Source organism: Rosa rugosa, chromosome 6 (assembly GCF_958449725.1).
Source record: "Rosa rugosa chromosome 6, drRosRugo1.1, whole genome shotgun sequence".
Classification (NCBI taxonomy): domain Eukaryota; kingdom Viridiplantae; phylum Streptophyta; class Magnoliopsida; order Rosales; family Rosaceae; genus Rosa; species Rosa rugosa.
Genome location: NC_084825.1, coordinates 30,089,574 through 30,161,662, shown reverse-complemented (window position 1 = coordinate 30,161,662; position 72,089 = coordinate 30,089,574). Strand labels below are relative to the sequence as shown.

The window sequence follows — 72,089 nt, the reverse complement described above, 5'->3', positions numbered from 1 at the left end:
GAGGCACGTGAGGCACGTGTCATAGTTCTCGTAATAAAATTTCTTTTGTCGAGTGCAAGTTGTTGAGAGTATATACATCCCACATGGGAAAAATAAGACTTTACTAGTGGGTTTATAAGGGTTTGAGTCACTCCATCAATTACCAATTAGTTTTGGATGTGAACCACATATTACTTTATCACTTTATCACGGTATCAGAAGATGCACCAACAACACTACTATTTTGTAGCGGCAAGAAGAGTAACATAGTATCTGCTTTCTCCAGCCACTATCAGTACGTAGGAGAGCGTTTTACTTGTTAGTGCAGTATAATATCTGCGTACTGCTTCAATACTTGGAAGATAATGGAAGTGTCCTGAGTCCATGCATGGAAAACAAATCAGCAAATTTCACCGTAAGCTGTTGGATCACAAAAATATAAGCGTGAAAGTCGTAGGTGTATGGGGGTAAATAAGGATTAATATGCCTTAAAACACACACGCCGGGCTATTTAAGACTAAAAAGAAGATCGAGAAGCTATTTAATTACCACCGTATTTAGGGTATGCAGAGTCCACAAAACCAGCAGGTGGCTTCATATTTATATCCTCAGATCAGAACCCATGGAGGAGAAGTGCTTCGAACGTCTAATTGGCCTATAAACAACTAATGAAGAGTACCTAATGCATTATATAATTAATCAAATGAATTGTGCTATGTTTAAGTGTTTAACCACAACTCAACATTTCAGAGCAGTAACCCTTTTCGATGAATTCGATTGGCCACCAAATTAACAAGCCTTTATGTTGAATACGAAACACCCACTTTTGGGGCAATAGTTCTGAACGGAGCATAATGCCATAATGGACCAACTCCCAGGTCCTTGCTTGCTGCAAAAGCACTGAACTCAGAAGCCATGGCATCGCGCCTAACACAGTATGCTTCACCGCTTGAGTGTAGCAAGTAGGTTCATTGGGATCAATGGAAACATGCAGCGCATACTTAGGATTGGATTTACGAATCTCGCCCTATAATGAAGTACCATTTGTCGTGGAGCAAGTCAGTGAGAGAAGGGCCACTGGCATGGAGATGATAATTCTGATGATACTTCGCTGCTAGCGAAGTTCTCTTAACTATAGAAGGTTGGTGATGATTCATAGTTACTCCTATAAAGTCTCCTTGTGCTCATTACGTAATAAAAGTGGAAAACTGAAAGGATCATGATTCTTATAATCACTAACTTAAATCAGAGAACATCTATGATGATTTAGTCACTATAATAAAGCTACCACTAATTTTAGTTTTCATTATTACTTTTGTTTTCACTTTTTGATGAAAACCAACAATAACTTATCTTAGCAATAATTGGAACTAAACTGAATTGAAATCATTAGTTTTTTTTTTTCTTTTCTTTTCAGAATTAATGATATGCTTGATAACATTAAAACTCATAGGCCATTATGAGTCCAATGTTTATGAAATTGGAGCTGTAATGCCATATTAATGGCGAACGACTAGACCTAATTAACGTTACCTTGATCATAACACGGTAAATTGGTTATAATTTCTTTTCTTTCTTTTTTATTTTGTAGAAAAGGGTTTGGAACTATACAGTATGTAGTAAAATACTTGTGCATTATTTGTATCTTTTCTTTTGCGTGACCTTTTCCAGCTATTTTATGTAGCAAACCCTCAAATTATATGATCAAATTTGACAAAATTAGCACTATAGTATGTGTATATATAGAACAGCTAAGAAAATAATTATAATGAGTACATCATCTGTAGCTATATAAATATCAACATAAATATATATATAGAAGAGTTAGAAAGAGGTAAAGCATTCATGCTCAGATGAATTAGAGTCATCTGAAGGGATATGGTTGTGTCTACCTTCATAGGTTGTTATCACCATACGACAATCTTCAGACAGTCGTTCAACCCTCTTCTTCACCCGACAGTTACTGTGAGTACACCGGTAGTAACTTCTGCATATATGCATGTGCCAGCCAAAAATTTCAGCACAAATTAAATTAACAACACTTGATAGTACTACATCAAAATATTAATTTGAGAAGTTTCATAGCATAGGAAAAATGACAGGTTGTTGTGTGAACTTATGTCATAGCGACATATATGCTTTTTTGGTTAACTGACTGATGGTAGAAACTAAGACTGCTAAGTAAAACCTAAAACCCTTCAGAAAAGAATTGTGGAAGAAGGTGGACGATGAGAGCTGCAAGAGTACTATGGGTTGATATAGAAAGGGGCTGGGTAAGACAAGATTAATGGCGATCAAGTAGGAGCTAGAAAGCTTAACAATGCAATTTGTACTAGTATTGGTGGGGTTTGAAAAGTTACTGAGCATTTCTGTAACAATGCCAACTCCAGAAAAGATTTTACAGGTCCAAATTGTAGTTTTCTACTCTAATTGTTTCATCGTCTAGATGATCTAATTGATGTCTTCAATTTATAGCCAAACTGACTTACAGAATTAGTACAACTTTCAGTTAGTAGAATACTAAAATAAGAACACTTGGAGATGAAAATAAAGTTTAATCCAAATGTTGGGGTCAACCCAAGTGGTGAGGGGAGTTGAAATTGCGTTTGATTAAGCGCTAGGTTTAGGATCCCCCTGAACAACCCCCCCCCCCCCCCCCCCCCCTCTCAAGGAAAAAATTGATCTGAATATAGGATATCAAATAGCTACTAAAAAATTATATTTTCCAAAACTTTGCCCTGGGCTATAACTAAGGAAAATCCTACTTTGTTTACATTTTGCTAAAATCTTAGCTTTTGAAGTTTTGATATATGAATTCATTCCAATGTGGATCAGATATTAGTTTTCCCCTAGTCCTGAGATGAAGCCCTCAATCCTATGTTTTCTTCAGAGGGAGTAGAAAATGAGATTTCCAATAGCGTGTTTGTCAGTTATTTAGTAAAATCGTTCTATTTGAAAAAGAAAAGCCACAATCCCAGAAGGCTTTCATTTTCTTTCCTTAATTTTGTAAATATCTGAGTAAAAGCATTGAAATTGATCCCAAGCCTAACACTTTCCAACTATTAGTCTTTACTTATATATTAGTCATTCCTTTTGCTAAAATTTTCTTTTGATCTAGAGGGAGACGTACATGATTTGAATTTAGGATCTCATGCATCAACTATTATGGATATAAATCTCATTAGGATAACGAACTCTCGATTATAATTTGCTAATTTGATATCTTAGTTTGAAAAATTAACATCAAGTATTGAAAAACCAGTATTATATAATACCATGCATAGAGAAGTTTCCTTATTGAGATTATCTAGTTTGTTAATTCAGCATAAAATCAAGTTGAATTATTTGGTGAAAATTAACTATTTACAAATTTTTATATGAAATTACAAAACGTTAACACAAACTATTTACAAATTGTCTAGTTTGGTAATCAATTTGATGTGTACCAACTACCAAGTCATTTGAAAAAAAAAAAAAACAAAGAAATAAAATAAGCAATATAACGTACCTAGGATGAAGGCTGTTCTTGACAACTTTCTGGCCATATTTCCTCCACTTGTAACCATCATCAAGCACATCCACATCACTCCTGGTTTGGAAACAGAATCTTGGCTCTCTGAGCTTTCTCCTCACCTTCATCTTGCTTTTCTCTGAGTTTGAGCTCCTCCACCTGCCAAATGAATTCAAGCCGTCTGAGTTGGATGATGATCAGTGATGTATGCTTCCTTTTAGGTGCTATTAATTAACATTATTAGTAGCAAGCTCTCTTTAATTACTTACAGAATATATTATGACAAATATGTGCTGTATCAAAAATGAGAAAAGCAAGATATACTTGTCATTGTTGGATATGGATATCCATGTGTCTAGTACTTGATACTGCATATACTACAAGAAACACAGGCAAGGGCGCACACACGGGAGGGAGAGAGAGAGAGAGAGAGAGAGAGAGACACTGTTTGGAAGCATAGGGCGCAGAAGCAATCTCTTCCATAAGTGGCTAAATCTTTCTAAAGATTCTGGTAGAAACTATCAAGTTAAAGAAGACATAATTCTTAGGTACGCGTGCGCAAGCATTTGTGCGTGTGTGTGTGTGTACAATATACATTTATATATATAGATATATGCATGTCTTTAGTCAAGAGATCCAGAGATCTGAAGAGAGTCAAGAGACTGAGGACAAAATACACATGCCAACATATTGATTTATTAGTAAGGTCGATCTTAATCAATTAAACAAGATGGAAGAGTGAAGATGGATATATACGAACCATGAATTGCTGCAATCGCTACCATTACCGGTTCCGTTTTCATCACTGACACCCTTCGGATCTAGCGTTCCCACCTAAATTTTCCGTAAACAATAAACGTACATCAGTAAGATGGAACAAATGAATAACGAATAATGGTTCTTCTTTTAGATGAGATCATTAACTAATTAAGCCACCTGGTCGTTGTTATTCCAAGAAGGTCTTGTAACAAGATCATGACTGTGACTAAACCCCATGTTGGTGTTTGTCGCAGCGGTGGTGGTGACAGTGATGCTACTGTTCACGGCAGCTGTCTGATGATGGTGAGAAGAAGGCTGCTGCGGCGGTGGCTGTGACTGTTGTGCGGGAGACGGTGCCAAGAAGCTCAAAACTTGACTATGATGATGATGATTTTCAAACTGCACGAACCCCAATTCGTGGTGGATCGCTTGTTCTGCGGGAGGGGTACTGCTGGAAAACGAAACCTGCTGATGAAGATCGTAATTTGAAACCCCTCTGTGATGACCTCCTTCCATTAATTAGTCGATGTTTTTCTTAAAATAACTAGCTGTGCTCGATCTTCTTCTTAGTGGAGTAGTAGTGGGCTGTGTTGCACTAGTTTGTCCGTACAATTCCTGTTGGGTATGGAATATTAGGGGAAGGGGATGTTTGTTTAACTGGTCAAGGCGAGTAAACGCAGAATTGAAACGTTTAAAGGAAATATTCTCCTCTTCTTCTTCTTCTTCTTCTTCTTCTTCTTCGTCGTCGTAATTATAAGGTTGTTTATGGGGATGTAGAGAAAAGACTACTTGCGGCCACAGTAGGTAGCCACTTCTCTCTGTCCTACGCGCACACACATGTATGATTATATTCTCTGCATACAGTACGTACAAGAGGAAATTATTAAGGGAATGTGTGGTTGTGTTGTGTGTATCTATTTGTAGTTTCCCATGCCTGCAAATTTAACAACAATAACTTTGAAATTAAAGACCATATATCTTTTTTCTTTTTTTAAAGTTCATATACAGACTTGGTTTCAGGTTATAAATGGTTGTGTTACTTTTCTTTTTGTGATAGGGCATTTCTTTTTAAATTTTGAGACTCGTGGATGAACAGGGGGTCTTATTACCAGCTTTTTTTCCGGAGCAATAGACGTCGAAAATGATATGACATGATCACCTATTACATTATCAACTTTTTCTTTCAAGGCTGATTTTCTTTTCTTTAATTTTAGGGTTTAGTTCTTGGATTATGAGTAGGCTCTCAAACTTGAGAGCTAAAGCTTAGATCGTAAGCAATAAATAATTGCGTGACATGTGATAATTTGTTAAGCCATAATTTTTCATATATGTTGGTGTTAAAAAAGAAAACTCATACCGACCTATTATATAGGTTTTCAATCTCCCAAGCAATATTTCAAAAAATTTGTGTTCCTTTTCACTCTTTTTGTTAAACTTACCTCAAATGGGGTATGTATTCATAGGAGAAATTGACCTCTGTCAATACTTTTCATGTTTTTTTTTTCAATTAGGCAATCTCTTTCATGTTGATCTTGTGTTGATCCCAAAATAGTATACTAAGACATTAATTTATATTTTTGTCTGCTTCCTGTACCTTAATTTTAAATAAACCTTACCATTTCTAAATCTAAACCAAATCATTTACATATAATTATTGAACGGCAAAATAACATCATTTTTTTTTCGTGAACACGTGTATTATCATGAAACCACAATGTATCATGCGAATACTATTTAACATGCATGAAAACGTGTATATCGCTAGGCCTAATTTTCTATACATATTATCATTACGTTCAAGTTTCAACAGGCAATCGATGACATTGTACTGAACAGTTATAGTTATGGTATGCCGCCCAGTCCTGCGTCTAGAAGTACTATACACTATTACCTGAGACTCCTAACGAAATGGCAATATTTTATATTGAAGATAATGGAAAAACGATAGTTGATAAATTCTTTTCTCTTCTTCCAAGTTCCTTGCGTGATACAGACTCAAAGAAACGAGTTGTTACTATTGATTTGGCAGATTTTATATTCGAGATGGGGGAATTTGACTAAATGTACCAGAACCAAACAGAATTAACTAAGCCAACTTGATAAAACTGGAGTTTTTGCTTCAGGTTCAGATTCATTCATTCGATCATTCCCTTGAGATTTGAGAAGTGGATTCACGTTTCAATTTCAATGAGTTGGTGTAATATTCTTTTATACGGCATTTACTACTTTTGTTTAGTTGTTCTTGTCTGATCTCACTTAGCATTAGTATATGTTTATATATAAGCAACCATCATTAATTTAAAAGATATCTTAGGTTTCAAGAGATAAATATGTGTGTGTGCGTGTGTATAGTAAAAAATAATAGTTTATAAAGCATAATTGTTAAATTTTTGCACTAATATATAAAAAAAATATACTTTTAATAATTGGTCAATTGTCAAAACGATTATCTTATGGTTAGAAAAGTATCATTTAAGATATATACATGTTCCTAATGTCTTTAGGACCAAGTTCCTATAACTTTAGGGTTCTGTGGATATATATATATATATATATATATATATATATAGAGAGAGAGAGAGAGAGAGAGAGAGAGAGAGAGAGAGAGAGAGAGAGAGAGAGAGAGAGAGAGAGAGAGAGAGAGAGAGAGGACTTTCTTACTTTAAGAATTTGAAGATTTTTACTATAATATACTAGTATATGACCTAATTCAATTATGTCAACCGTTAATCATTAATTAGATTCCTATGTAAGAATTGTGTCTCAAAAAAATAAAACATATCCATAATCATTTAATCATTCAAAATTATGTAAATAAATGTAGTCCTTTAGATTCAACATTGTGCTAATCAATAGTTAAACATTTTTCGATTTGGCTAATTTTTTTATGATTCATACGTGTATCTATACTATTATTAAGAGAAGAGGGTTTGTTAGCCAAAATTTAAAATTTTAACAGAATTAACCCTAGAATATTAATAAACTTTGAGAATTAATTAAATCACAAGGATAATTAAGACATTTACAAAATGTATTTTTCTTTAAAAAATTTGAAAAAAATTATCCACAACCCACTTTTTTTTCTCTACAATAACCAACTTTTTTCTTCTTCTTTTTTCTGAAAAAAAAAAATTAATAGCTTGCACATGCAGAGCATGTGTGGAAAAATGCTAGTATATAATTAGAGAATGATGGTTTATACTATTAAACTACATGCTAAAAATAAAATCATCTTCACATTTCAAGTTTAAGAATGTTCTCTCTAAATCCTCCATATATATATATATATATATATATATATATATATATATATATATATATATATATAGACACACACACGTACACACGTTGTTATAGTATACTTGCGTTATATATATATAGACACACACGTACACACTTTGTTATAGTATACTTGCATTATATATATATAGACACACACGTACACACGTTGTTATAGTATACTTGCGTTTTCATCTATTTTTAAGGGAAAATGATAATTGAGTATCTTTAAATACCAACTATATTCCGTGAATTAACTTTTGGGGTATTCTCCAACGCACAAATTAATACACCACTTAACCAACAACATATAAACCGTCAACCTGGATTAGTAGCTCGACAGCGAAACATCGTTGAGATCTCAACCACAGGGCAACGAGGCCAACAAGTCGCAACCCAAGAATTAGCCACATGATATCTTGCTCTGATCCCCCCATATATATGCACATACTATGATGCAAGGAGCGACGGAGAAAATCACAAAAGATTGGTCGCTAAGCCCTCAATGCAAAAGCTGTTGTTGAATCGCTTGCAACAGGCATTGCCCTCCCTACTAGAGGTCCAACCACATAGCACTTTTGTGTAGGCATAATTTTTAGTCAAACAGAGAAGTGGTAAACCCTAGAGACCTAGCTCTCCAAGTATAACAGATCAAATATTGTTTTATTTGTTATCTAGGTAATGCATTCTTAATTTTGATCAACAGGGGAGTAAAAAGTCGAACTAAAAAATTCTGCCTATATTTTATTAGGTGCGGCTATTGTCATCCTACTATTTTTTTAGTTCATTCTACAAACATTTGAATTATTAAAAGACTATATTACTTAAGTGCAAAATGACTAATAAGTACACTAAATTTTTTAAAATCTAAATTTGTAAAGACACTAAATACATAACAAATTAATTAAATACAAAGACTACTTAATTTCTCATTGGATAACATTAATCTTCTTTTTCTCCACCCAAATTTGATTTTATTACTTCTTCTTTTTTTGTCTTTTTGTTCTCTCCTCATGGTTAATTCGTTATTCAATTCACAAAACCATTAGTGTTAACTTCATCAAAATCTTTGCAATAATCTTTATGAACACTGAAAGTTAAAAAATGAAAACACGAAAATTGCTCATAGTTGTTAACACACTAATCTTTTTTTTTTTTTTTTTTTTGAGGGGAATGGAATCAGGTTCCAAATATATTACGACGTCACTGCGTCAAGCTAGAGGGTTCGAAGAAACCACTCATGGTACAAGTATAAGCACAATACAGACTGCACAAAGCAGCCAAAAATCTCCTAACCAAACTGCCAAAAGCAGCCAACTTATTACTAACCAAAAAGAGCGAAAAAACCTAAAGGAACTGCAGAAAAGAAAAGCAACAAAAATAAAATTTCCTTAACCCTACCCTATCTGAAAATGGAGCCACTGTCTTGAAGCATCTTGACGCCTAAGACCTCAAATGGTGTACGTCGCGACAGATCAACACAGCCTCACGGTGCCATCTAGAAGACAGAAATAGGACTAGAGAAGAAAACTAAAACATGCGAAAAAAGAAAAAAACAAACAAACCTACACAACCCGAAACAAAGCAACTATAATGAAGCATTAACGCCTAAGACCCAATGGTGTACGTCTCCGCAAGCATCATAGCCAAGCTTCATCGAGTCAATGTAGGTCTGTACCCCTAGCCCTCTTGAGGTAGGACGTTTAGCTCCTCCGAAGATGGCCCCCCAACCTTCACCACTAAAGTGGATACAGACTTGGGTTTATTCCGACTACCGCGTGGTCGGCCCTTCTTCTTTGGAACTTTCCCATCAATGACTGGGACATCGGCTAAGCCTTCAGAAAACTTCAGGCGCTTCCCATCCTCAAGCCAGTCCTTCTCCCGAAGCCTCCTCACACCCAAAATCTTAGGTGGGTGTCCAAGGAAACCATCAGCAATAGACCCAGAACCTTCAAGGCCAAGTCCAACTGACCCAATACCCGGCCCAACACCTTTCAAAGAGGTCAACCCGAGCCCAGCGGTCAACCCTAATTTGAAATTAGGGGTTCCCGCCGAAAAACTCGGAGCTGCCATTTGAGGGCTCAGCTTCGTCCCCGCCGCATCCTGCCCTGCCTCCATCACCTGCACTCCTCCAGAGCCCAGCACCGGTACCAGAATCGCCGACCCGGACTGCAGCGCCTCCACCACATCAAGAGACGACGACGGTTCCACGGAACCATTGGACGGAAACTTCTCATTCTGTAAATCTTTCGACGGCAGAACCAGGTCCTCCACTGCCACCTCCTTCACCATCTTCCGGTCACAACCTCCATCATGGGTGAAGAAACCACACCCCTTGCAGATCCCTCGACACTTTTCATAGCGGAACTCCAGCTCTACCGAAACCGCCGGCGAGAAATAGATCGTCCTCCGAGCCCAGACTCGTTGGCGCACATCATGGACCAATCGGATCCTCTGAGTAGCCTCCCTCCTTTGCAACGCCACATGATCAGCCTTCACAAAAGTGCCCAACATGTTGCCAAGCCGGGTGAGAGTCTGCACCGTGCGCATAGCCACTCTCAGGCCCGTCACCGCCACCCACACCTCCAGAAAATGCAAAGGAGCCTCCGCCAGAGCCCCTACTCCGTCATAATCAGCCAACAATAGCATCGAATTGCTAAAATACCATGGGCCGCCATGAAGAACACGATGCTTCACTTCCTGCTCCCTGAATTGGAACACGAAGATCCCTCCCTCCTCTTCACGGATCAGAACCCTCTCCTTCAGCCTCCACACTCCGGACATCGCCGCCACGAATGATGGGATAACCACCGGTTTCTTAGTCAGCAGACGCCCACATAAGTAGAAAAACGGATCGGAGATCACATCCCCGCCCCCCACCAGGTTCACCACGGCCTCCTCCGACAAGGCGAGAGACGCCGCCGCACCCTCTGCCGCCATTGCTGCGCCAAACTCGATCAGTCTTTCGGCTAGGGAGAAAACCCTAGCAGAGCAAAAGTCGACAAATTTTTGTTAACTCACTAATCTTTTGATATAGATTGAAATAGACGAACATTGAAACTGAAAGGAAAAAAATTGGAAGTAAATCAGATTATGATTTTATTAGGAAACTTTTAATATATTTTAGTTTTGTTATTGGTATAAATTAAATGAGATATTTTTGTTAAATTTTTTTTTTAATTGGATATGTCATATAAGGATATTTCTGAAAAAAGAAATGGGTTAGATAAGTAAATTTAATAATTGAAATTAAAATGTAGGGTGTAATGAGCAAGTAGAGTGAACAAAGTAAATGATAGAGTGACAATAACCGCACCCTATTTTATTTAATTTTAAATATATATCTTACCACTAAATTAAATGTTAATTATTCCAATAAAAAAAAATTAAATGTTAATTAACAGCCAAATAGCTTCCTCCCTTCTGAGAAAGTAATAATAAAGACAGAGGTTTTTTTTTTTTGAGAAGAAATAAAGACAGAGGTTAGAGTCCATGGGGCAATGAGTATTGGGGGCACATCAAACTTCCTTCCATCCACGTCAACATGCCCATGGCAGTTGAAAGAAGAAACAAGAAAAGGGATATGTGATGCTGCCAGATCAAATTCCAATATAAATATGCATAAAATTGTCCACTCAGACCACTCTTTCTTTCCCTGCGAAAGAGTACAGAGAATAACCATAATAATATCAACTCCGACATGCGGAGAGATTCTTGCGTCTGTCCAATCAGTGTCCAGCATGGGGTATTTTGGATATTGTATTTTTAAAAAATAAGGGCAATTTTGGAATAAGGAGAAAATTTTCTGGTGTCTAATTGATCAGACATACCACGTGTCTGGTACATCCGATGTATGCAAGAATTTTCTACATTTCTTGGCATCTGTCTCCCCCTTCCACTCATTTTCATCTGTTACTTCATTCACAGTACACATATATTCCATGAAAAGACCCTCCCAACTCCCCCCACAACACCAACAACAACAACATCTAGAACCCGGCAAACTAGTCACTCTCTGAGTCTCTTTCCCTCTCCCTCTAACTTTTTCATTGTAGTGTAACTAGCCTCTTATGAGTTTGAGCTCCCTCTATCCTTGGGTCTGACCAATTGCTGGAGCTTTGACTTTCTCAATGTACCTAAAAGGGCTCAAACCTCTCTTCGCAAAAAAAAAAAGCCGTAAAGAGGGGAGAGCATGACGAGGGGAGAGCATGACCATGTACAACATGCAGGCAGTTGTAAGTCTGTAACTTAAGAGGACATTGTTTAATATGTATATATAGATACGTGTGTGTGATTCGGCCAAAGACAGTACGCCGTGAGAAATTTAGTCATATTTTATGTTTCTTGAACCGAACTACTAGAAGTCTAGAAGTTTGTTAATCAAGAAGTATCAAGTACATCACTGAGAAGATGAGAAGCCTCCTTTAGCTCCAGCTCCATCGATCCATTCTTCAACCACATTACAATGAGAAACTAGATCAAACTAAGAAACCAACCCCCTACTTCTTCTAAGCAGTATCCATTTGGTGCAAATCTTTTCTTCGTCGCCCAAGCTAGCAAGCTGTAACCACCTTTGCATAGCATGAAATTAATGAAAATATTCAACGTCCCAATAGCATACGTGAACCCCCTAAGTTTCGAGGGTTTCAACATGCATGTAGGGGGAAGCCGGGAAGGTGATGCCGCTAAGAGGAAGGTCGCACCATTGCCCCCAAAACACGCCAGCACCACCTACCATTCCACCGGCCGGGCAACTTTGGTTTTTCTTTTTCCAAAATTGGCCACAAAAGTAAAATAGTTTAACAATGAAATAACCCCACTAATAAATGAAAAGTACGTAAAGCTCTTGAAATAATTTTCACACTCCATATTAAGCATCATTTGGTAGAGTATTACATACACGCAACGGCCTGTGTTCTTACTGCCGTTTATAATGGGTCTTATAATGGGTTTTTCAGTATTACATACATACAACGGCCTATGTTCTCACTGCCGTTTATAATGGGTCGGTCCGAGCCATGACCATTTCTACCGCGGAATTAGTGGTACAAAGTAGCTGGAATGGTGGAAACTGATACCGATCGAAGAATAGAGAAATTAAGCATATTATTATAATCTTCCTTTGGCATGCAAAAGAGTCTTTTGTCCTAGAAAGTCAAGATATACGGATCGAATAGAGTGTGAATATGTGGAACAAGTTTTGCACTAATTAACTAGGTTTCTATCATTAGCAGCCGAGTCAGATATTTCAAGCTTGAAAGTTGAAACTGCTTGTGCCTGTAATTTTATTCATGCGCGCCCTAAATTGAAAGCGAATGACGCGTAATTGAGAAAAACTACAATTTATTTTCAATTACAGGGACAATAATACAGAAAACAGATAATTCCTTCTAAATCTCATAAGAACAAGCAATCGCTCCATTTGAGTACTCCGCAAGATATAACCTTTATTTGAATAATGCTCTCATTTGTGTTCAAGTCTATTCATTACTTTAAATTGCCAAATTTTTTTTTTTTTTTTAATAAAGGGCTGGTGCGGCTGCCCTCAAGTCTTGATTAATGAAACTGTCAAATACAAAGGGGGGACAAAGAACCTAAACCCTTGATTACAATAAGCATCTAAAGTATGTCCCGAAATAATATCAGGAATCTCTACAAAGTACATGTATTCTAACAAGCATCAACTAGCAAAGAGTGCTCTACTGGCTCCTCTATTTGTTTTAACATAGCGGTGACATAACGGAAAAATAACTCGATATGTAATCCGATAACAACGTAGCATAATTACCAATTGCATAGCTTTCCTACTATGTTGCTGCCGGAAGATAAATCCAACGACACTTAGTTTCATCCTGCCACTAAGAGGCTGCAACCATTTGACCAAGCAAGGAACTCGCCGCCTACCTAGAGCAGACACGTTATTGCAACTAAGAGATTGCGATCATTTGCTAATGCAAGGAACTCGCCACTTACCTAGAGCAGACAAGGCACACAAGGTGCATAGACCGGCACAAAGCCCACTGTGTTTTAGTTGTTTCTTTTTAATTGTTGTGCCGGAATCAGATCAAAATCGATCTGCCGAACCCTGAATCAACCGCCCATTCACCATCCCTGGACCACGCCTCTGCCATAGAGCCCCACCAGTATGCAAAGCACCCTCATCAGCCTGTCCAATGACAACGCCCCAGGTGCCACCGCCGGATGGAAGTTGGTTTTTTTTGTCGACTGCAGGCGGCTCTCAAGGGTTTTTCTCTAGGCATATTTTCAATGGTTTTCCCCGTTTTTAATTTCACTCTTAAATTAAATTGCCAAACACTTAAAAAAAACAATGAAAGACAACTAGTTCAATTTACATGCCATGAAAAAGTTCATAAATCTGTCACTTTAATGAACTCATTTCTGGGTTTTGATAAGGATTAATTAACTAAATAGTTGTTTCCAATATATGAACTAAACATACCGGTGGTGGTGGTGAAAGGTCAAAGTGGTGTAATGGTTGTACTGCTGCATATGATAGTGGGATAGCTGGTGCTGCTTTTTTGGCGATGTTAATGTTAAATGTACAAGGAAACAAGAAAGAATCATAGCTTTTGCTTGTACAAACAACTATACTTCCTAATATAATTTTAGGGGTTAAATACTGCCCTATACTTATAGGGTTTCATCGTTTCAGTCTCTGACCTTTGAATTTCACCTAAAAAGTCCCTGAACTCCCAATTTTCTCCCAATTGGTCCCTGCCGTCAAGCATCCGTCAAAAACTGCGTTATCTTCCCCTAAAAAGTCTATTATACCCTCATTTACTTTTAAAAAAAAATTTATCTTCCTCTCTTTTTTTATTTTATTTTATTTTTCTTTTTACCTCTTCTTCTTCTGGCTCTTTCGCCTCCTTCTGTTCATCTCCTCATCAAGATGGTTCCAATCCACAGACCTTCAAGAGGTGAAATGAAAATAAGAAATAAAACAGAGAATAAATAAATAAATAAATAAATAAAGTAAGTGAGGGCATAATAGACATTTTCGGCAACTTTAACAGAAAAATTTGACGGCAGGGACCAATTAGGAGGAAATTGAGAGTTCAGTGACTTTTTAGGTGAAATTCGAAGGTCAAGGACTGAAACGATGAAACCCTTTAAGTATAGGGAGTAAAAACAGTATTTAATCCTAATTTTAGATATGACACTTGCCAACAAAAAATTTACCTACATATAAAAACTCATGTTTGCTTCATTTTGTTTTTGTCGACATTAGTACTAATTCTCCACACAAAAGGAGGGGAAGAAGGTGGTAATATATCGATTTTCACTCGCATCAATATATATGGCGCGCACAAATAAGAACTCCTCTAGTCCTGAGCAAGGTTTTAAATATCGGTTTTAAATATCTATCGGAACTTTGAAAAAAAGAGATATCGGAAATATCAGAGATATAGGAGAAAATATATCGTTTTTAAAGAGTCAATTTATTAGAATTACATATAAATACATATGAATGTCAACTTCATCTACATCCAAAAAGAGACTCTAGGTGGTTGAAAAACCGCTCGCTGGTCTACGAAATTACAATAATCAGACCAAGACATATGACCCATATAGTACGAATTATAGTGATGAACATGATAATTATAGATCTCTTTAGAGCTGCCGATTGTTCCCCTATAAGGGGATAAAAAGGATGAATCCAATTGGATGATTGATCATATACTTCTCCATATTGATTATATCCATAAGCATCATAGCCAAATTGATTGTTTCCTTCATGAGATTCATTTGAGATCCCACTGCGCTCTGTGCTTAAACTGATAGAGTCAAAACTTAAGGCAATTGAAGAAACATTAGATGGGGTACTTTGATCATCAATTGTACCTCTAGTCCTCCTCCCATATCGGGTATTCTCTTGAGCACCATGACCAACTGTTCTCACTCCGTAGTCTTCAACTTGGGTGGTATGATTAAAATTACCTTTACAGGTAAATTGGTTTAATCCTCCATCCGCAGAAGATTGTATATATTCATATATTTCACCTCCACCACCTGTTCTGCTTCCACCCTCTCCACCATCATCAGAACTATTTGGAGTTGCTGTACCACCCCACGCATCATCACTATCTGAATTATCTCCTAGGTTTTTAACAACTTCTTCAGATAAGACCCTCTCTATGTTGATTCCAGCATTTGTTGCAGTTTCTACAACTTGTGGAAGAGGTCTTCCAGCTTCATCATCGAGGTGTGCAGGCATAATCCAATCATGAAGTGGATCAATGCCATTATCAAGCGGCTCACTTGCAACATGAAGTATATCTATATAGTTGTTTTTATTGACCACATTATTTATTGCTTGTCTATCTCGCACCCGCAACTTCATGTTGTAGTAGCAATATACAAGTTTTTTCAACTTCTGATATGCCAAACGATTTCTTTGCTTGATATGAATAATAGCAAATGTACTTCAATTTCTCTCACATGCAGAAGAAGAAGCCGTTTGCACTAAAATACGCATTGCAATTCTCTGTATAGTTAATACTCAATACTCTGTACTTTGTTCTCATCTTGTCATCCATATATGATTCCTTCTGCAAAGTCACTTGGCCTCGTTTGAATAATTAAACTTTTAACTTCTTTCTACTATTCAACTACAGAGTACAGAGTTACAGACACAGTCACATACTACGCAGTACCAAATCTCTCCTCACATAGATTTGTATTTAGAGAATTACTTCTCACTCAGAATCGCCTTGAGTGTATTTCTCCTAACCTAGAGTTGCCTCAATTTCTCCTCACATAGATTCACCTTGAGAGGACTTTCTACTCCCCTAAATTTGCCTTGAGGGGATTTCTCCTCACCTAGGTTTGCCTTGAGAAGTTCTCTCTTCACACAGATTTACATTTAGAGAATTACTGAGTTTTTCCTATTTTTTATTTTTTTCCATCAGATTTTACCGATATTTCTTTACTTTATCGGGGATATATCCCAAATATCTAATATATTGGGGATATTTGACGATGTTGGAGAAATTTAGCAGAAACGGTAGAAGATAAGATATTCACTCTCTAAAATATATCGGTCCGTAAAAAAAATGAGATATCGGAAATACCGCAGATATTTAAAACCCTGGTCCTGAGGGTAATGTCCAGGTGTGTTTCAGATTTGACAGGATCTGAGTTTGGAATGAATTTTTCAGAACCTATTCAACGTTACAATATTTGGATTTTTGAAAATTTTGTAATTCTCATAATTGTATAATAAGTTATTAAATTAATGCTAATTGGTTGTAAGATAATGGTGGTTTTTCATAAACCAAACGTTTATAGTGGTGTTTCTCAAAAAAACAAAAAAACAAAACAAAAAAAACTTTTAAAGTGGTGACATATAAGCATTTGGCTGTGTTCTGTGTGGATCGTATTACTTGTGAGAAAGGAGAGCAGGCAACTGAATGGTTTTTGTTCTAACAAGAAACTGAAACGATCTCTGCAAACTGAAGCAATTTCAAATGATATGGTGTGAAAATTAATTAATAATCAAAGACTCTACTCTGCTCAACTAATATAGTTTTTCCAACTACAATGAGCACTAAGCAATAATAGTTAATCTAAGTAAGTTCGGATCCGACATCTTCATGATTTCCAGATACAAATTTCAAAAGTGTAATTAGTAATCTTCCCAAAAAGATTACAATTGAAAACAATGAGGGATAGACAGGGAAAGAAAGAGAGAGGAGCTAAGAATATGTGCTGAATTCCATGCTGGAATGATGGCCCTTTCAATCAATTTCTAAAGTCTTCCAAAATCTCATGATGACAGAGTGAGAGCATCGGATATTTTGATGATGGCAGGTCCTCTTTTGTCCCTAGTCGTCATTCCTAACCCTAGCTAGCTCAGTTGTGTTTCTTGTTTCCCACAAAACTCAAGACTCAAAAAGAAAAAAAGTTTCGAAATTTAAAAGCTAATGGACCGGCAGGCTGCAGGTGAGACTCAACAATCCCCCACCCACCCATTCTGCTCTGATCAGAAACTATAACCAAAGACCAAACTCAAAAGCAAAATTTTTCTGTCTGCTACTAGCTACTGCATCTTCAACTATCATATACTGCTTGCGGATTGAATCAATATTATGTGTGCAAGATGAAACTGAAAGTGTAGTCGGTGTTATGCTTCTCGAATTGATCATCTAACTTCCTTTTTTTCTTTTCTTTATTTCAGTTAAAGATAACTCTATATACACGTCAGTTCTAGGAAGAGCACCGGTTAGGTCGATAACTATGAACTTTTACGTTCTACGAAGTACTATGCAAGTCAATATCGGATGTTTGTTATTTAGCTCTTTGTGCAGGACATACTCTTGTAAAAGCAAACCAGGGTTTAAGATTGTTTTTCCATTTGATTAATTATTATCCTATCATTTCAATTACTGTATTTTATTTTGCAATGATTCAGATAACAATTTCTAGTTTGGTTGACAGTTGTGAGCAAACAGTTCCGATCGCGATTACATGAGAATGCATGGTATCAAATATTCCCAACTTAGAAGGGAACTGTATATATGTACTCTGTTAATTTGAGGGATTGCATGGTAAATGGTATTTCAAGGACACCCATCTGTTCAAGTTTTAGGCTTCCACTGATTACATAGCTCTTGTCGTGTACGTCTCTCTTTTTGAGAATAAGAGGATAGCTAAATTTATTGAATAAAATTCCTTACACCGAATATTTTAATCTTTCATATGTTCATTTTCCAAACGATTAATCAATGTTTATTAATTTATTAATACTGACAAGCAGAATAGTTTTTTTTTTTTTTTTATATGACAACAAGCAGAATAGTTGCATACATAAAGACGCAAGCTCATCATATATCTAACCAAGAGCATGCCCATCCCAGGTACAATATTTATCACAAGTAGTAGCATGGAAATCATTTAACAATTTGATTAACTAGTTTTATTATTTCAGTACTATCTGACGCTTTATATTTGTTTGTAACATTTTATCATTTTGGATAACCAAAAATTATCAATATGGCTGAAATTTTGCAGAGTTACTTCAATAATAAAGAAAAAAAATTAAAGAATCAATCAGTCTAATTATTTAAAATCATTTTATAAGTACCAAATTGACGTTAATATTAAACTCAGTAAAGAACGCCTATATATAACATTGTAAATAGAACCACAACTGGTGGTTGAGTTAGTAAAAGCCTTCAGGTGTGGCTCTTATTGGTGGCCGGAGAAGGAAGTGTTTTGACATGACACCCTAGTACGGATTAGTCTCTGGGCCTAGAAAGCTTTTGAAAATATCGCGTGATCTTGATTCATGAAAAATTTGTAACCAAAAACTTAATTTAATTAAAGATTTTGAGAATTGGAAGTAATATCTAAACATCTCAAATAGCAGTATACCAACCTGCTTCTATATTCAATTGATTTAATGAAGGGGGTGTTGGTTGGAGAGAGAAAAGACTACCAACTAGAGTTTTTTTTTTTTTTTTTCCCTTCTTCTTCTTCTTCTTCCGTGAAGCTTAATCGTATCAAGGGTAAAATAGAATTGTGAAATCTTCAAAAATTAAAGGAGGTTCAACTACCAATTTTAGAGGTATAAATAGAATATAACAAACAAAAAAAAGCTTTTATTGATTTTATTGTACGAGGGGCGTTATGGGAAAATTAGGGACGTCTAGATAGCAAATTGGTTATTTGCAAAAGTAAGTTGGAGGTCCATTAAGTTGGGAGGTCCAGATACTAATTTTGGAGGTATGAATAGAAGCTCCCAAGCAGAAAAATGAGAAAAGTCAGCCACCAAACTAACCAAAGCAGGTTCAACTTAAATTGCTAATTACTTCTCAAAGAAAAATTATTAAACTGCTAATTAGATGGTCCAGCCCTCGTCCCACTAATTGGGCCGCCATAATCTAAAAAAACATTGATTAGATTAGCTTTTGCCAAACCTTAAACTACTAAATGAACAAGAAAAACCCTAAGCGCCTCCTGGTTCCATGTGCGTCACTGCTAAGCCATCGTGTGCACCACCAATCCTCCACCATGTGGCAGGGTAACATCCTTGTTTTGAATTGTCGAGGTATTACTAACAAAGAAACTCAGCGAGCTTTGATTGATATGGTTCAAGTCAGGCGCCCTTATCTAATCTTCCTTTTATAAACCCTAGCACAACATAAACTAATTGACATATCATGTCACGTATTAGTTCGTTGCCAATATCTGTGTTGCAAAGTAGCCTGAATGTCAGGGATTAGCTTCACTATGGAGTGCAGATGTCACACTCCGAATTTCAAATAAAGAAATTTGAATCCGAAATGCGATAACCTAACAAGCCCAAAAGAACACTAAGAAAATTTTTCATTTTTTCATTTAAACTAAGTAACAGAACCAACCGAGCTCATATAGTCAATACTGACTCGTTCTTTAGAGTCATATATTACATTACAAAAAAGTTTATAAATTAAACTAAATAACAATTCAATGAGTAAACACACCCACCACACTCACTACACGATGGAAGACTAAAACCAAAAGTAAACTTCTAAGTCCAAGCTACGACAGCAACAAACCTCTACTTCGGCGATAGTTACTCTGACCTGCACAATAACCCCTACACCATGGAATAGTGCACCTGGTTGAAACAACAAACTCGGTAAGCTTCTGCAAGCTCGTGTGAGTAAAACCCAAATGACCACAAAACACATTTCCGACTCAAGGACAACAAATCAACACAACGGTTATTTCAAAAATCACATCCTTTTCTTTTTAAGGAAAACACAAGTCACCACCGTGACAAACCAAATCATTTGAAATCTCCATAACAAATCCAAGAAATCACTCTTCTTTCCTCTCAACAGGAAGCATTTATCATCACAATGACATGATAAAACATTTCTCAACTCACTACGAGTCTCAATCACAACTGCACTCACAAATTAAACTAAATACAACCAGTAATCCCTACATAGAAAATTAGTTCAGGAGATCACCAAAAAGCATACAATCCAAAATCATAGCAATCTCTGCTTGTAGTTTAGTTCAGGAGATTACATTAAAATCAAATAATAGGAATCATAGTAATCCCTGCATATAGTTTAGTTTAGGAGATTACATTAAATCAAATAATATAAATGAAAAAGAAAAATAAATAAGGAAATCAAACAATTCACGCTAAAGCTAAGAAGTCACCCTTTTCCACTCAAGAGAAAACTCCCACATTTTAAATAGGATTAGATACTGCTGCTTACTCCCTATACTTGTAAGGTTTCATCGTTTCAGTTCATGATCTTCGAATTTCACCTAAAAGCTCTTCAAACTCTCAATTTCCTCCCAATCGATCCCTACAGTCAAGCTCCGTCCAAATTGTCCGTTAAATTGCTGACGTGACATTTTTTACACGCTGAAATGTCTATTATACCCTTACCTTATTTTTTTTAAAATTAATTTATTTTCTTTTTTCTCTCTCACTTTTTTTTTTATTCCTCTTTCTACCTCTTCTTCTTCCAGCTCTCTCTCCAAGATCCAAGATCCAAAATAGTCTGCGCCAATCAACCAAAACAACCAACCTCCCTCATCTTCTTCCTCAAGATCGATTCATCATCATCACATGAACCAATCTCTCTCACCACCTTAACCTGAAGAGAGAGAGAGAGACAGAGAGAAAGATGCAGACACGGTTCTCAGCCCTGACCCGAACCCTAAAGTCCACTACCCGATCCTTCTCCTCCTCCACGCCGTTAACCTCCTCATCCGAATTGTCGCCAACCTTGGCGGGCCTCCGGGCTCGCCTCGCCGCCGAGTCTCCCACTCTCACGGAATCGTAGTCCATGGAGGTCGGCATGAAGAAGAAGCAAATGCAGAAGCCGAAATGGATGAAGGAGTCGATCCCCAGTGGCGAGAAGTACACGCATATTAAGAAGAAGCTCAGGGAATTAAAGCTCCACAAGGTCTGCTTGGAGGCCAAGTGTCCAACCTTGGCTAGTGTTGGTCCGGCGGTGAAACTGCCACCGCCACGATCATGATTCTTGGCGACACGTGTACGCGCAGTTGCAGGTGAGGTGTTTGACGAAATGTGTGTGAGAAAGGAGGCTTTCGTGTTTTGTGGTTGAAATGTTGATTGGAAATGTGTGCAGGTTTTGTAGTGTGAAGACTTCTAGGACTCCGCCACGGCCGGACCCCAATAAGCTGGCGAATGTGGCTGAGGCGATTGCATCGTGGGGGTTGGATTATGTGGTGATTACTAGAGTGGACCGGGATGATATGCCTGATCAAGGGAGTGGACATTTTGCTGAGACCGTGATCAAGTTGAAGAAGCTCAAACCCAATATGCTCATCAAGGCTTTAAGTATGTTTTCACTTTCGAGTAGCTGATAGATAGGGGTGTGGGATGATTACCGTGGGCTGCTCTTTCATGGTCATGGGGGCATTGGCAGCGGCGACCATGACGCCTGGATCGGGGCTTTGAAGGGATGGACCAACCCTCTGAGAGAGAGAGTATGTGCAGATCTAGTAGTACAGAAGAAAGGAGAGGAGAGAGGAGGCCTATTCTTTGGAAGATCACTGATCCGACGAACAACGAAGAGGTAAAAGGGAAAAAAAAAAGTGAGAGAGAAAAAAGAAAATTAATTAATTAAAAAAATAAGGTAAAAGTATAATAGACATTTTATCATGTAAAAAATGTCACGTCAGCAATTTAACCGACAATTTGGACGGAGCTTGACGGCAGGTGTAACGCCCCAAGCTGCACCTCACCAGCTTAAGCACGTCACAGTGCCACGAGTCTCTAAAACATAAACCGAATGCTCAGTTCACATTCTAGAGGACCGCTAGGCATTTAATTTGAAAAACTTTTCGCAAAACACAGCGGAAGCTACCAATATTTTTGAGGTGAAAATCCTTGAATCGCTAGGTTCAATTTGTTCGTCTAGACTTGAAATGAAAGCTCACTCAAGAGATACAAAATTTAAGGAATAAGAATTTAGCTAGGTTTGACCCAAGAATAGTTTCACACAAGTTTCAGGACACAAAGTTCGGGAAATAGTAATCAGAATAAAGCCCAGAAGGGGGTTTACCAAACTTGTTCTGCACACCCAGCTCCGTCCGCCATTGTCCCGTTACCAGTGCACAGTACCTGCATCCATACTGTTGTAGGGGGTGAGCTTTCGTCCTCGCTGCTCAACAGGAACTCTACCTCAACTAGACTTAAAACCAATAAACAAATATTTGGGCTGCCCAGTATGAAAACATATTTAAACCACATATTTAAAGAAACGACAAACTTTAATGTTTTTCAACTTGAAAACCGATGCATGATGCTTAAATAAATACGGCGCCAAAACCAAGTATTACCTGATGGCCGGTCCCATAGACCCACTACACGACCTTACCTCGAATTAATTTATCACCAGGTAAGCGTAGCGAGAGCGTCCACTACCTAGCTACACACACGTACCGGGCCCGTCATTACAATCGGAATACCCGGACGACCGGCGTAACTAACCCTCCGGAGGTTAAGGGGATCGAACCCAAGGAAGTCAGAGCCACCCTTCGCTCTCAAGCCATCACACATTTTCTCACGGATTGGTTATTATGCATTGCATTTTACATAACCAACCCATACCACTTATCATGCATCACATTAATAAAATATAAAAGAAAATCACCAACCGAGGAGAGTCCTGAATCCCTACCTGGATTCCGACGCTTTCTCTCACGTACTCCGAGAGTCACGAACCTTCCGTTCCTCGGGTAACTGGAGTCCTAGATTCCGACATTTCGACCGTTAATATCATATTGAACAATTATATGAAATATCGACGATTAATAAATCGTCCAACCAACTTTTCCTGGTTTGACCAGGAGTTAACCATTTTGACCATTGTTTGACCAACCGCGACAAGTTCGATAATTAACTCGAATTATCGAACATTTACTTGAAATTACAATATCGACTAAACATATATTGAGTGCACCCGATTCACTAAGGTCACCCAATATATATATTAATTTCTTTTCTTTACTCACTATCAATTTAACATATGCACAAACAAAGATCATGTTTCCGATTTCTTCAACGATTTATCTCAATTCATCCGACACTTGGTCTTTTACTTCCAATTCACATTTTGTCGCATAGTAATTCGATGGAATTTACTATGGACACCCAGTTCACAATTTTAATCTCAAATATGGTGTACTCAAAACACTAAGGACACCCAAGATCCTAACTTACCCATTTCTCAAACTTTTCACAATCATTTCGAATAACCTGCCTTACCCATACTAACAAGACTTTAACTTGCAAAACCAGAAACAATTAATCCCAAATCACCAAACCATACAACTTCATCTACCCAAACCAAGACACAAACACCCATTCTGTTCATGCAGTCAACATCGCATAACCAACTTAGTCCCTTAGCTTTCAGGGATAACGATTTGAGCAGAACTTCCGAGTTTACCTTCAACAAGTCCGATTTGCAGTCTGGGTTCCAACTCCCTCGCATCAGCTTTCTGGAAACCCGAGGACGAACTGATACCAAAGCTTTGACGTTTCACGCAGGAATCTTGAAAACTGGACTTCCAAACAGGGTTAGACCTCGTCTACAGAAGCAATCGTACCAGAAACCAAACAGAAACGAACTGAGAACCGTCAGGAATGTCGCCGGCGTAAGCAGCAGTGTCGAACCCGAGCTAACCCAGAAACGCAAACCATTAAAACTCAATCCAATTTGAAAACCAATTGTACAGACGGGTAGAGGAAGACGAGAGGAGGAATTTCCATACCGAATGCGGCCCAGAAGGTGGCCGGAAATCGCTTGAATTCGCCGGAACAGTCAGACACTCTCACCGTCGATTCTCCCTTCACAGTCGCTGCATGTACAATCTGAGACCACAGGGACGTAGGCCCCACTGAGACGAAGCTGTTGCCGGTGGTCCGCCGCGGAGAGGTGGCCGGAGAAGCGATTTCCAATCGGACCCAGTCGCGGGTCGCGTTCGCCTCGGTCAGAGAACTCTGGTTCTCTCCCTCTCTCGATCCTTCTGCTGTTCCCACTAATCCAGATTTATATATATATAGATTGATCCAATTAGCGGTGGACGGCCATGATCAAGCGGTGGTTAATTAACGGCCCAGATCGCATCAGGACAAATACTATTTATTTAAAAGGATTTTCCATAATTTCCAAACTTCGGAAATTCATTATAAACACTTCGGGTGTCCGAAAAATTCCCCAAAAATTCCCACGAACTCGTCGTGTCGTGTACTTTATTATCCAACTCCTAGATTGAGGATTTCACTTTGTCAAAATGTCTACAAATATTCTCGAGCATCTTGACATTTATCGAGATCGTTGAATAATTTCTCGTACGATCTCCGCTAAGCTCGATATATTTTTCCGGGGCTCACAGTTCCACCCCCCTTAAATAAATTTCGTCCTCGAAATTTCATGATTGATCAAACGGTCAATAATACTTTACTTTTCATGTCAGACTCCAATACCCATAACCTTTCCAATTTCTGATTTCTTGTGGTACAACTCGACTATTTCTAGTCATACATATCAACACCGGAGCTAACATTTCTCTTTACCAAGTGTTCCTCATTTATCACCCACAGGATACACTTCGCTCCGTTTAATTTTATTCTTCTGTACCTACAAGACAACCAGACTGAGTAATTAACAATTTCATTACTCTCCTCATAACACTGCCATACTTGGCATTTCCATAGACAATTCATGTCTATACCAAATAAAATTGGGTAACTACCAACCCAATTACCCTAACTTAATACTGCCACAGCTGGCAACTCGTAGACGATTCACGTCTCCATCCAATTCCCGCTCACTACAAGCACACCTTGATCCGGGAATTTGAACTTAACCAGAGACATACTCAACTACCCGTAGGTATAATTTGGTTCCCCTCGTGGAACTCCCATCAACTAGGAACAACAAGTAGACGTCGTCATCACTAATATGAAATTCGCAATTCACCATGGAAGAGGTCACTGTCCTCAGAAGGACAAACACTTGCGAAGTTGGCTTAGCATCCGTCTTTCTAATCAAGCTATACGGGTAAAGCACGACGGAACCTAACAGCCGATTTCTAAAAGTTATTCCACAAATTTCCAGGTGACGACACTTTACAAATTTTCTCATAGTGCACTCGAGTTCGTTACATATTCGTTTATGACGCCGTCTTGGCTAATGCATCCACTTCATGAACTTGAAAGCGAAGTACTTCTTCCAACCACGTGGACGATATGCGTCATGTTACCAACATCGAATCATGTTGCCCTACCTGCAACAGCCATGTGCCAACAGATCTTTGGACATTAGTTTGTCGAACTGATGATTAGTCCTGAAACGAGCTTCAGCAAGTGCTTCCGTCACTATCCGACGAAATTCGAGGATCACCGTTAAAGGTTGACCTCTTGAAGACTGAAGGCTCACACGCTTCCACGTATAGCACAACGTCGATCTCGAAAGTTTCACCAAAATTAGAGAAGCTGATGGTTAAGCAACCACGAACAACACTCATAACGTACCTGACGTCAAAACACTTCCCCAGGTCACACGTCATTCAGACCATGTCAAGCCATATTGCTGAAGTCGCAAGTTGCGTTTCCAGCGATGACAAGACAAACTTCCCACTTTTCGTTCTGTGCACATCTCTTCCTTGACTTTCGGTTGCTAATCGTCTAGTAGTGTAGAGAATATCCTCCTTTACTACAATTTACGTTGAACTTGACTTTTATGAATAAGCAACCGAAAACAATGCCCAAAACTTCGCTTTGCAAATTTCCTAAGAAAATGAATTTGAGCTCTAGGAAATTCCAAATGATTTTCAATACCACAACTGCAAACTTCCAAGAAGGGAAGAGAAAGGAAGTGAAAATTTTTACCAAAACAACTTGCAGAGAAGTTTTCAAATTTTCCTTTCTCGTAAAGCAGATTTAGAAAAATGGCCACGACTTCAAGTCCAGTCAAAATGAAGTGAAATTTTCCAGATCATTGGCCAAAATGCCGAACATTGTTGGGTTAAAATTTCAAAATGTCGAAGCTCTGGAAGTCATTAGAAATTGATTCCAAAGTTGCTGCAACGGGAAAATCAGCAGAACTCTGAGGTTAAAAATCTCAGCTTTGAGACTGATTCGGAGGGTTAAAATTTATCACCTTTGGGTGAAATTTATTGGAATTGCAAACAATTCTGAAAATAACTCGAAATACTTTTGAACCCGAAAAACCTTTTCAAACACAAGATTTTCTAAACCTTGGAAACAACTCAAATGGAGAAGTCTAAATGTTGAACTAGCATGACTACAACCACAACCAGAACGTCAGAGAATTGAGAAACAAAATCAACCAAAGGAAGAAAATAAAAGTCAACGTAACTATTTACAAGGAAGAAATACTCGCAGTCCTTCTAGGATCCTTACCGGTAACACGTGTTGTTGTAAATGGCCAGAATCCCAGAGAGTCGCTTACCCTTCCTTGAAATACGTTTTACTTGATGACCTTTCACCTAGAATCGAGCCGTTTGGTCCACGAAACAAAGTAGCCATGTTTCCTCGTGCGTACTCGTATCCTGACGTCTAGAAACTCGAGTCAGTTATAGCCATAACCGACACGGAGTTCCCACTTCACATAGGTGTGAGTTGAAGAAACATAATTTGCGAAGCCGCCATAGAGGTCGCAAGGTGGACGCACCCCTCTTCTCCTTTTTCCTTTATGACAAACTTTCGGCCTACGCTGAACACGCATTAACTTGCTAATGCATTGTCGAGGAGGTCTACACACTGCCTGGTGTATCATAAGGTGACTTTAGTCAAACCTATAAATTTGCTATTCACGTAGCTCCCTCGGCTTCCCCAGAGCAATGCCTTCTTATGGTGCCACCCGTCGAATCCAGGATTAGATTTTTGGGACGGAGGCCGATCAAATAGCGATTTGCTCTTTTCTCCGTGCTTTCAGATTTTACAATCCTAAGGTTCTACAAGCAACGTCAATTGGCGAGCACTAAAGCACAGTAAACTCCTCTAACTTCATTTTGAAGTCAACACGCCCAAGCGAGGAATTTCATTCCATTATTCAGTGGATTAAGTGGCTGAAGATCCACTTTTTCTTGACCCATACTCCTAAGACACGAGAAGTGTCAACGAGTTGCGCTCGACAAGATCTTCCCGGAATAAGAATTCGAATTCTTCAAGGGTTGTCAAACGACATGTCAAGTCTAACATGAGAGCAACAATCAACGCCATGAGAGCAACAATCAACGCCATTCAGACAACCAAAAGAAACTCACAAGATAATTTCCAGGTCCAAACATCAACTTTTCTTATGGGGACTCAAAGTTTGTCGTTCACGTACCTTTTCCTTTTTACCTCATACTGGGCCCACATAATCTCTGTCGCCGTCTGTGCACTGTGGAGGAGCTTTGGGTGGCAATACTTGTTCAAATTCAAAGGACAAATAGAAGAATGAACAATAACTGGACTCGATAAAGATTACAAGACAGATGCAACATCGAGTCCTACCAACAATATTTCAATGAATAGGTTTCACGTGAATGTACACAAATTGAAAGTGAATCCACAAACCAATTTAACATTATGTATAATTATATAACAGTTGGACTTGAAAAGAATGTAAGACAAATCATAACAATCGAGTCTATGGAAGCAATCAAGTGAACTAGACTCGACCAGATATTCAAAGAAGAATCAATTAGCAAGTCCAACATGAATAGCAATAAACACAATTTTAACGAACCGGATTCACTGAACAAAGCGATGGAAAACAACCGAATCAGGAAGTGAATCCAACAATATATCCACACTCAAAAGGATAGAAAATCACGCAAACACAAGTTCAATTACAAAGACAAGTCAGAACTTAAGTCAACCTTTCGAAGAAGGGATAACGATTTTCGGATTAAGGAATCCAAAAAGGAAACAAACAATAGTTCTGTCTGACAACAAATCGAAGTTTCGGAGAACAACTCCAGAGTCATTTATTTGTCGCAAGTTGTATTCAGTAATTAACAACTTTCAACCTCGGTATACATTAGGGGGATCTGGTGGCCAGTCGGGCCCTAAACCGAGTGAAGAGTTGTAGTTATATGAACACATACTAGCAACACTCATTTCTCACTACGAAGGAGTGAACAGGAATTTCATGGTAAAGAAATTCCTAAAATCTCCCACGTAACCGGAAATCAAGACTCTAGACAAACTTCGAAAAACTGTTTAAATTAGTACAAGGTTTTGTTCCAAAAACCTCAAATGTAAAAACCCACGTTAAAGGTAAACAACGATTTTCCCGCTAAAACTTCCCTTTTTCGGTCAAAAGCGTCTTTCCTACAAAACACATTTCAAAGTCGGTACGGGTTTAAGCACGTAAATAGTAAACACCGAAAACCAAAACTTTTGAACAGTAACGGAAAGTCAAATCTTTTTACCAAATCGCCTTTCAGAGCACTTTCGCTTTTGGCCCCTTTTTCGAAATCTCTTTTGGGAAACACCTTTAAAACCCGCTCGTGAACCGTTTTCACAAAATCCTTTTTCCGAAAACTTTCTCAAACGTTTTTCGAAACTCGGTCTTAAAAACCGAAGTCAAACCTTTTCAAATGTTAGGTAGAATTTCTAACAACTTTTCAAGTCAAAGGTTCCGACTCCCAAAACACGTTCTTGAACAACCATTTCCCAAGTAAACTTTTTACCAGGACTTGGAAATTTTCACGAGCCGACAGAAACTTTTTCGGGTATCAGAGGTTTTTAAATCGTTGAGATCGAAGGCTCGGGAGCATTGCTCTGATACCACTTTCTGTAACGCCCCAAGCTGCACCTCACCAGCTTAAGCACGTCACAGTGCCACGAGTCTCTAAAACATAAACCGAATGCTCAGTTCACATTCTAGAGGACCGCTAGGCATTTAATTTGAAAAACTTTTCGCAAAACACAGCAGAAGCTACCAATATTTTTGAGGTGAAAATCCTTGAATCGCTAGGTTCAATTTGTTCGTCTAGACTTGAAATGAAAGCTCACTCAAGAGATACAAAATTTAAGGAATAAGAATTTAGCTAGGTTTGACCCAAGAATAGTTTCACACAAGTTTCAGGACACAAAGTTCGGGAAATAGTAATCAGAATAAAGCCCAGAAGGGGGTTTACCAAACTTGTTCTGCACACCCAGCTCCGTCCGCCATTGTCCCGTTACCGGTGCACAGTACCTGCATCCATACTGTTGTAGGGGGTGAGCTTTCGTCCTCGCTGCTCAACAGGAACTCTACCTCAACTAGACTTAAAACCAATAAACAAATATTTGGGCTGCCCAGTATGAAAACATATTTAAACCACATATTTAAAGAAACGACAAACTTTAATGTTTTTCAACTTGAAAACCGATGCATGATGCTTAAATAAATACGGCGCCAAAACCAAGTATTACCTGATGGCCGGTCCCATAGACCCACTACACGACCTTACCTCGAATTAATTTATCACCAGGTAAGCGTAGCGAGAGCGTCCACTACCTAGCTACACACACGTACCGGGCCCGTCATTACAATCGGAATACCCGGACGACCGGCGTAACTAACCCTCCGGAGGTTAAGGGGATCGAACCCAAGGAAGTCAGAGCCACCCTTCGCTCTCAAGCCATCACACATTTTCTCACGGATTGGTTATTATGCATTGCATTTTACATAACCAACCCATACCACTTATCATGCATCACATTAATAAAATATAAAAGAAAATCACCAACCGAGGAGAGTCCTGAATCCCTACCTGGATTCCGACGCTTTCTCTCACGTACTCCGAGAGTCACGAACCTTCCGTTCCTCGGGTAACTGGAGTCCTAGATTCCGACATTTCGACCGTTAATATCATATTGAACAATTATATGAAATATCGACGATTAATAAATCGTCCAACCAACTTTTCCTGGTTTGACCAGGAGTTAACCATTTTGACCATTGTTTGACCAACCGCGACAAGTTCGATAATTAACTCGAATTATCGAACATTTACTTGAAATTACAATATCGACTAAACATATATTGAGTGCACCCGATTCACTAAGGTCACCCAATATATATATTAATTTCTTTTCTTTACTCACTATCAATTTAACATATGCACAAACAAAGATCATGTTTCCGATTTCTTCAACGATTTATCTCAATTCATCCGACACTTGGTCTTTTACTTCCAATTCACATTTTGTCGCATAGTAATTCGATGGAATTTACTATGGACACCCAGTTCACAATTTTAATCTCAAATATGGTGTACTCAAAACACTAAGGACACCCAAGATCCTAACTTACCCATTTCTCAAACTTTTCACAATCATTTCGAATAACCTGCCTTACCCATACTAACAAGACTTTAACTTGCAAAACCAGAAACAATTAATCCCAAATCACCAAACCATACAACTTCATCTACCCAAACCAAGACACAAACACCCATTCTGTTCATGCAGTCAACATCGCATAACCAACTTAGTCCCTTAGCTTTCAGGGATAACGATTTGAGCAGAACTTCCGAGTTTACCTTCAACAAGTCCGATTTGCAGTCTGGGTTCCAACTCCCTCGCATCAGCTTTCTGGAAACCCGAGGACGAACTGATACCAAAGCTTTGACGTTTCACGCAGGAATCTTGAAAACTGGACTTCCAAACAGGGTTAGACCTCGTCTACAGAAGCAATCGTACCAGAAACCAAACAGAAACGAACTGAGAACCGTCAGGAATGTCGCCGGCGTAAGCAGCAGTGTCGAACCCGAGCTAACCCAGAAACGCAAACCATTAAAACTCAATCCAATTTGAAAACCAATTGTACAGACGGGTAGAGGAAGACGAGAGGAGGAATTTCCATACCGAATGCGGCCCAGAAGGTGGCCGGAAATCGCTTGAATTCGCCGGAACAGTCAGACACTCTCACCGTCGATTCTCCCTTCACAGTCGCTGCATGTACAATCTGAGACCACAGGGACGTAGGCCCCACTGAGACGAAGCTGTTGCCGGTGGTCCGCCGCGGAGAGGTGGCCGGAGAAGCGATTTCCAATCGGACCCAGTCGCGGGTCGCGTTCGCCTCGGTCAGAGAACTCTGGTTCTCTCCCTCTCTCGATCCTTCTGCTGTTCCCACTAATCCAGATTTATATATATATAGATTGATCCAATTAGCGGTGGACGGCCATGATCAAGCGGTGGTTAATTAACGGCCCAGATCGCATCAGGACAAATACTATTTATTTAAAAGGATTTTCCATAATTTCCAAACTTCGGAAATTCATTATAAACACTTCGGGTGTCCGAAAAATTCCCCAAAAATTCCCACGAACTCGTCGTGTCGTGTACTTTATTATCCAACTCCTAGATTGAGGATTTCACTTTGTCAAAATGTCTACAAATATTCTCGAGCATCTTGACATTTATCGAGATCGTTGAATAATTTCTCGTACGATCTCCGCTAAGCTCGATATATTTTTCCGGGGCTCACAGCAGGGACTAATTGGGAGGAAATTGAGAGTTTGAGGAGTTTTTAGGTGAAATTCGAAGGTCAGGGACTGAAACGATGAAACACTATAAGTATAGGGAGTAAGCAGTATTTAATTCTTTTAAATACAACACCCATGTCTCATGTCCCTCTTGGACAATAAAAGAAAGAACACACCAGAAACTCTCTTTTACAAACATGTACTCATGAGTGCAATAACACAAAGTTATCCCCCAAGCAGTACATTGACATACAGATTAGAGCTTTAACTGATCGTGACCACACACCCGGCCAAAGGCGTGGTTCTGGATTTCCTTGCCTCGATCACCAATATGACAATAGGTCCTCCGACCGAAACATTTAAAAAGTCTCACATGACTCAAAATGTTACACTCAACTCAATCACCACTGTGACAATAGGTCCTCAGATTGAAAACATTTAAAAAGTCTCACATGACTCAAAATGTTACACTCAACTCAATCACCACTGTGACAATAGGTTCTCAAACCAAAAACATTTAAAAAGTCTCACATGACTCAAAATGTTACACTCAACTCAAGATACTCTTCAACACAATAAAAAATCAACAATTACATGATATATTGCATTCCCGAAAAGAGTAAATGCTTAAAACAATAACCTGAATAAAACCACAATTATTTTACTTCTCACAATGTCACACCATCAAGATATATATATTTCACATTAATATATATATATATACACACACACGTAGTCATCCACTCAGGAATGTCACTAATACTAACTATAGTTCACAATCACAAAACTCGAGAAAAATCATTTTTATAATAAAACCTCATTTTAACTTACCTATGAACCGTAGATGATCAAGTTCATATAATTTAAAACAAATATTCATTTCCGAAAATGATTTCACAATTTAACAAATAATTCTGAATAATAAAGTGACTCCGTTCATAAATGAACCTCGTGAGATTTACTCACCTCTAAATCTCGCTGCTTCTTCTCTTACAGCCAAGATAAAGTACAGAACACACTCCGTCAATCACCTAAGTAAAATAAGGTCTCAACTTAGTACACGATTAAAACGAAAGCGGTTACAGTTCGAATCGAGCATTTGAACCAAAAACCGGAGATTTTGTGAATCAAGACAAAACTTCCTCCAAGACCTCCCAAGGTCTTTGGAACACTTTTAGGATCAATTACTCAAAATTATAAGACGATCCAACAGTCGGATCCTTATGGATCGCAAATCGAGAAAATCAAAACTACGTTAAATCTAGCATGCTTCAAATGATCACGATATAACCCCATAATATATCAACATGCTCGTATCGACGAGTAGATGACAATCATGAAAACAGAACCCCTAAAACTGGCCGAACGCGCCGTCACGGCCACTGGCAGTGGCTGAGCGTGAGCTCCACTCGCCGTCGGCAACCCCCAAATTGGGTCATGAAACCTATGCCAAAATGTTCACAACAACAAGCCCAACAACTTCTTCAACTATCACAAAGTGCAATTTTAACTATAAAAGCCGGAATTTACCTCGAAAAGTCAAGAACTCGGTGAAACTCTAGAATTTCAAATTCTCAATTCGACCTCCATAATTCAAATCGCTTTAATCCGCTCAGATGGATTGATGTACATCTTACAAGCTTCAAAACCCCTCAAAAATTGGCACTGGAGGTGGCAGGAATCATGAGTTCCGACGGCGACCCCGAAGCAGTGATGCCACCTACTTCTCCGCCTTGCTGCACCTTCCACAACCAAAATTGAGCAACAAAGCTACCACAGACTTGAAGAAGGAGGAGAGACTAATCGAATGGGACCGGTGGCGCGGCGGAAGGTGGCCGGACGGCCGAGATATGGCCGAAAAACTAAATGCGGCGATTTTCGGCATTGGGAGAGAGATAGAGAGAGAAACTCGAGTTTCTGAAAATGGAAACTAGGATTTTTCTCTAATTTTATGAAATTTTTCTATTTATCCACAAATGAAAACTTTTTCCGTTGGCCATAACTTCTTCATACGAACTCCGATTTTTGTGAAGAAAGTTTTCACAAAATCGTAATGTATAAAAAGTCAATCCTTCAATCAAAGCATTCCGAGCGAATAATTGTCCAAAATAATTTCTATTTCTCGATTAATATAAGAACAAGGCACCAAAACGATAATTTGTACCAACTTTGACCTTTATTAATTTCACAAAAATACAAGAAATTAATACGAAAATCCCGGTCATTACAGCAAATCTCCAGGTTGATGTACGTATGTCCTCGTTCCATCACATTGATGCAGACATATGTGAGAGAGGAGACCCTGTCTCTTGCTGCTTCACAAGGATTTATAGCCTTGCATCCAGAGGTGTTCGCAATCAAACTTGTCATTGATTGCGCCGCTACTAAGCCATCGTTTGCACCACCAAGCCTACCACCATGTGGCAGGGTAACATCCTTGTTTGGAATTATCGAAGTATGTATTACTAACAAAGAAACTTAGCGAACTTTGATTGATATTGTTTAAGTGAGGCTCCCTTATCTAATCTTCCTTTCAGAAATCCTAGCACAACATAAACTAATTGACAATATCATGTCACGTATTGGTTCACTGCCAATATCTATGTTGCAAAGTAGCCTGAATGTCAAGGATTAGCTTCACTATTGGAGTGCAGATCTCCAGGTTGATATCACACCTCGCAGATCTCCAGGTGTGTGTAGCTATTAGAAATTTCTTAGAAAAGGAAGATATCTAGGAGGAGTCGAACTTCACTCACATCTGCTTGATCCCAAAAATTAAAAATCCTACTGAAGTGGCTCATTTTCGACCTATAGGTCTCTGCAATGTGATTTATAGAATTTGTTCTGAAGTTTTAGCAAACAGTCTCAAAAAGTGGCTGCCTGAAATCATCTCTTGATCCATTGCAAAGTGCTTACATTTTCGGCAGATTAATCTCAGATAACACACTAAATGCAACTAAAGTTGCACACTTCATGCACAAGCTCAGGAGGATGGCTTCTTCTCACTCAAGCTAGATATAAGCAAGGCATATGATGGCCTTATTTGCAAGCTATTCTCACAACGTTGGGATTAGTTGGATTAATATGGTGATGAAATGTGTAAAATTCTGTAAGTTATGGAATTTTTATAAATGGAGAGGCAACTGCAAAAGTGACTCCTATAAGAGGTATTAGACAGGGTGATCCACTTTCACCTTATATTTTTATTTTATGAGCTGAAGGGTTATCTGCATTAATATCTCAAGCAATGCAGTATGGAAGCATCAAGGGATTGAAATGTATCCACAAGCTCCTGTCTTGCACCATCTCTTCTTTGCCGATGACAATCTCCTCTTTGGAGCGGCTACATTAGCATTACTATCAAGAATATTCTCAACTCTTTAAAAGATTTGCCCGATCTAAACAAGTGAAAAAAAACATACCACTAACAGCAACAACATCATTGAACCACTGCTGTCCAACTTCTTTCCAAAACTTGATGCCATCTGCCCTCAAAGTTTCTCTTGCAAGTGCATGAGCAACAATCCTTGGGATTTTCTTCCAAATGCAAAACTTCAATATAGCTGACCTAAATTTTCATAGCTCATCATATATTGGGCCTTCCATGTTAAGACCAAGTCCGGTTTCCAATCCGGAACAAAATCCAAATTTTGAGCTAGACAATTATTGGGCCTCCACTTCCGTGGCCCTTGTAAAAATGTAATAGAGTCCTGAAACGTGGCGAGAAAATCTAGCGAATATTCCTCTAGCGAAGTCGTAGTGTTAGGGTTTTCTACAGTTGGGGTGGGTGTGTGTATATAAGGCCGCTCTTTCTCTCTACTACCATTCAGTCTCATTCATACCCTCAAACTCAGAGCAAGCAAGTGGTTCCTTAATACAAATCATTAGTCAAAAATGGAGCAGACTTTCATCATGATCAAGCCTGATGGTGTTCAGAGGGGCCTGGTAATCATTCTCTTTTTGTTTTTAATCAACTGGTTTACTGTTTGTATTGTTAAATTTTGCAGCTTTAGTCAGTCTATTATCTTACTGTTCAGATTGTATCTGGGTTTTAGTTTGTTTGTTTATAGATTGGTACTTTGTGTATGAGTTGGATGGTTATAGTTATGCATATGGTGTTTGATTTGTGTGAGAGCTTTGGAAAATCAGAGGAAATTTTTGCTTTTTGTTTTTGGGGAACTGTAGATCTAGATAAAGTTAAGTAATTTGAATTGGGGTTGCAGATGCTTGCATGTGATGAACGTTCAATCTAATTCTGTGGGCTTCATTGAATCTGTAGTTGTAAAGTTTTCAAATTTTCTTAGAGGTTTCTGTTTGTTTCAGATTGGTGAGATTATCAGCAGGTTTGAGAAGAAGGGTTTCTCTTTGAAAGGTAACTATCAATTCGGATTGAAATTTAAAGTTGTCTTGTGTGTTATGTACTTATGATAATTTCAAGTGTATTATGATGATAAACTTCAGAACGATTTGTTTTGTATTAGGGTGCTTAGTAGTGTTGGATTTGTATTATCAGGACTTCGTTCTTATTAACTTTGTTGTTTGGATTCAGGCTTGAAGTTCATCACTGTGGATCGTCCTTTTGCTGAGAAGCACTATGCAGACTTGTCTGCAAAGCCCTTTTTCAGTGGATTGGTTGATTATATTGTTTCTGGTCCTGTTGTTGCTATGATCTGGGAGGGTAAGAATGTTGTGTCAACTGGCCGAAAGATTATTGGAGCCACAAACCCTGCAGAGTCTGCCCCTGGAACCATCCGTGGTGATTTTGCTGTTGAGATTGGCAGGAATATCATTCATGGAAGTGACGCAGTTGAGAGTGCAAGGAAAGAGATTGCACTGTGGTTCCCTGAAGGCCCTGTTCACTGGCAGAGCAGTGTTAGCCACTGGATCTATGAGTAGAAATTTGGCTGCCTCCAGATGCTGCCAATGTTCCTCCATTTTCCAATCTGCTTTGGTTAACTTTATTAGTTTTGGTTTCTGTTCAAGTCTGGTGTTGCCTAGTATGGCTGAGACATAAAGCTTGTTCTAGTGCTTCTGATTTGAGTGTACTATCAACCTATTTAAATGCAGTTTGATATGAAGTTTGATTAAGTATGGATCAAGGGTTGTTAATTCGATACAACATGGCGTGCGAATTAATTGTTATTGACTTGGAGTTTGTCTGATTGATATGAAATTGCGCCAAAAATTTGGCAAAATTGAAAATTGATCGGTAAACTATCCATTTCCTTGAGATTTGCTCGGGGATGGCAAGCCTGCCGGTTGCCTTGAGATTCTTTGGGTAGAAATCCAAAGGTTGGAATCATTCCATTCTTATCGTGTTAAATCGAGGCTTGGTACTCAATTTTCAAACGGAACAATTCTTAAAAAGGGAAAATGAACCAGAAGCAAGGAGGAATGTCTTTTTTTCCTAATGAGGTTTCGGGAAACTATTGGTCAGTGCAGATAAATCAGTACCTCAATCTTCCTCAATCACTAGCCATTGATATGGCTATAATGCTGTGCATTAATCTAGGATCAGTTTTGATATTGTTATAAATATAGATAGTTGTAGCATATATTGCTGTGCATCAATCTAGGATCAGTTTTGATATTGTTATAAATTTAGTTATTACAGCATTATTGCAAAACTGATGCTGCTTCTCCTATATATTGTACACATTGTAAATGCACAAATCAATGAAATACAATTTCAACATGCGCAGAATAATGGACATGACCATAATTATAGGTAAATTGTCTTTACCACGCAAGCAATTTTCATTTTGGACCAAAGAATCGGTGGTCTTATTCATCTACTCAGTTGTACTCAACTGTCATTAGATCTAAATTATAAAGTCGATAACAACAAAATGATTGAAATTTATTCATTATATCTAAATCGAAAAATGACAATTTCTGAGCATAAAAATACTGATTAAGTGAACATGATTAGACGTTAATTTTTTTTTTTTTTTTTTTTTGGCACTCATTCTACAGGTCTAAAAAATAAATCCAGCTTGTCTAAAGACAAACGTCCAGTACAAGTGTTAAATACTACGCGAGGCTTGGTTCTTTTGCCTTGGGGTATCCATGTACCCAAAGAAAATAAAATTTTCAGGGCCGAAATTTGGACCAGGGCAAAACTAGAAAGTTCGGAGAGTTCCTACTGCTGCTATAGGTGTACCGAATCAAATCAAGAAAATAATTTTTTCTTTCGCCACTAATTTTCAGATATATTTTGTGGCATCAAGATTTTCATCTATAATTGGTATGGTTACAGCAACTGCTTATGAAGTATTTGACATATCAGGCTCTTGCAACAGATTGATATTGACAACCCTTGTTAAAAAAAGAAAAAAAAAGGGCACTGGCAACCAAAATATAAACTCGTGATGGCTGAAAACAAGAACTCCGCATAATGAAAAGCAGCACTTCTACCTCTATTTTTTCAGGCAGAAATACAAAACTTTAAACGGGGCTTCAAGTGCACGATTTTGTGCTCACAGATTATCAATTATCAGTTATCAAATAATAATATTTCAGAAATCACTCCAAAAGTTAAAAGCCATAACAGAATCCCATACCACAATCCTAGGCAAGGTAATCATACCTCTACATATGTTTGAAAACCCCCGTGGGCCGTGGGATGCTCTGGTGATCTTACGCCAAACGTATGAGATTATATTTTCTGTATTTCAAACCTGAATCAAATCAACACTTGGTTCCGCCCTCTTAACAAACTCTGAGAAACTAAAATCCAAAAACCATTTCCGGGAATCTTATGACAATATGCTGACTTGCAGAAAGCAAATTTCAGGGGGTTCGGGTCATGTACAAACACCATCATCCAGTTAGAGAAATAACAGTTGTCGACGATCATGAAACTAGTTGTGACGGACCATTTTAAAGACTCTAGAAGAAGCTTCTACACTATCGGGAAAGTAGGCCATATGAGGGCAAGTCTTCCAGCCGTGCTACATCTTCAGACAGAAGCTCTTTTTCCAATTGCCGGCGTGTGGACTTCATCACTGTCTGTTAGGAACACAGCGTAATGGGGGCAACCATGTTAGCAAATAATTTTCTATAATCAAAATTCTCAAAAACTGTATAACCACCGAACCCAAAAATCAGTCTCCCAGGTTAAAACACAAATAAAGTTTATCAGACTAGAGGATGCAGTCAGGAAGTCATCATAACTAATGAGGTTTTCCCTAACCAATATCACAGCCCTTGGTAAATTAATATTGACCAGAAGGATATATAATCACTTTAACTAAATACAGACAAAGGGAATGTTGAAAGGAGGTATACATACATTGAAATCCATATAAGAAGCACGCATAGAAAGCCATTGATGGTCCATTAGCTTGAATGTGATGCAATATATAAGGTCAAATGCTGATTCATTTTCTGTCAAGAAAAACAAAGGAAATCAGTATATTGAGTATTATCACAATAATAAGCCTAGTTAAAGACAAGTTACCTGCAAGAAACTTCAAGAAAATTGCTCCCACCAGTGTTCGCGGTTTAACTGTACATAAACCCCAAAGGTAACTTATGAAGGGCATTTAGAAAAAGAAACCTATTATTTAAAAAAAAAAACACACACACACATAATCCTATAAAAAATTGTGCAGTGGACCCTAAACAATTCTGCATTTTCAATTAACAGTACCTCTCATCTATCCTGATACATGGGAAAAATTGAACAAATTTCAAGAAACATGTAACTGAAGCAATTTAATTAGCCACACATATGGTTGGTACTTTGTTAACAACTCAGGTCCAACGCCAGTATGTACCCCAGAAGGTCTTAAAATGATAGGCACAAACCAGAGACAGGCATTTGCATGCTCAAAATTTTAATTAAAAGGTGAAAGCAGATTCTGCATTGCACTGTGTGAAAACAAGTTCATCAAAAACAACAAGCGATAAATTTTGAGCATGGCACTGTGGGTTGTAGCTGACTACAAACACCATCGTATCTGATGTTATAAATCACAAATTCCTGAAAGACTAATTTTGGGAATGTAATATTCTTCGAAACAAGCTGAACATAATCAAGGAAATACCAACCTGCTTCAAGATCGAGCATCTGAATAAGCATGAATGTAATATTAACACCAGCAACAGCAAATGGGTATTCCCACACTGACCTATCACCTTCTTGCTTTCGAAGAAGATCCTGGAAAGATTTCTACAATGAAAGTTTTAACTTTCAATGAGACACAAGATGCTTATAAGATAGACCAAATGTAGTTCCCTATGGGGACTGCATCTTTGAAAGAACCAAAAAGAACTTGCACAACAGACCCAAGCAAGAACAGCCAAATAGACGCATTTTACCACAGAAGCGCAGAGTGAGAGAAAAGTAGGCTCGTAGCATAGAAATGAATACACGGTAAGACCAGAAAAATAATCAGACAGTTCTAGGAAGATGGACAGAAACAAAATCCAATGCTGATATCAACAGCCACAGCACATAATGTCTGCCATATAATGAAATTTTGCTCGCTAGAATTATAGGTGCAATTTCAATTCTTCTCTTTTAGTGTCACCTTTATAGCTTGCAGGGGGGACAAACTTTTTTGAGAAAAAAAAAGGGGGATAAACTTGAAACACTACATAAAGGCTTTTCTAGTTCTCTTGCTAGCAGATTACGTACCACCTTTGAATGTTTTCTCCAGGTTTCACCAAGAGATTGCATGCAGATAGATACCTTTTATTAACTTGTATTTAAGTCAGTTTGACTAAAGAACTGTTCTGGTTCAAAAACAGCATACATGTGTATAGAGAGAGGGGACATACCGGGAAATTCCTAGCAAAGAACAACAAATTCTCCAATGATATAAAACCACCACCCCTACGGAAAATTACAATATCAACAATGAGTAAACCAATACAAAGGAGAAACCGGGAAAATGCTGTTCAAATCACGAAGGAGGTACTGGATCTACCTAAAATCTGTTGACGGATCCTTTCCTTGCCATCCCATTTCCTTCCATTGCTCAGTTATTAAACCATGAAGTTCTTCTTCCGGAAATGCAGCTCTCCACAAGGCCCTCAAAGCTTCCTGGGGTGTATTAGAGATTTAGACAAGTGTTTATTAAATTATGTTAATGCACTATTTGCACAGCTGAAAAATTAAAACTCATGCAAATCCACCCACAAAGACAACAGATTCACTGTCAACACTCTCATTAAGGGTAATCCATGAAATAATATACACCTGGTGCTCTGGGATTGAGCTGTCATAGGCAACATCTATCCGGCTTTGTAGTTTCAGCAGGCATTCCTCCTGACAGAATTTAAGAAAAAAAGAAGAAAGAAACTCAGGAAAATCATACCATGGACATATAATTGATTTCCAGAGAAGCAAATAATTTGATGATTTATATAGAGACAGGTTGGCAACTAAAGCAAATAAAGCTGAACCAAATAACAAAGTTACTGGATCTTGTATAACTCCTCCAATTGTTTATGTTAGATAGTTCCACCATTACATATAGCTAAACGCAAGGCACAAAACACAGCCCAATTGGCATAAGAGATGTAATTTTCTGATACTGCAAATATTTGTTATGGCCATAGCAAATTTAAAATATTAATGTACTCAAACAATTCAAGGGAATGTATATGACTATTGCAAATCCCTCAAAGCCTCCCGCTCTTTCCACAAACTGGCACCCAAAAGAAAAATATCAGAAGTATTCATATTACCAATACTGATAACAATAATTTACTGCAAATGAACAGCAAAAAGCAGCACTGCTAAATTTTCTGGATAAACCACTAGACCACCAGAAATACTAGACCTTGGTTTAACATAACAAATGTCCATTTGTAGCAAGAACGACCTCCTGATATTTTTAAACACATCCATCGCACACATATATTTCCACCCTCATCAAGTAAAATCAAAACATCAATGTAATCAGGTTAGCCTCCTTAAGATTTTTAAACTACCACCCAACCAAAAATTTGGTGCAGACCCAGACTAAAAAGAAGTAAAGAAACATAAAGTAGGAATTCATACATCCACATATAGTCTTTGCATGAACAATCAGTGTGATAATAAGCAGGAGTTATCAAACTTGTCGGAAAAAAGAAAAAGAAAACGAAAAAAAGAGGAAACTGTAAGCTTTCCATTATTGAAATTTGGGTCTTAACAGTAATCATTGGAGTAATAACAACAATATCCCCACTAAATACAGTTCATTTTCTTCAATCTAAGAACTTGTATCTAAAAGGGATATACTAAAAGCATGTTATCATACACAGATACAGTTTATCTAATTACAAGCACGTGTTACCTGGGTAGGGGTTAGATCAAAGGAAGGACGAGCATCACTCTCTCTTCTCTGTGCACACACACAAGAAAGTCCTCGGCCAAGCCAAGCTGCTGATCCTGCCACAACCTCAGCTGTAACAGAGAAAAAAGAAAAAAAAATTAGAATTTGTAAATCCTTATAAATAAAAAAAACCAGGCATATACTGCTAATGGTTGCATGAAAGCTTATCAGCTCAAATCATCAACTAATATTTATATTTCTATATCTCCCAACCCTAGAGTTCATACCCAAGTACACTGCAACACTTCAACCTTACTAATATGAATAATGTGGCATAACAGACAATGGTTTGCAAGGTTTCTAGGACACAACAGATGTTAAGATCTGCAAAATGTTTCTCATCCACGCCACCAACCATAGTTGTCAATTTCGCAGATAGAGCAGCTAGACTACTGAATAGCAGGAATTTAATACATACAATTAGTAGCAGAACAAAATATCTTCTAGTGTGAACTCAAAATTGAGCCCTACACTCACAAGGATATTCGAAGAAGTAGTTCTAAGTACACTGCAATACAACTATAACTCTATCACAAACTGATAATATCAACAAGAACAAAAAATTCAAAAATTGCTCCAGATTCCATAAAGTAGCCGAAGATGTACAAATCTCTGGCTTCCAATCATCAGTACCGTAAAGCATAGCATTAAAGTCTTACAAAAGTAGATAGAAAGTTTGCAAACAGAATACACCAGGATGTAGCAGGAAAAAGCAAACTCAAATTTCGGCATACAAACACTATTGATGAACTGATCCTGTGGCAGTTTTCACTGATTTTTGCTTAAATTTCTCTACGTTTCGGCTTGAAAGTGTCCAAATAATTGAAAACTAAAGTTCGATCACAGATTTTCATCAATTATTCAAAAACAATCAATTCAATTAAAACAAAGCAGGCATAAGTGAGAGAAAAAGCAACTGTGACAAATCAGAGCTTCAATTCAACTAAACCTTGCATAAAACATCATATAAACTACAGAAATGAATTTAAAAAATAAACAAAAATAGATAAAAATCCAATACCGCACCCCAGCAATTTATAATATCGGAGAACATCAAGTCGGTGATATAATTCGTCTGACAGTCGGAGCTGAACAATTTGAGTACCAGATCTACGTTCCGATTTTACTTTTTTTCTTTCTAAAAATGGATAACTGCTGAAGAGTCTAAAGCCTAGAGAGAGAAAAGGCTTTTCTAAAAGAGAGAGAGAATCAGCATTAAATAGAAAAGCGAAGAAGGAAGAAGGAGAAAAAAAGGAAGAGACAAACTAGTACCAGAACTTGAATGGCAGGTATTGCCACGGCCATCGAGACCTTGCGAAATCCTCCTAACCGCCACGAATGAGCCTCCTCTATCGTCCATAATACTCCTCCACTACACCATAACAATACTCCACAATCCGATCAAACAAACCAGACCTCTCTTCTCGCCGGAACCGGAAATGCAGCCGGAGCCGAGCCGCCGTGAATCGCAGAAGTGGAAAAAGAGCGCCAACCGGAGCTTCTCCTTCTTCGTCTACGCAAGACGAACGCGAGCTCGATCAGACGGATTGAAGCGAGGCGAAGCGAAGCGAAGAGAGAGAGAGAGCGAGGTGGTTTCTTGGATGAATGGGAGAGAATCTTGAAGAAGAGAAAAGACTAGGGTTTGAGGAGGATCTGGTAGTGGGATTCCATTAGAGAGAGTCAGTTACGCAGCTCTGTTTCTCTCTCTCTCTCTCTCTATATATATATATTCTCTCTCGGTGAATGCAGCACGAGTTGGGTGTGGTGGCGTTTGCGTCGTTTTCGTTGGGTGGAGAGAGAGAGAGAGAGAGCCAAACGGAGGTTACGAAAAACAGATTTTTTTTTTTTTTTTTTTGGTACAAACGAAAAACAGAAATAATTACATATTAATTTCGGGTATTTAATTATAATTATTATTATTGTTGTTATGAGGAAGCCGGCTGCTTTCACTTTCTTTCTGGTCTCCGAGTGTCCGTCGTCAATTTCGGGCATTTTTTGTTTTCGAGAGTAACGGAATCGGAAGTGTGATGGTGACAGATAATATTTTTTTTTTGTACTTTTATTTTGGGCCGGTATTTATTATATACTTTCTATAAGGGGAAATAAAAAGAACAAAAAAAAATATTTGACGGAAATTCTTCTACCATAATTACCAATCGATGAGACCCATAAAATGGATTGGTTTACACGTAAGAAAGTATCATTTGTAACTCATGTGTGTAGACTTATGTGATTGGGAAATTATTCTCTAACATATTTAGCTCTAATGTGCGTAACGGTCCTGGCCAGAATGTCGAACGACTGGATTGGTTTGGATTTGGTCAATTAGAGAGGTTGACGCGAGCAAGAATTAAGGGTGTTTCTAGGCGTGATACAGGGTGTCGTAGCTATGAATTTTTATTTATTTGTACACGTAACATCCAATAATTGAGCAGTCGAATTAATCTAGTTCTCGACCACCTCATACAAAACTTTCTCATAATCTACATATGATGTAAATGTATGTTAGTTATCTTATTTTGTTCAAAGAACCTAATATCATTGTATTTTAAAATGACAATATTATACGTTCATCCTTAATGTATTGAGTGGTCTGTGTATTTTGCATTTTAAATAAATACTACTCACATTTTTAATGAATCACCATGACAATCCAAATTCTTGGGGTACTATTTCAAACCCTCAATACACTTCGTAACACGTAACTCTTGAAAACAAGGAGCTCTCAAGGTATGCACGCTTATGCATCTTCAATTCCTTCTTCTTAACTATATATTGTCCAGAGATGTAACAACTAGGGCAAAGCTCAACATCAGCCGATGCTTTAACACTCACAATTTGACCGCGATCATTATTAGAGATGTTATAAACTCACTTTGAGGCATTCTACTACTAATGGAATCCATTAGACCATGAACGAGTAACCAACATTCAAAACGTACTACAAGCTTTATGCTTCTTTGTTTTTGGTTTTATCTTTTGTTTTTTTAGAAGATAACTATACTGTAACTATCAAGCGTAAGTTTCGAGTCATCTCAATAGGTCCTAAGAGGTCATTAAAGACCCAAATGTGACTAAAGCCCTAAGAGGTGCATAAAGTTTCCTACTATTGAACCAATCAGATAGAGGTCATTAATCAGCTTCAAGGCTTCGAGTCATTTTATTGAATTTGTATGCATTTCTGTGTTATTCCTAAGAATAACATTTGCTTTTCCTTCCTTTTCTTTTGTTTTCCTTCTAATTTCTCATTATTTCACTAGTTCACTTGCAATGACATAGTTTGACCTTTATGAAAAAGAGAAAAAGAGACCCTTAAAAAATTTTCCATAAAAGAAAACTTTCACATGGGTTGTAGCCAAGCGTGGAACCATGGCATGATGTAATGAATTGATTTATGCAAAAGACCCTACCAGGGCCTAACATCATTTTGTAGTTTGCTTCCACTTCCAAATTGGAGCAATGGTCCACACGCATGGGTCTCCAACAATTCAACAAAGTTGATATATCCTCACTCAATCTTTCTGTCGTGGTGAATTTAGCATCCATATAAATTCCCAAAAATCTTTATTGGCACATTTATTAGTAGGCAGCTTAGTTTAGACTCTTGGTTCAAGTTTTTTGTTTTTTTATTTATTTTAATTTTATACGATAATGTAACTCCTCATCCCACTCTGATGTCAATGAGATTTAAACTCATGACCTCCACGATATTAGTTAGGCTAGCTAACCAACAGACCACGGCTCACCGACCTCTCGGTTCAAGTTTGTAGAAGAACAAGAACAGACGTCTCAAGCAAACGGCAAGTCTTACAAATCCGGCGATATTTGTCTCATGGTTGCTAAATGGGGCGGCATGCGAAGGTTGTAAATGGTAGTCATGTCATTGAAGCTAGTTTTGATTTCTAGGGCTTGAATGTGCTTTTTAGGATCGTATTACTTGTCGGTGAACTTTTTATGTTGTTATACAAATCAATGAGTCTGTGGGTATGTTGTTGAGTTTTTGTAATGCTTGTCCCCTTATAATGTGACTTTTGATATTTACCTTATAAAATTTTTAGATATCATAAGGCATCTCCAACAGTAAAACTATTTCTTTAGCTAAAAATTAAATTTAGTTAGCAAATTTTTGACTTTTACTCCAACAGTGTTAGCTAAAATAAATAAATAAATTGAACGTGAAAGTGTTTAATTTTTTGTTATTTTCTTTCTCTTTTCTAGCTAGATTTAGCAAGATATTTTAGCTGAAGTCAAATTTGACTTTCATATAACTATTTTGTTAGAGTGGTTAGAGTATCTTTAGTAAACTCTCTATCTTAGCTCTTTAGCTATTTTAGAGAGCATGTTTAGCTTTTTATCAATTTTACCAGCTGCACCAGACTCCGAGCATCTCCAACAGTAGAATTTTTTTTTAGTTAAATTTAGCTAAAGTTTTGAAATATAGCTATTGAATTAACAATTTGCTTGAACAATGATAGCTATTTATAAATGATACACTATGCTTTATCCAATTGTAAACTGACATGTGGACAAAAGATGAGAGAAAATATAACTTTTACCTAAGCTATGCAGGAATCTTTAGCCAAATATAGCTAGCCAAATACAGGACCAGCTTCAAGCTAAGATAGTAGAGGACCAAGCCACTCCTTAACAACCCAACCCAGGCCCAATCCAAAACGAGAAGGAAAGGATAATGGGCTAGCCCAGCTAGGTTGCACTACTGCAACCCAAGCAGGCTAAGGCCTAAGGTCCAACACCGAAGACCCAAACTCACCACCTCTCTTCCTCCCCCATATTGGTTAGCACCGGCCATCAAGGACGCAGCAGTCCGACCTCACTCCGGCGGCTGGCCTAGGTCCTCCAACATCGCTGATCTAGGGAGAAGACCCCAACCCCGACTTGGCCTTAATCAGTCATGTTCAACTACAAATCAGCCGCTGCCTACCTTGAATTCAACGCCACCTCACGCCCCTTTAAGGTCACCGCTGCAACGCACCCCAGAAAGAACTCTTGCCACACCACCACGGTTGACTTCTCAGATGCTGATCCGCACCAACCTAGACGTCGCCCAGATTGGAACAAAACCCAGAGTCGATCCATAGCCGCTGAACCAAAGGTTGGAATGAGCCCAGAAGCCGGTTAGAGAAGCCTCCAATCCAGAGGCCTCTCGCCGCTGTTTGGCTCCAGTTTTTCTTGAGCTGGTCAACAGTCTCTTTTCTGCGCGGGCGTGCCAGCACCGTTCGGGTGCGGTCGTCGGGGGTGTCCCTTGGCCTGACTTCTATCAAGCGATTGTAGACGAGGAGAGCACCAACCTCGTCGTGGGATTCTTTATGCCTCGTGGCGAGGACTTTTGCTGAGCTTCTTGAAAATCACAATCGATACTCGATGTTGTAGATCGAGCAGAGCGAGAACCACTGGGAAGTAGAGAGAACTTGCTAAAGCGTGACTTTAGCTTGGCTGGGTTGCTAGGGCGTTACCCTTGCTTGACTGGTTCTGTAACCGTTGTGGTCGCGGCACTACCGTCGGCTCCCGAGGAGACTAGGATCGAAGCACGTTGACAGAGGGTTTGGTGGCACTGAAAGTCGGCTCTTGAGGAGACTAGGACTTAAAGTGTGATCACCTATAAGAGAAAGAGAAGGAAAGGAGTTGCTCTTAGAGAGGTTGCTCTAGAGAGAACTTAGATCATCTTAGAGATGTTTTGATGAATGAATTGGTCTTTTGTGGTGTTTTTGGTCGTGGTACTACAATCGGCTCCCCAGGAGACTAGGACCGAAGTACGTTGACAGAGGGTTTGGTGGCACTAATAGTCGGCTCCAAAGGAGACTAGGACTTAGAGTGTGATCACCGATAAGAGAAGGAGAAAGAGAGGAGTTGCTCTTAGAGAGGTTTGCTCTAGAGAGAACTTAGATCATCTTAGAGATGTTTTGATGTATGAATTGGTTAATTGTTCTATGTTGTAGCCTCTATTTATAGGCTACCAAGCAACACTATTTGGCCTTAAAAACAAATCATAATGGGTTAGGTTTGAGCACTTAAACACTTAATGGAATGTTAGGTTTAAATACTTAAACACTTAATGGAATTTGTTAGGTTTAAGTCATTTTCTGCTCCCTTATCCTTCAATTTTTATCTCCATCAAGCACTCAGTTTTTGACCGTGGCTTCTTCATAAGAAATGTTCCACTATGAGTATAGATCACCCTGATAAATTTTCAGAGCTTTTCATATAGTGGTTGGGCCGAAAACGCTGCTGGACCTCTTACAGGTCCAGTTTCCAAGCTTTTCTAGACAAGGAAATTCCTTCAATTTTATCTCCATCAAGAACTCCGTTTTTGACCATGACGTCTTCATAAGAAATGTTCCACTATGAGTGTTGATCACCCTGATAAATTTTCAGAGCTTTTCATATAGTGGTTGGGCCGAAAAAACTGCTGGACCTCTTACAGGTCCAGTTTCCAAGTTTTGCTTCTGCAGAAAATTGGACTGTTGGTTTGAAGGTTTTCCACTCCGAACGAGCTTTGGCACTCTTCATAAGAAATGATCAATGGGATGTCTATAATTAATCTGGAAAGTTTCAACTCATTTGGAGTTCGGATGGTTAGTCCGCCATCCCTCATTTCTTGTCTAGCTCGCTTTCTCCTAGCCGAAGTAGGAAAATGTGCTAAAGTTGATTTTTCATTTTCATGTTTGGTAGGCCTTATTTAGCCTCTTAATAATATATTTTTGAACTTATCGAAAATATATATGTGAGCCACTGATATTAGCTCAATTTCTCCAAGACACGCTTTGTCAAACCAAAATGCTCATTTTGGGTCCAAACAGCCGCAAAACACGATAGGTACAAAGAGCCTGCCCCGCGTCGCCGCCATACCTCGCCACTCCACGATCGCGGCCTTGCCTGAGGGGTGAGCGTCGCCGCCAGTCGAAACCAAGGTCGCTCCGAGAAGTTCGGAGACTCCTACAGGGTGCTATAGGTAGTCTATTGGAGTTGAACTTTGCTTTAAAAATAATTATGCTTAATAGTCAATTTGCTACCGTCAGTTTCATCTTGGTGTCAATTTGCTATCCTAGGTTTTATTTCAGTCAATTTGCTACCCTAAATATTATTTTGTCAATTTGCTACCTTATGTTTTCAAAATTAGCTAATTTGCTACATTTTCATCATATTAATTTGTCCCTTTTTTTGTCCAAATATGAATTAATTTTAAAAAATCTAAGGTAGCAAATGACTAATTTTGAAAATTTAGGAAAGTAAATTGGTTAATCTTGAAAACTTAGAGTAGCAAATTTGATAGAATAATAGTAAATTGGCTAAAATAAAACCTAGGGTAGCAAATTGGCTGAAATAAAACCTAGGGTAGCAAATTGACACTAAGGTGAAACCTAAGGTAGCAATTTGACAATTATGCCAAATAATTATATATAGCTAAAAATTTAATTTAGCTACTATGTTGAAGATGGAGCATTTTTAGCAGACTCTCTATTTTGGCTCCTTAGCTATTTTGGAGAGCATGTTTAGCTTTTTATCTATTTTAGCAACTGCACCAGACTCCTAAGTGACTATCTATTATAACTTTTAGCTATCTCGCTCCTAAATATAGAGAGCGACATGAGGCTCTCTATAATTTAAAACATTCTTTTTAAGTTATTTTATGTAATTTATAAATACATTTAAACTATTTAATCTGTTTGGCTCCAGTTTTGCTGCAGCTGGTCAACAGTCTCTTTTCTGCGCGGGCGTGCCAGTACCTTTCGGGTGCGGTCGTCGGGGGTGTCCCTTGACCTAACTTCTGTTGAGTGATTGTAGACGAGGAGAGCACCAACCTCGTCGCGGGATTCTTTGTGCCTCGTGGTGAGGACTTTGCTGAAGTTTCTTCTTGTTCACAAGTCGATACTCAATATTGCAGATTGAGCAGAGCGAAATCACCGGGAAGTATTGAGATCTTGCTAAAGCGTGACTTTAGCTTGGCTGGGTTGCTAGGGCGTTACCCTTGCTTGGATGGTTCTGTAACCGTTGTGGTCGCGGCACTACCGTCGGCTCCCGAGGAGACTAGGACCGAAGCACGTTGACAGAGGGTTTGGTGGCATTGAAAGTCGGCTTCTGAGAAGACTAGGACTAGGAGTGTGATCACCGGTAAGAGAAAGAGAAGGAGAGGAGTTGCTCTTAGAGAGGTTTGCTCTAGAGAGAACTTAGATCATCTTAGAGATGTTTTGATGTTGTGTTGTGAATGGGTGTCTTAGAATGAGAGGAGAAGGTGTTTATATAGGGAAGAAAAAGAAGAGTGAAATGATGAGTGGAAGAAAAATAATGAAAGTAGATCTAAGTTCACTTGTAAAATATGGAAAAGATAGAGAAAAGATGAAATGAAAGCAAAGCATGAAGGTGCAGCAACATGGAAGTGGTGATGATCTATTAAAGAGATTGTAGAAGAAAAATATATCCAAGGAAAAAGAGAAAAGCATCTAGCTTTCTTCATGTGGGTAGGAAACATGAACATGTGAATATTGAGCTGGTTTTAGGTCAGTTTCTGCCCCTTTATTCCTTCAATTATTTCTCCAACAAGACTTCATTATATGCCTTCGACTTCTTCATATGAAATGTTCCACTATGAGTGTAGATCATCCTGAAAAATTTTCAGATTTTTATTCCATGTGGTTGGGCCGAAAATACTGCTGGACCTCTTACAGGTCCAGTTTTCCAGTTTTGCTTCTGTAGAAAATTGGGCTGATTGTTTGAAGGTCTTCCACTCAAAAAAAGCTCTTGCACTCTTCATAAGAAATGATCCTTGGTCTGTCTAGAATGGATCTGGAAAGTTTCAGCACATTTCGATTTCATTTGGTTAGTCTGCCACCCCTCCTTCCTTGTCTAGCTCGGTTTTTCCTAGCCGAAGTAGGAAAATATGCTAAAGTTGACTTGTCATACTTCCATAGTAGGCTTTATTTAGCCTCTAAATATATATTTCGAGCTTGTCGACAATATATAGCTTGAGCCACTGATATTGGCTCAATTTCTCCAAGACGTGCCTTGTCAGGCCAAAATGTTCATTTTGGGTCCAAACATAATCTTCATTTAAAAAATAATATAAATTCAAAACTAGCTAAAATAGAGAGCATTGATGCAGACGTATTTCTAAAGTAGCTAGCTAAAATGACTTTTTAGCTACTTTGGCTAAAATTTGACTCAAAAATGGCTAGCATTGCTAAAGATGCTATGTAGCTCTTCATTTTAACTTTTAGCTATCTTGCTCATAAATATAGAGAGTGAGATGAGGCTCTCTATTTTTTTTTTAATTTAAAACATTTATTTTAAGTCATTCGATGTAATTTACAAATAGATTTAAACTATTTTTATTTATTTAATAAATAATATAAATTCAACTCTAGCCTAAATAGAGAGAACTGATGCAGACATATTTTTAAATTGGCTAGCCAAAATGACTTTTTAGCTACTTTGGATAAAATTTGACTAAAAATAAATTTTTAAATTTTTGTTAAAATAGTTATTCTGTTGGAGATGCCAAAGATGTGTGATTTAAGAGAAATAACGTACTATTTAAACTAATGACCATTAATTTTGATTTCTACGACTCAATTCCCAATAGTCCTTGTCAATATAGAGGTGGTGATGAAGACTACGGATCTAGAGGTTGAAACCCTTGACCTGTTTGTTCTGTTTCCGAGTCGTGGTTTTGTGGTTTAATAGGGGGCCTTCGAATCATGTTAGTTTCAATAATAGGCCTACGTTTGGGGTTATTGTTACTTCTGCCCGTGTTACTTCTCCCGCAAGTAAGTGTCATGGACGTCATCTTAGCTGTAAGAATAAACCGAAAGAATAGCTTGTTATTCCTAATGCTCTTGCTGAAACAAGTGGTCTTCGCATAAATGAGAAGCCGGGTGAATCTACTCTGGCTCTTGATCTTGATCTAGTTCATTTTTCTTAGGCATATATAATTGCCAATTTGCTACCTAGGTTTTCAAAATTAGCCAATTTACTACCTAGATCTTATTTTAGCCAATTTAATACCCTTATGCCAATTGCTACTCTAGGCTTTCAAGACTAACCGATATGTTTCCTTAAAATTTCAAAATTAGCCATTTGCTAGATTTGCAAAATTAATCAATGTTTGGATGGAGAATTGAACGAATTAATATAATTATGAAAACATAAGGTTTGGATGTTTGGATGGAGAATTGAACGAATTAATATAATGAATGATAGTAAATTGGCTAATTTTGAAAACATAAGGTAGCAAATTAGCAGAAATAATACTTAGGGTAGCAAATTGGCTAATTATGAGAACATGGGGTAGCAAATTGACTGAAATAAAACTTAAGGTAGCAAACTGACAAAAAAGTGAGACCTAGAGTAGCAAATTGACTATTAAGCCTCTTTCTTATTGTAATTAGTTTTAGATCATGCATGTACTTTCTATTCTAAACAATGTTACGACTGGTAGTCAAAAGTGAAATTATTTAGAAACTGACTCATTCTTTTAGGATGAACATCAATCACATGTATAAAGAAGAAATTTTTTCCGCAAGACGTATAAACCTAAATTTAGTCTACTAGCTAGTTTGTTTTAGATAAAACACAAGTGTATAAATAAATTGGAGTTTTTTTTTTTTTTTTTTTGTCACAAGACTAGTTGGAAAATTCCTTATATGCATGCATACTACAGGTAATATTATTGACATTTTCAAAATGTCATTTTGCACTAATTTACATTTTCGTAGCTCAAGTTTTTGCTAGCCACAGCTACTTAGATAATGACCAAACCATTGCCTTCTAGCTTTTTTAGTTACATGAAATTATTCCACAGATATTAGATTATATATAAAGGGCAAGGCTGGGATCCTCCACATTAATCTCCAAATATCGCTTTGATTACTGAAAACAAATAAGAATCCTATAAATGGTACCAACCGGCCAAGACTACTGAGCATTCTGATTTCAATGGTAATTGACTTCTCGATCAAATAACAAGGTCGTGCTTGGCACATACAGTTGTGGGGAAAAAGTAGGTTTTGAAATTTAAGCTAGGGCTTGAATCTGTCGGCCAAATGGGGAAGGTGGTAGGGTTTCTGAGCTGAAGAATTCAATGGTTTTAATGTTTTATGACCTCCAAACGTGACAAGCACTGTCGACATAGACGTTCATGTTTCATCCATCTGCTAAAGCACCTTGGTATATATATACTCAGATGAGTCGGATCAGCTAAGTATATATGGTACTTACCGATCAAAAGTGAGAGTCAGAAATTGTATTTATGTCATACGTTAACACATTATAGAATTTCCTCAGAAGACTTAAATTAAGTTATATATAAACATGAAAATGATAATATTCACGCGGAACTTATGCTGGAAATTTTAAGCCAATTCCCCCGTAGCCTAAGGGGAGGAGCTGTTTTGATTTTTTCTTGAGTGACAACTACTTCTTCATTTAGCAACCTTATTTAATGAAAATTGTCTCTGATACTCTGTGTACAAGTAAACGCGACCTTAAAATAAATGATCGTTGGTGCATCAAAATACTCAGGAATATGACTTTGCGAGATGCGGACGTTATGTTGCGTACGTGTAACTGATGTTGCCTTGCGTGTTGGGTCTAAGCAAATTTGTAGCATGTAGAATAAAAGTGACTAAAAGTAGCATAAAGTGACACAAAAAATGGAATAAAAGTGACCAACTTTCCAAAAAGAAAAAAGGTTCATGAGTATACTATTCTTATCAAGTCAAAGAAATCCTAAATTAAAAGAAAAGGCTAAAAATTTGTTTGATAAATAAAAAAGAAGATATTGCAATCAACTACCACATTGACTTTTTGAGACTTGGTAAAAGACCAGTTCATGAAACTGAGGGGCAGCATTGTTATCGAATCTAGTAAACTAAAAGTTTCAAATACCAAAGAACAAAAATATAATAATCTTAAATCAATTCTCTTTTCTAAGATTCATCTTAATCAATTCTAGTAGCAAATTAGCTTTTAAAATATAAGCTTAATTTAATAAAATTGGATCACGCTACCATCATTAAATTAGACTAAACTCTAGAGCATCTTCTTTAGAGCTATTCGTTAATTTGTTTATTAAAGTTGGCATAAATCTCGTACTTACTGATTTTCTTTTTCTCTAGCATGATGCTTAGCGTATAAAAGTTGTTTATAAAATTTGTCTATCAAATGATGTATCAATTCTTTAAAAAAAAAATGACATTTAAACTAAATATAGCTCAAGTTAAATGAATAAAACAGCCTGAATTTCTATGCGTGTGGTGAATTTAGGTCGGGATCGGGTCACACTGAAGAGGGCGACGTCGTTGCGGTTGATTTTACTCGAGTAGCGGCGACTCATGTAGAGGAAGGAGCTTGGTGAAAGCAGCGGCTTCTGCTAATGGTTTGGCGGCGTGTCCAGCAGCTTGGAGGTCGGATTGTGGTGATCCAGATTAGATTGCAGGGGAGATGAGTTGTTCTAGGCTTAGTCCTTGGGCCTGGCTCAGAGTGGATCTATTTCTCTTTCCAAATTAGGTGGTAAGGAGAGTGAGTTTGAGTTTTATGCTCTGTTGCCTTAATTCCTTATTTCTTGCTTCTATTTTTGGGGCATCTCTTGGACTTTTTGATGATATTGGTATGGCAAGTTCAGTCTGATGGCTAGTATTGATGTACACCAATTACATAACAAGGGAGATGTACTAATTTATTGGTTGGATCATATAACATCATTTAGGTCGAGATCTTTAGTTTTTTAATGGATTAAATACTTGTTACTCCCTCTACTTTGCACCAGAAAACAGTTCAATCTCTCACATTTTAAATTAAACAATTTAGTCCTTATTCTCTCTATTTCTCACATAACAAGTCCACAACATATCCAAAATGACTATTATACCCCTCACTTTCTTTTTTATATTATTTTTCTTTTCTTTTTTTTAATTTTTCTCTTTTTATTTTTTCAATCCCTTTTTTATTTTTTAATCCCTTTTTTATTTATTCTCTCTCTCTCTCTCTCTCTCTCTCTCGACAAGCTGCTCCTGAAGTTGGCTCCACCCCAACCTCTCCAACTCGACTGGTAACCCGGGATTGAAGATCAGGAAAAAAAAAAGGGTCTACTCCGGAAGGTGCGGCGTTCGGCCGCCACCCAAAACACTGCCACCATCAAATGAAAGACGGGTCAATGGTGACTTAAGCGCAGGCAGGATCGATGCATGGCATAGATCCCAGCCTCCACAAGCTCGCCTCAAATCTTCGATGCCTCTATTCTCAAGTTTTCTTCGACTTCCGGTCACCGCCTCGCCACGCTGCCACCATCACTCGACCCAGCAACAACAATGAAAACCAGAAACCAAGTACAATTTAAAAATTACCCAAGCGCTAGAACTAGCTAGAAACATAGAAAATTCATTCTTTTTGTGAAACTGTGAAAGCAAAAGATTAAATTTTTATATAGAGGAAAGGAAGAAAGAAAGGAAATTTGAACCTGGCAAGTGATGGTGTTGTTGGTTTTGAGCTTGGCGTTGCCGTAGGGGACGAGATTCAGGTCAACGGCGGAGATGAGTCTGGTGTCGAAGAGCTTGATCAGATGTTTAACAATGAAATCAGAGCAATCAGGACAAAGGGTTTCGTAGGCGACGCCGCACTGGCTGCCACTGGCGCTGAACCCCCTTCGCTCCGCCATGAACTTCGACGGCATAATCCTTTCATCTTGTGTTCTTGAATTCTGAACTTGGAGGAAACAATGAGATTCTGTTAGAAAGGGGAAGCTATGGTTGTGTTCTCTGTTGAGCTTCGATCCAAGGCCGAGAGTGGCTCTGGCGAGAGAGAAAGCTGAGAGAGTTTTAGGAATTTTGTTTTCAGGAAGGGGGAGGGAGGGAGAGAGAGAGAAGAGAGAGAGAGAGAGAATATAAAAAAGGGGAGAAAATTAAAAAAAATAGAGAAAAAATAAAAATAAAAATAAAAATAAAAAGACAAAGTGAGGGGTATAATAGTCACTTTGGATCATTTTGGACCTGTTGTGTGAGAAATAGAGAGAATAATGACTAAATTGTTTAATTTAAAAGGTGAGGGACTGAACTGTTTTTTGGAGCAAAGTACAGGGAGTAACAAGTATTTAATCCAAAAATTTCGTAATAGTCGCTTTGAATTAATGTGCAGTGAGTTTCTTAATGAATTTTACTCACTAGGGCTCTGTACTCCGTTCAGGTTGAGTAGGCGTAGCAGTTTATTGTTGCGGGGACTTAATTAGGTGCCGATGTATGTATTTTCCTGACAGTGTCTCAGTCAAGCCGTGCAAATATATGAATATTATTTAAGAAAAACATAATTGGGAGAGAATTGAGTCGTGTTTTCATTGATAATAGGGGTCTCTTTATATAGAGGATTACAAGACATAGAATCAGAGTTGTACAAGAAAAGATAATCGTATAATTAATCGGATATCTATGAATATCTCCGAGAATATCTCTAATTCATAACTCTATTACAACTAGGTCAAGTAACCTAGAGTTTGGGCCAGACACATATTCTGGATTTACTTGAACACTCCCCCTTGTGTCGCCCAAACGTGGTGCTCCTCTCGTTGCCTCATTAAAAACCTTGCCGAGTAACAAAAACCCTGTGGGACAAAAATAACCTCGGTCGAAGGGGAAAAAGAGCACAACATACCCCTCAAATTTCGAGACCATACATGTAGACATCTCCCCTTGATGTCTGCATCTCCCCCTAATGACTACGGTCATGGGAGTTCGGATAACTTCTGTAAACGATGCTACCAACATGTTTCTCGAAAGTGGAATTTAGGCAATGACTTAGTGAGCAAGTCTGCCACACTGTCCTCAGATCGAACCTAGTTCACTTTGATCTTGAGGAGAGTCTGTTGTTGCTGATTATCCTTGGTGTTGTCGCTTTTGATGTAGTCTTGCTTCATTTGTTCAAAACAAGCAGCATTATCCTAAATGCTTGTAGGCTCACCTGTGGTAGACTTCAAACCACAATTGTTCGAACATGCGTAATTATGGATCCAATCCATGTACATTCACGAACCACTTCGTGAAGAGCAATAATCTCTGCATTGTCCAAAGATATAACGACTAGGGTCTGTTCTGTAGACCTCCAAGATATCACGCTCTTACCCATGGTGAACACTTAACCAGTTTGGGAATGACCTTTGTGTGGGTCAGAGAGATACCCAATATCAGCAAAACCTTCCAAAACACATGTTGTTTTGGGATGGGGATAGTGGATGCAGGCCAGTGTTGGCAGCGTTCTTGGTGTGTGATGGGTCCGAATCCATCGTCTCTCTATAGGGATAGAACAACCTCATATCAATCGTATATCTCAAGTACCAAAAGATATCTTTTACACCAATCCAATGGCGTCGAGTTGGCGCAAAGCTATATCTAGCTAACAAGTTCAATGGAAATGAGATGTCCGGTCTTGCGCATTGAGCTAAGTACAATAATGCGCCTATTGTACTTAAGTAAGGCACTTCTGCCTCTAGCACATCTTCATCATCATCCTTTGGACGAAGAAGATCATTTTCAGGATCAAGACTACGGACGATCATGGGGGTGCTTGAAGGTTTGACCTTGTCAAAATGCCTGAGCATCTATCAACACGATGCTCAAGTTCCAAACCGAGACATAATCGTGTTCTCCCAAAATCCTTCATCTCAAACTCGGATTTCAAGTGTTCAGCGGTTTCCATTAACTATTTAAGGGCTTCCAATGAAGATCATGTCCAACATGAACCGCGATAGAATCCGAAACTTGTTATAGAAACGCACGGGCATATCCCTTCCTAATCAAGTAGTCACTTTAGTAAGTGTTTCAACCTCATTGTAAACGCGCTTCGTGGTCTAGAGCCACTTGACTTGGGTAAATGAAGTCCACCATGAACCTTCATGTATATTTCGTATCTAGATCCTCATAGAGATATGTAGTGACCACATTTGTAAGCTGCATGTTCAGTTATTCGCAGACTACCAAACTGACAGGGTAGTGGAGTGCAGTGACATCCATTACGAGAGAATATATCTCATCGTAGTCAATTCCAGGACGTTTTGTGAGAAACCTTGTGCTATAAGGCGAGATTACCATATCTTTTTCTCACCACATTTTCTAACGAAGACCCATTAGTCAACAGGTTTTATATTAGGAGGTGTTGGCATTACTGGCTCGAAAACCGTCCTCTTCATTAGAGAAACCATCTTAACCTGGATCACATCTTTCTATTTAGGCCATATTTCTCTATGTTGGCATTCATTCATCAACGGAGCGTGGTTCGATATCATCAGACTCAACAAACTCATGAGCAACGAAATGCGCGATTACATCATCAATTATGATGGAGTTTCTATCCCACGTCTCATGTACACTAGTGTAATTTTCATAGAGTTCTATATTCTCAGAAATAGGTTTCGACGTTGAGGCGTCCCCCAACGATAACCATAATCCGGAAGATTTTCATGAGACAGATTTTGAGTGTTGATGATCAAAGGATTGGAATGTGTCAAAGTATCCTTCAAACCCACGGGCATCCCACGCATCCTAGCTGGGTCCATGACCTATAAAGCAAGAGTGTCACTCTCTTTGGCATTGGCGCCATGCCTACCTCCATGTAGGGTGGCTCTACGTCCTCTCGTAGGGACGTCCTTCCTTGCAGGCATGTTTGTAGCAGATATGTGTGATCTTGTCACTTTAGTGGGGATCGAGATGAGACATAGTGAGGACAGACCACGACAATTCTTGTCGTTCCTGCTGAACATTTGTGTTCTTATCTCCCCCTAATGATGGGAAGACTGTCTCATCAAAGTGACAATTCGCAAGACATGCGGTAAAGAGATCGCCTAGCAAGGACATTAAGTGGCGAACGATTGTTGGAGTCTCAAATCCAACGTAGTTGCCCATTCGTCTGTAAGGACCCATCATAGTGCGCTATGACGACGCAATTGGCACATAAATGGCACACTCAAATATGCGTAAGTACGATACTGTTACCCAGTCACTGGATGCAACGCAGAGGTAGATTGAGTGGTAGTGGGTCGTAGATGAATTAGCATAGCTGCATGCGATATTGCATCACCCCAAGCGGATATAAGGAGATTGGTGCGCATTACCAATGTCTGGACTACCATCGTAGTCATTTCCGCAAGACCATTTAGGTGTGTACATGGGAATATGATGTCCAACATCAGTCCCATTGCAATAACCATCGAAAGTCTTTGATGTAATCTCTCTAGCAATGTCAAATCCAATTGACTGAATTGGATGATCCGGGGAGTGAGCCCGTTGTCATATGATATGTGCTAGGAGTGTAACATAAACAACATTACAAGTGGACAATGGCACAACATGTGACCAACATGGTTGCGTGTCAACCAACATCATGAAATATTTAAACGTCTGCACGTTGGTTGAATCAGTCCACAGAATCCCCATGGATTCTATGTAAGAACATAATGAGTATTTGCATATCTTTTGCATAGGACGGTCTCAGTCCTAATTTCCCTAAGAACCGGGCTTTGTAAAACGAGGGAGAGGCCTTAGAAGTAACCAATGAGGATTTTGGTTTGGCCTGAGCATCTGAAACGCTCTTTGAAGCAAAGTTGGTGATTGCAGCATCACCTAGGGCGCCATCACCATGATGGACGCCATCCACGGCATCATGGGTAGGGACTGTTCCAGCCCTAGGCTGGTGGTGGACGGCTGCGGTGGTCACACTTAGTCTAGGAATCAACTTTTGATTCATGCTTCGTTGCTCTCGAGAGAAAAGATGTCCGTGTGAAGTCTTTAGTAGACGGATTATCATATCATGACTAGGATGACCTATCATGTCGTGAAAAAGCCAATATGTGTCTAAATCCAAGAGATCTTCTCTCATAACTTTATTGGATTTAATAGCTCGAATAGTGACATAGAGTCCACTAGAGAGATACATAAACTTTTCTAAGATGCGTCTGTGTTCGCAATCATTAGAGGTATTACAAAGGAACTCATTTCCGTTCTCTACATGCGTTTTCGCATGGAATCCGTTAGCTATTTATATGGTGCAATTTGCCCTAGGAGCGTAGAGAGTTTCTGTGACAGTATTCAAGGTGCCATTTGGCAGGGGAAACTTGGGCTATTCCATGTCCTTGAATTAATACTGATGACCCAGCCATCGTAGTCACAAAGTAATATGCTCAGAAAATCTAATCCAAATGCTAGCTAATGCAAACCAAAGGTAGTCGTTTGACTTATTTCGGTAAATCCAAAATAAATATGACCAGGTGAGTAGAGAGATGTCGGTGGAGCAAAGCTCGCTTAAGTACCACTTATCTCAAAACCTTCCTAGACATCATACTTATTTTGGATGAGTCTATATAGAAAAACTAAACCAATGGCATTTACTACAAAGTATATGGCAATTGCCTATTACATCTCTTCAAAAAATAAAGACTTAAACAGAATTGGCGATCTATTGATCCCAACCATATTTCTAGTCTTCAACCCGTCACTCTAGATCATCTTCTTGATCTTCTTGTTCCATATAGTGAGCTTCTCTTGCTTCACAATATGCTTTGTAGGCGGTGACAATTTGTGCACGAGCACTACAAATGTGTGCCTAATGACCAGATACTCCACATCGAGAACATACATCTCTTTGCCCAGACTCCATTGATTGAGGCGCTTTGAAAGCGTTATTTATATGGCTCTTAGTGTTGGTGGAGCCGCCAACATGGCCAGAGGCGTTGCCTCCCTCTCTCTTTCCACGTTGACCTCTTCGGTTCCGTGTTCGCCTATTTTGGCGGTTACCTTCCCAAGTAGAGGGATTATATGGACCAGAACGTCCAGAAGTATCCCTAAGATTAGGGTTTCGCTCTTGGCGCCCTCTCTTAGGAGCGCGACTATAATTGGATTCCGGAATATGCTCTGTTTTCACGGATCTCGAATTATAGTTCTTCACAAGGATGTTGTCATGCTTTTCAGCGACATTCATAGCTCCAATGAGCTCATGAAACCTTGTGATACGTCCTGCAGTAACATCGATTCAATAGTTCTTAGCAACCATCAATGTAGAGACGGGGAAAGTAGAGAGAGTCTTCTCAATCAACATCGCCGGAAAATTTGGTAGGAAAAAGTAGCCGGAATCTGGCCGGAAAAGTTGCCGGCGGCCGGAGTTGGTTGACTGGAGAGTTGACTGGAGGAGGTTGACCTGTGGGCTGGGCTGCATTAGTGGGGGTCAGTGGGTTGCCTCCTTTTTTTTTCTGCAGTGGGCCACACCTTCTTTCTTGGGCCGGGCCGGGCCGGTCCGTTTTGTTTTTTTTTTCTTTTCATCTGGGCCGGTCTCCTTTTCTTCTTTATGGGCTGCTCGCTTGCGCTGGGCTCGGTTGGAGTTGGGCTCGGCTGCTGTGCAGATGCAGGTGCAGGGAGGAAGGGAGGCTGGCGGTTCAAGCTTGCAGATGTTCTTCCGGCCGGTTTTTATGGTTTTTCTTCCGGTTCCCAAATGCTAGAGTCAAGGCGCTTCTGCTGGAAAATTTTGGTAGTAATCGAAGGTCCGAAAGGTGGTGAACCGGTGCAGGGATCCCCTTTTTTCCTCTTGGAGGGCTGGTTCCATATTTCCGGTGGCCGGTTCGGTGGTTTCCGGCCGGTTCTGGTGGTTCCATCGCTGGTTCTGGAATCCTGGGATTGAGGGCTTCAATATATGCGGCGGTGGTGGCTAGGTTTTGAAGGCTACGAATTTAGAGTTTCAAGGTTAGGACTTCGTGCTGATAACGTGTTTAAGGAAAACTGAATTGGGAGAGAATTGAGTTGTGCTTTCATTGATAATAGGGGTTTCTTTATATAGAGGATTACAAGACATGAAATCAGAGTTGTATAAGGAAAGATAATCGGATATCTATGAATATCTTCCAGAATATCTCTAATTCATAATCCTATTACAACTAGGTCAAGTAACCTAGAGTTTGGGCCAGACACATATTCTAGATTTACTTGAACAAATATTTATTTCCCTGAAAAATAAAACAGACTCGGATTATGTTTTGAATAAATTAGCAGTCTTCTTTATTTACTTAACTGATTCATGTCTAATGGTATTTCTCTTTATAGAGGTGGATGAGTGGAGCAAAACCTAGAGAAAACCTAGAGAGACAAGTTGCCGTCCTTGCCTGTCCGGCTGCGCCTTGGCGCTGACGATGGCTTCTGGCCTCGTCGGCGATCGTCGAGTGCGGCCGGATGGGTTGCCGGTGTGAGTGAGCGGCGATTGGGGCTGAATGGGCTCCTTATGCCATGGTTTTGGCTAGCGGCAGTGTCGACACAGGCAGAGGGTTCGCGGCAGATGGTGGAGCCTGATCGGATCCGTTCGGATCTCGCCGCATTCGCCGGGTTTGTGGCTGGGATTCGTATCTGTGCTGGTGGTTTCTATGGTTTGATCCATTCGGATCTTGCCATAAAATCATTGGAGTTTGGATTGATCTCAGTGCTTACAGCGGAGGACGGCGAAGAGCAGGTATGGACTCGCTTCGGTGCGTGCAGTGGAGGGCGGTTTGAGGTGCTGATCGACGACGTGACTTCGCCGGAGGTCGGGATCTGCAAGCGGAGGCGTGACGGGTTTGGAAGCACATTGGTGTTGGCTGGCCTGTCTGTGCAGCACATGTCGTGGGCCGGGCTCAATGGCTGGAGCTCTTGGGCCCTAATCCGGTGGTGGGCCTGATGTATCTTGGGCCTGGGGTTTTACTCTGGGTTCAAGATGTTTTTATTTTATATTTTAATTTTTTAGTTACTATTATGTTTTCTTGCTTTGGGAACCCTAGGTTTGTATTACTCTCTAATTTTGTTAGGGAATTACGCACTTTCGTGCCTCTAGCAAATCCTCTAGAGTAGTAACGACGGAGGATTCTCGAGCCAAGGGCAAAGGGAAGCTTTTGGTTCCCGGGTCTCCTTGCCTAGTACTTGAAATTGAGTCTTTTACTATTTACTTCTTAGTTCTCTCTAGTTGTACACCAATTGAGGTCTCTAGGCGACTAGGTTTACTTTTCAAAGAGAGGCTTTGTAGTGAAGATTTGATCTCTTGTATGTAGGCTCATTAAGTGAGCGCATGTGTTTAGCAGTGAAGGTCACATGTCCTTTGTCTGATAGCTTAGACCATTTATGATTTTGGTGTAAGACAGTATTGGATGTACGAGCCTTCTGGCCAATGATAATTGAATGAAGTTATCTCCTTTTCTAAAAAAAAAAAATACTTAACTGATTCATTACTCAGTTGTACTCACCTGCAACTGAATTAAGTCTTATTATATGTCACATGAATATAACTTTACGTTCGATAATAGTTTTACTTTTTCTTTTTCTAGTCACGATTTTGGAACTTGCATAAGAATTTTTTTTTTTTTTCCTCATGGAAGAAATTGGCTTAGGGTTTAGGATTTAAACCTGCAAGTATACATAATCCAAGAAATTGGTACATTTATCGGTAAATTCTTGTGTCTTGGATTTGGTCAAAACTAAGATAAGATGTGTTTGTCATGTTATGCCCATGTCCCCATGATACCAATATTATTTCCACTCCCTCGCCAACTAAAATATTGCGTGGATCTTTTGTTTAATCAAGACCTTTGTCCAATGATATTTCTTCATTAGAAAGCAACCAGAGTTTAGAGTAGACTTTGCACTTCATTTTTTCTACTAAAAGAGACTCTAAGGAGATTATTCTTTCTTTTTTTTTAATAGCAATTAATTAAGAACAAGACCTAACCCACTCTTCCGAAAGAGAGAACAATACATACTCCTCTCTCTCTCTCTCTCTGAGAAGAGAAGGAATTGTCACACTGCATTAAGTTGCGTCCATCTTTTATTGTTTCAGTATTATTGGAAGAATATGTACCCAATATGTACCCAGATATTGGGCAGGGACAATGAACCTTGCCCTTCGCGAATCTACAACTCAATAGAAAGCAAACTCTAAATATCAGCAAACGGAAACATCTAGAAAAGAAGCCATGGTCCGGCATAGAAGTAAGGTCACGATCATGAGAATGAGATAAGAACCTTGACAATTCAAAACCGGCCACCATCAAAGTCGATACTCATCATCAGCACCATAATTTGGCTGAAAATCGACCGCCACCCAAAAAGAGAAGAAAAACAATGAACTACCAATTCCGGACTTATGTCATTATCAATTATCATCGATTTTGTTTTATGAGAAGATAAAACATTTATAAAGTTAATAAATCGACCATAATGCAATTCATAAGCCATAAAAGATCATCATCATATGAAAATAAAATATTTCATTCACAAAGAACAAAAATAGTTAAGCATGAACAGGTACGTTGCACGCTCTCCGCCTAATTTGAACTGCTACAATTTTATACGGAACTACCAAAGACTTAAGGGCACGTTTACTTGCTTGGAAGGAAAGGGAATGATTACGGGGTAAAAACATTCCTGCGTTTACTAACACATAAAGGAATCGGAATGATTCCGGATAAAAGAAATCCTGCGTTTACTAACACATGAAGGAATCGGAATGGATGTAGGTCCCACTTCCTTATCAGGAATCGATTCCTGAATACTCAGGAATTCGATTCCTGAATACTCAGGAATTCGATTACGAAGGGGGGAGATGGGTTTAGGAATCATTCCTCCAGAATCAATACCGATTCCTTTCTTCTCTCATTCCATTTGTCTCCAATTCATGATTATTTTCTATTCCAAGTAAGTAAACGTGCCATAAGACTCTGCTCTCTAATCAATCATTAAGAGCAATGAAACTAAATTAATTAGAAAGCTAATCATTATTAAGGAGAATATGTTTGTTAATCCAATGTTTTGGAGAATGTAGCCACACCACCTGGTGATGCTGTTTGCAATGTTTTCGATGATTAACCGAAAGACAAAGGCCAATTTTTTTGGATAAAATAATATTTTAAATTGAATATTTAAAGCTCAGTATCTTGGAATGCAGATCTGCTGAATCCAATGAATAATTCTTATTCAAAACAGAATTATACAAGAGTGTTAATCCAGAATCTTACATCATTATCATCTTATGGAATTGATAATCTCATATCTTAATAGGTGAAGACATCTCAGACGTAACCACAAAAAAGTTGTTTATGTACACACACATATGAAGGGAATCGAACCTCGTATTTAAGTTAGGGGAGTTCTTCTAATAAAGACTGGTTGATGACTTTTTTGTGAGGCTCACTTTTCGATTACATTTTCACAAATCAACCATTAGATGTTTATATATTCATGTGTGAATCATTTCTGTAATTTTTCAACCAAATTGAAAATTGTTAAGACATTCATAATCGTGATTTATCAGTTATGAACATGAACTGTTTTTTTTTTTTTTTTTTTTTGAAAGATAAGGCCCGGTGCTGCTGCCCTTAAGCCTTGATTAATGAAACTGTATAATACATGGGGGGGGAGGGGGGGCATAATGCCTATACCCCAGATTACAAAACGCATCAAGAGAATTTCCTGAGATAATAACAGGAGTCTCAACTAAGCAAATGTATTCTAACAAGCACCAATTAGCGAAGAGTGCTCTACTGGTTACTCTATTTGCTTACAATTGGGGCAACATACCTGAAAGTAAATGCTTACTCGAAGTCATAATATCCTAATAAGATCAGTTTTCCCACTATGTTGCCACCGGAACATAAACTGGTTCATATTTGACAAATTTGGTTCGTCTATTAATTTGATCTATCTCAGTACCTTGACCATTAGCAATATGGAAGAAAATTTTTAGAAATGATCTACTCATGCATACATAAACATCTAACGGTTGATTTGCAGTAATGTAATCGAAAAGTGGGTCTCCGAAACCGTTGATTAGAAAGTTCTTAACTAGTTCTCATTTTAGTGGTCCTCATTAGAGGAACTCTCTCTAATATAGTTCTAACCAAATTCTCAACCTCCATAGCCATAAGGACTAACTCCAAGGGCCACCAAAAAAAAAAAAAAATTAGGTTGTATTGAGCATTTTCGATAGTATAAAGTAGACATTGATCTAAAATAGTTAGAAAATGAAATATGCCTACTTATTTGAGTTAATTACATATAAGTGCATCTTTGAATGTTTTTTTAGCCATAAGGCCACCAACTAATTTTTTCCCTCCTAAGGCCACTAGATTTAAAATGGTGTTATATTTTGGATATAAAAACCAACATATTTACATAAATGCCACTAGAGTAAAAAGTCAACAACCATTCTCTCTCTCCTCTCCGGCGAGGTCTCTAGCCAACTTCTGGCGGGTCTCCGGCGAGGTTACAAAAGCTACTGTCACCAACAACAAAAGCTACTGTTATTAATAAGAGATACGCTCCCAAAAATCAAAAACTACTAACACCATTAACAAAAGTTACTGTCACAGACACAAAAAGATACTCTCACCAGCAATAAATGGCTACTGTCACCATCACCAGTAACAAAAGCTACTTTCACCATCACCAAAATCTACTATCAAGCAAAACAAAAACTACACTAACCAACACCAAAACCTACTCTCACAAAAACCAAAAGTTACTACCAAGTAGAAAAAAAGCTACTCCCATAAACTGAGAAAGCAATTCTCAAAGTCTAACAAAGCTATGAAAATAAAAGACTACTTCTATAGTTTTAAAAATCTACTATCATAGTTGTGAAAATCTATTACAATAGATGTAGAAACCTACTGTCAATGTGCTAAAAAGCCATTATAACAAAAGCTACTAACATCAGCTTAAAAAGATATTAACAGAGACATAGAAAGCTACTATCACCTTGTTGAGAAAACCACTATAACAAAATTCTATATAGTTTCGGAACAAAATTCTATATTTAGAAATGTAGTAAACAAAATTCAAATTTAAAGCATCAATTTTCACATGCCCAAGATATCTAATCTCCATATCATCTGATCACATTTAGAAGAATTTATAGAAACAAAAGTTTAGACTAAAAGCATATTCACTCAGAATTTAAAAACTTTCCAATTCTGATAGTTTCGGAACAACAAAGATTTGATTTTTTCTACATCAAACTGAAAATCGATACGATTAGAACGAAAAGGAGAGAACTCACCGGAGTACTAAGCCCACAGACCTAGGGGAAGAAAGAAACTTCATAACCAATTTGCAGAAATAGAGGGAGCGTTTGAATTTGCAATTCGAATTTGAAGAAGGTGATAGTAGCTCCAGGTCCATAACCTCAACTCGCATACCAGATCCACAACCCACACTCACATACCAGATCTTGTGGACGACAAGGATGACGATCTGGCCGCTGCGGAAGATGGAGGAGACTCTGACCATGGTCGATGAAGCCATTCCCTCTGGTGACGCACACCGCCTCCGGCCCGGCCCGCATCAGAGATCTCGACAATGAATTCGAACTGTGGAGAGGCTCAATCACTCTCTCCCGGCAGCCCGACGACCAATTCGAACAGTGGAGAGGCTCGATCACTCTCTCCCGGCGGTAGTTAGCTCCGGTGGTCCAAGAGCTCCTGATAAAGGTTTGTGGTTACGGGTATGGGGGAGAGAGGGAGGGAGGAAGAGAGAGACGGTTTGTTTTGTTTGTAGAGGGGCAGAATTGTCATCGATGAAATAACTTGAAGATGGAAGTGGCCTTATGTGTACAAAAAAACTTTGGTGGCCTTATGACCAATTAAAGTTTTAAAGTGACACTTATGAGTAATTTTCTATACTTATTTTGAAATTGTGCTCCAGTAATTCTAATTATTTTTAACTAAGGGGGTGTATTCAATTCAGATCTTAAAAGATTTTGTTTGAGTTTTTATAATCCATGGATTTACTTAATCCACAGATTGTTTAAATTCTATATGAACTCTGATTGATTCTAATGGATTGATTTACTGGTATTTATTTAGATTTTACAAGTCCTTATGATGTTTTTGGTAGATTATTTTTTTTTATTTTTTTTTTCTTCTTCTTTAAAAGCAATGGATGTATGGATCCAACTATAATGCTATATCAGTGACAAAAAAGTGTGTGTGTATATATATATATATATATATAGCAATCTACCATTCTTTATGTTGTGTATAATGATATATGAATAATAAGAGAAAACTAATCAACCAAAATGTTACACAAAAAATAAAGTAGTAAACTCATGACATAATTTATTTCATATCTAATTTACAAAAGAAACATGTGTGTATGTAACGACATATTCTGGCTTTATATGAATATATATATATATCGACACCCGGCTTCCGGTTTGATTAAAAAAAAAAAGAAACGTGTGTGTATGTATCATCTTAACAATACCATTGAAAAGTGAGCTTAATTAGCTAGAAGGATTAAGACTTCCAGAGCTATAATGATAAAAATAAAAATAAATTATTAGATGAGAGCAGAGGCAGAGGCAGAGGCAAAGGAGGATAGTGGAAAGATAGGTCTAAGACAAAATGGATGAGTGTCACCTATTGAGAGCTACTTATTCTTTTTTTTTTTTTTTTGGTGAAGAGCTTCTTCATTTTTTGAGTGAGAAAGAATCCATCAAAATCTCTTGGGAAGTGATTGAATTGTTTTTGAGTTTTGATATGTATAAAAAGCACTAAAAATCCTCCAAAATCCAGCATTTAATGAAATCCTTAAAAATCTGTATACTTTTGAATATCTGCAGATTTGAATGGATAATTTTAAATTTTTTTTTTTTTTGGAGAAATAGATAATTTCATTACTTATCCATGTCCAGAAGGCACGTACATCACATGTTGTCTCATACCAACAATTCTAGATGGCATAAGCCGCCAAACAAATGACAGGTGACCCTCATTGTAAACAAATGCGCACAATTAGACGAGCGACAAACAAGAGAAAGCCGCAACCTAGTGAAAAATACATGACTCAAAGCAACTGAACAACAAGTAAGTTCGCCTAGAGACCTCAATAGGTGTACGAAAATACTAGTAGATTGCAAAAAGCCTCCCATAAATGTAAGATCCAGCAGGTCACGAGATATGGTTTGTTGACACCACATTCGAACTAAGGCCCAAATGACCCAAGCTTGATCCTCTCCTCCTTGCCCTTGAATATGGCCGGAGACTACTCTCCCGGTGGCAGAACACCACCAAAATCCGGCAAAACCAGCAGGCAGATCGTTAATTCCTGGGTCCCAAACCCAGATCTTCCATAGATCTCGTGAGTACCCCATCTCACTTATCTGGACCCCCAAGAACACGGCATCCAGACTCAATGCTTAACCAATCCCGTCGCCGCCGTCGATCTGCACCCACAACAACCACAACATCATGATCTTCCACCAAAGTAGGGCTCCGACTTCCTTATGCAAAGACTCTGCTGCCATTCCTGTACCTCCATCGAAAATCTTCCAATCCCTATAAGAAGGGAGGCGCCGTTCGAATCGGATCTCGGGTCTCCTCCTCCAACCAAGAAACCATCCCCGCCGGAAGGTGAGCCAATCCAAACAGCATGCAATCCACCCTTCCCTGAAACAAGGAAAGGGTCGATCAACAGCCTGGAGCAAACGAGGATGTGAAGGCAGCAAAGGCCTCCATGGAAGCCGGACCATGGGGACAACGCTAGGGTTTGTCGATGAGGAATAGGAAAATACTAGCCGTCACCGGCTTGAGGTTTGCTAGAGCGAGAGAGAGAGCTCTCCTAGGGTTTTTTTGGCTTATTGGATAATTTTAAATCTTAATTGAATACATCAAGATTTTAAAGGATTGTTTAAAATCTCAATTGAATACCCATAGACTTTCAAAATACAAAAAAAAATCTTGTAGACTCTTAAATGAATACACCCCCCTAAATATAGCTAGTAGCTAGTTTTACTAAAAGTTATTTTAGGTATTATGTTGGATTTATTTTGTCATTCACGATTGGAATGTAAATCATGAGGAGCACATGCAACCAGTAAATTGCTGACTCCAATAATAAATTATTTAGTTTAGAATCAGTCGATAATAGATAGAGGCTAAAATCGATATTAATGTATTATCATGATCTAAGCTAATTTGTTGATGAAAATTCTATATTCTTAAAATATATGACCTTAGAGCATCTTTAGCAGACTCTCTATTGTGGCTCCTTAGCTATTTTGGAGAGTATGTTTAGCTTTTTATCTATTTTAGCAGCTGCACCAAACTCCTAAGTGGCTCTCTATTATAACTTTTAGCTATCTCGCTTCTAAACATAGAGAGCGGGATGAGGCTCTCTATAATTTAAAACATTCATTTTAAGTTATTTTATGTAATTTATAAATACATTTAAACTATTTAATATTCATTTAAAAAATAATATAAATTCAAAACTAGCTAAAATAGAGAGCATTGATGCAGACGTAATTCTAAAGTGGCTAGCTAAAATGATTTTTTAGCTACTTTAACTAAAATTTGACTCAAAAATGGCTAGCATTGCTAAAAATGCTCTTAGCATGGAGAAAAATGTAAATGTCATCTAGCGCCACACGAAATGGGTTCTCAACTTCTCATAATACCAACTAGTGGGAAATAACTAGTTCAAATCTTGAACAAAGGAAAGAGGAGGAGCTAGAGGTCCTCATGGCATAGAGCAAAAGTTAGAGAAAGGTGTTTTCCTTTTCAGGTGGCAATAGCATCATATGATTCATATCCATATGCAACTAAAGTGAGTGGGTGTTAATTATAGGTAGCAATAGAGATCTTGCTGCACCTCTTCAGAGGTTGCGTGGACTAGTTTGCAGGTTACTGACCAAACATCTTTAGGTCATGAAAGAGATCATTGAGATCACAATGTCAGTCGGACTCGATTGTTTAGTGGACAAGAAGAGCCCTCTGAGCTGTCCACAGACATCTTTGAGTTTAGTGGGCTCAGTGACTTTTCTGAAATGAAATAATGCTACATTATGTGCAGGTTGTTCCTCAGGAGTTTCATTGTTTACATTTCTTGTTATTGTATTGTGACCTTTAGGCCAATGCATTTCTTCCTAAAAAGGAGAAATGGTAGAAAAGGGTGTTTGCAAATTGGTGTCGTTGATACAAAAATTTGGGTGAACGGAAAGCTTTTTGTGTTGTTTCATCTATAAGAAAAAAGACCAGTAACATAAATTCCAGTCCTCTAAGAACTGATCTTGACACCATCAGCCTATAATTAAAATAGATGGGGACGTGTCATACTTTAGCACTATATAAGAACTTGTCCTTGACTACTTGCAAGATACGTAATCCATAAGTAAATGGTTATTGATTCGTTAGTGTGATAGGTTTGAAAATTTGTCGATGGATTAGGCCTACATGCTTAAGGTAGGCAGAAAGAAAAAGAAAAAGAAAAAAACAGGAATAAAAAGAGAAAAATAATAAAGGAAGGGGGAAAGGAAAGATGGCTGGAATGAGAATTTTACCTTTCAATTTGGGATGTGAATTAACATTCAAATTGGACAGAGATCTGACATATAGACCTATTTGATGATAATTAAGAGTGCAGTGAATAACTGAAGTTGACGGAGTGACAGACTAAATTGATTAAACCCCAAAAGTATAAGAGTAAGCAGAATTTACTCCAAATATGTATATGGTTTGACAAGGAAAAATACATATATGAATAATTTTCAAAAGCTTTTTATTTTTAGTGGACCATTTTTTACATGAACAAGCTTACGGCAGAAAAAAAACATTTGATACCTATGTCCAAACCTCAGCTCAAGGAATAGTATATGTACCTAAGACCATATAGGCCTAATTCAGGTTACGCTTCAACTTCTAGTGCTCTTCCTACCTTTAAAACCTCTCAGAAATT

At 38.4% G+C, this 72,089-nt stretch overlaps 3 protein-coding genes, 2 long non-coding RNA genes and 1 pseudogene across 7 annotated transcripts; 2 read left to right on the top strand and 4 right to left on the bottom strand.

Moving 5' to 3' along the window:
* Positions 1 to 1,698: 1,698 nt before the first annotated feature.
* Positions 1,699 to 5,096, bottom strand: LOC133717700 (probable WRKY transcription factor 12). The gene is made up of 4 exons (XM_062144414.1): positions 4,427 to 5,096; positions 4,251 to 4,324; positions 3,488 to 3,649; positions 1,699 to 1,966 (listed from the first exon to the last, which is right to left on the bottom strand). The coding sequence occupies exons 1-4, from the start codon at positions 4,763 to 4,765 to the stop codon at positions 1,804 to 1,806; spliced, it is 738 nt and encodes a 245-aa protein (XP_062000398.1). The 5' UTR covers positions 4,766 to 5,096; the 3' UTR covers positions 1,699 to 1,803.
* A 16,087-nt stretch (positions 5,097 to 21,183) lies between these two features.
* On the top strand, positions 21,184 to 21,889 carry LOC133716566 (lipoyl synthase, mitochondrial-like; annotated as a pseudogene).
* Positions 21,890 to 22,387: 498 nt separating this feature from the next.
* On the bottom strand, positions 22,388 to 24,536 carry LOC133718211 (uncharacterized). The gene is made up of 3 exons (XR_009850150.1): positions 24,305 to 24,536; positions 23,209 to 24,211; positions 22,388 to 22,660 (listed from the first exon to the last, which is right to left on the bottom strand). It is a non-coding gene; the product is annotated as an uncharacterized LOC133718211 (long non-coding RNA).
* A 6,137-nt stretch (positions 24,537 to 30,673) lies between these two features.
* On the bottom strand, positions 30,674 to 31,638 carry LOC133718311 (uncharacterized). Its single transcript, XR_009850242.1, has 2 exons — positions 31,407 to 31,638; positions 30,674 to 31,313 (listed from the first exon to the last, which is right to left on the bottom strand). It is a non-coding gene; the product is annotated as an uncharacterized LOC133718311 (long non-coding RNA).
* Positions 31,639 to 35,814: 4,176 nt separating this feature from the next.
* On the top strand, positions 35,815 to 37,117 carry LOC133718044 (nucleoside diphosphate kinase 1). The gene is made up of 3 exons (XM_062144841.1): positions 35,815 to 35,971; positions 36,350 to 36,398; positions 36,576 to 37,117. Exons 1-3 carry the CDS (start codon positions 35,921 to 35,923, stop codon positions 36,920 to 36,922), a joined length of 447 nt encoding a protein of 148 aa, XP_062000825.1. The 5' UTR covers positions 35,815 to 35,920; the 3' UTR covers positions 36,923 to 37,117.
* Positions 37,118 to 38,421: 1,304 nt separating this feature from the next.
* On the bottom strand, positions 38,422 to 44,069 carry LOC133714382 (uncharacterized). Of its 3 annotated transcripts, none has more exons than XM_062140488.1 (9): positions 43,630 to 44,069; positions 42,319 to 42,428; positions 41,235 to 41,303; positions 40,963 to 41,078; positions 40,814 to 40,868; positions 40,082 to 40,202; positions 39,489 to 39,536; positions 39,321 to 39,415; positions 38,422 to 39,033 (listed from the first exon to the last, which is right to left on the bottom strand). In XM_062140488.1, the coding sequence occupies exons 1-9, from the start codon at positions 43,715 to 43,717 to the stop codon at positions 39,031 to 39,033; spliced, it is 705 nt and encodes a 234-aa protein (XP_061996472.1). In that variant the 5' UTR covers positions 43,718 to 44,069; the 3' UTR covers positions 38,422 to 39,030. The 3 variants fall into 3 exon arrangements, with proteins under 3 accessions (XP_061996472.1, XP_061996470.1, XP_061996471.1); XM_062140486.1 differs by having other exon boundaries at positions 38,422 to 39,037; positions 43,630 to 44,067; XM_062140487.1 differs by lacking the exon at positions 43,630 to 44,069 and adding an exon at positions 43,384 to 43,527 and having other exon boundaries at positions 38,422 to 39,037.
* Positions 44,070 to 72,089: the final 28,020 nt, after the last annotated feature.

What these genes read in the sequence shown, in the direction of transcription:
- LOC133717700 (XM_062144414.1), bottom strand. Translation starts at nt 4,765, where the DNA reads ATGGAAGGAGGTCATCACAGAGGGGTTTCAAATTACGATCTTCATCAG. An exon ending in AGCGATTGCAGCAATTCATG is followed by an intron (nt 3,650 to 4,250) that starts GTTCGTATATAT and finishes TTCATTTGGCAG; the next exon opens with GTGGAGGAGCTCAAACTCAG. An exon ending in AAGAACAGCCTTCATCCTAG is followed by an intron (nt 1,967 to 3,487) that starts GTACGTTATATT and finishes GCATATATGCAG; the next exon opens with AAGTTACTACCGGTGTACTC.
- LOC133718044 (XM_062144841.1), top strand. Translation starts at nt 35,921, where the DNA reads ATGGAGCAGACTTTCATCATGATCAAGCCTGATGGTGTTCAGAGGGGC. An exon ending in ATGGTGTTCAGAGGGGCCTG is followed by an intron (nt 35,972 to 36,349) that starts GTAATCATTCTC and finishes TGTTTGTTTCAG; the next exon opens with ATTGGTGAGATTATCAGCAG. An exon ending in GAAGGGTTTCTCTTTGAAAG is followed by an intron (nt 36,399 to 36,575) that starts GTAACTATCAAT and finishes GTTTGGATTCAG; the next exon opens with GCTTGAAGTTCATCACTGTG.
- LOC133714382 (XM_062140486.1), bottom strand. Translation starts at nt 43,717, where the DNA reads ATGGACGATAGAGGAGGCTCATTCGTGGCGGTTAGGAGGATTTCGCAA. An exon ending in TACCTGCCATTCAAGTTCTG is followed by an intron (nt 42,429 to 43,629) that starts GTACTAGTTTGT and finishes TCTCTGTTACAG; the next exon opens with CTGAGGTTGTGGCAGGATCA. An exon ending in GATGCTCGATCTTGAAGCAG is followed by an intron (nt 39,537 to 40,081) that starts GTTGGTATTTCC and finishes GTTTATGTACAG; the next exon opens with TTAAACCGCGAACACTGGTG.